The 72089-nt window shown below is 36.4% G+C and overlaps 1 long non-coding RNA gene across 1 annotated transcript; it reads right to left on the reverse strand.

Moving 5' to 3' along the window:
* Positions 1-30115: 30115 nt before the first annotated feature.
* Positions 30116-40922, reverse strand: LOC123277743 (uncharacterized). Its single transcript, XR_011494749.1, has 3 exons — positions 40596-40922; positions 35197-35421; positions 30116-30424 (listed from the first exon to the last, which is right to left on the reverse strand). It is a non-coding gene; the product is annotated as an uncharacterized lncRNA (long non-coding RNA).
* Positions 40923-72089: the final 31167 nt, after the last annotated feature.

Consider the following 72089-nt stretch of genomic DNA (forward strand, 5'->3'; position numbering starts at 1 on the left):
TAGAGGCCTTTAATAATGATGATGGTAGGAAAGTGCGATACTTTTGAAGTTAATTTTCAACGTGAATTCTATTGAGTGCTCTGGCTCAGAAAGAAACTCCTCTGGCAAGAGAAAGGGAAATAAAACATTTCCTGAAGAGGTTATAAAATGTTTTGTTAGATTCTATTCGTAAAGGGTATCAACAACCTGGAGAAATAAAACCTCATTTGGGCTCCATTGAAGGAGATGAAGTAAGTATTGATATCTATTTTTTGTTTCAATTTTCATACTCCATTGTGTAATTTGAAGAACTAAAAAAATTAAATTTAGTGTTTTTTTTTTCTTTTTTGGGGATATGATATGGTACGGTCCCCTCCTGTTCTAAAAATTACCTGATTATGACTCTAGTAAATGCAAATAGGATGTGTCATTCACAATTTTGAACTAAAATTATACCTTTTCATGCCCACACATGAGGAATATTTCATGGTAAGTATGGGAACTAACATTCTACTCTTTATTATTTTTTTCCAATAACGTTTATTGAACTTCTACTATGTGCTGAGCAGGGTACTAGGAGCCAGTGATTCAAAAGTAATAAACATACATGTGATCTGTTTATCTTCACTTCTTTTGTGCTAAAAGTGTTTTGAAGGCGATCAATAAATAAGAACTAAACAGGCAATTATGACAGTATACTAAATGCAGTAACAGAAGTGCCTGTTTGTAGTTTTATTAACTGTGTGATTTTTTTCAAAGCATTTGAGCCCTCAGAAGCCCAACCACTTCATCCATACAGTGGGGTTGTGATTTATTACCTGAGCGAGAACAATTGAATGTAGCAGATGCTTTCTTCCAGCCTTTTGCAACCCTGGCATCTAAGAGTCAACAAAATAATAATTTCCTGGGCCAGCCTTGAGGGTCTGGTAGTTAAAGTTCAGGGCTCTCACTGCTTCAGCAGCCTAGGTGCGTTTGCCAGTCATGGAACCACAACACCCATCTGTCAGTTGCCATGCTGTGGTGGTGGCTCACATAGAAGAACTGGAAGCACTTACAACCAGGATATACAATCATATGCACTGGGGCTTTGGAGAGAAAAGAAAAAAGAGGAAGATTGGCAACAGATGTTAGCTCAGGAAGAATCTTTCCTTGCAAAAAAGTAATAATAATAACAATAATAATTTCCTAGAAGTTGCTTAAAATATGAAACATACGCTGACCAAACCCCCACCCCCTCAGTCAAGGCAACAATCAAACACACAGATTTCAACCTTGTGCTCCCTTTCAGATTTCCCCAGAAAAGGTCTTTTTGGCATATGGACATTCACAGTAAGGATGTGGGAGTTCGAGTGACAATACTAATTGGCCATAGCATTTCGTATTACTGGATGACTCCATGGTTACCCTGGTATTAGTTGCCAATTGTAGCTAAAATTTTCTCTCTTATGGATAGGCAGTTGGTATAAAAAACAATGACAAAACTTTTTGTACATTTCTTACTATTTGTATTCTTCTGAACAGATTCCATAAAGCCATATAAGACATTACTGGAAAAAAATTAATAGAATTCTTTTGGTCATGAATACCTTATGAAGCTTCCAAAATAGTATTTGGAAAGAAAATTGACATAAAAAGGAAATGAATACACTTCCAAAGAAGGTACGAGTAACTGACATTGGTAGATTTGACATTTTAGCACATGTCAAGCTTTGTATCAGAGTTTGCAGAATATGGTACAAGTTCTGTGCATTTGCCATGTCTTCAAATAGAAGATAATACATGGATGACAACTGCCAATATGTTACTGCATCTTCGTATTTTAAATTTTCTAATTTACATTTTTCTTCCCATATTTAATTTAAACAATATTCTGAGAATATAGTTTAAAAATCTGCTCCTAAATAGGCTAGAATATCATGTATCTAGAATGATTGACATGGATTACAATATTACTGAGATGGAAGAAAACTGGGTAGTCAAAGTCAATTTTAAAGTTAATTTTAAAAACATATTAATTTTCCTACAAAAGGATGAGATAACTCAAATCAGTAATGTGGTGTCATTATCACCATCATTATTATAGGAATAAAGAAATTGGAGTAGATGACAACTTAGGCCATTTCTAGTGATAATAGCTTTTGGTGGTTCTAACTTTATCATAACACTAAATTAAATGAAATAATGTATGTAACAGTGATTTGAAAATTATAGTGTTCTGTATAAGTGCCCAGATCAGTCCATCTGATAGTCAGTTCTTTCTTGTTGATCAGTTAATTCAAACAAATGGTCGATTCAATCTCTTAAAACAGTTTTACTTCTTTCTCATAAAAATGATTGAGTGTGTTACTGTTGTGACTGATTTTTAAGATATCGTTACAGTCCTGCTGTAGCATGTTTTGGGGGCCCAGAGCTGAGAGTCTCATAGCCCAGAGTGTGGCGGAGCTGAGTAGTACCACCCCTCGGTGTTCTGTGGGAGACAAACCTAACTGCTACAGAATGGATTCAGAATTCTTTTACCTGTCACAGAATGTTCATTGGAACATATGCCGGGCCATACTCTTAAATTTACATGGGTCTTTGGAATTTTGTGGAAGAGAATTTGAATCGTGTCCATTATTGCAGTTTTAATAAGTATGAACCTCTGTGAGGGAATGGACATTGCTAAGAGAAAGGAGACTGGTGGGAGAAACTATGGGTCCTTTGAAAAAAGCATCGTTGACTATGGGGAAACATCTGGCAGACTAGACCCAAGCTAGGAGCAGGTCCACCTGGGTGAAGGAGTGATGTTTCTTAGGCACAGCGACTATAGGAGGGAAAGGCTAGAAGAAAGGAAGAACCAAGTGCTCTAGTGAGAGAATTCTCTGTGAAAAAGCTGGTGACTCAAACAGGACGGCATTTTACGACTGACTGGGAAAAGAAAGAAACATAAAAAGACGGCAGTTCAGAGTAGGGAGAATGCTGGTCCACCGTTATTTTGGAGTTATGTTTGGGAATTTAATCATACCACGCAGAGGATCATTTAACTAAACAAACCATCAATAACTTTCCTTCAGATGTACATAAAATAGAAAGATAAAAAACGATCATTCCTTAAGTATTTCCTGTGTATCAGACGTCTGTTTACGTGTTATATCATTCACTCTATCGATTTTTTTAACCAATATGTGCCTATGATATGCTGGGCACTGTTCAAGGCATTGGAGATACAGCAATGACTGAAATAGACGAGGTTTTATTCTTGTGGAGCTTACAATCTAGTAGAGCTCAAGCTAAAAAGAAAAAAGCAAATTAAGACAGTTTGTGATGTTATAAGTTTTATGGGGAAATAGTAGTGTAATGTTGTAGAATGACTGGGGAAACTTTGATAGGAGGGTCGAAAGTTACATTTAATATAGAGCTAAAGAATGAAGAGATTAGAGTAATACGGTCAAAAAAAGAAGGAAGAACCCAGTTGTATCAGATTCTGGTGAGAGTTTACAAAAGACATAGACAGGAAACATATTACCAGGTTTAGTTCAAATAAAGGTCATGGGTAACTTTGGGAAAACATGCTTGAAATTGAAATTGTTGAGAATAAAGACATGGAAGTGGAGACAGTTTATAGAAAACTCTATTAGTGTTGCTATGAAAGAAAATGGGGGTGGGACAACCGATGGAGAGTAATTGGTGCCCAAGAAGTAACTTTTTACTGTTGGGAGATTAGAATATAACCATAGGGGTAATCTTGGAGTAGTAATGATACAGATAATGATAATGCTGATAAAACCATAATAATGGCTTAAAATATGCCAGGTATCTTTCTAAGGGATTTACCTGACTTATCTAAATTTATTCTCACAATATTCCTCCAAAGAAGGTTCTATAATGAACTCTGTTTTACAGAGAAGAAAATTGAGACACAGAGATAACCCACTTTCTTAGGCTATATACACAGTAAATGCAGAGTTATGATTTGAACCCCAAATGTTTGACTCTAGAATATACATTCTTAACGAGTTCTCTATAAACAGAGAATGAGGGAGAAAACAGAGAGCACTGGTGAAGTGAGACACCATATGAAGACAAGTTACTTGGGAAAAGTCACTCAACTTCTCTACGTAGGTCCAGTATTCACATTCAAACCTCTCTGATTAAAAAACTTCCTCTCACAGGTCATCACAAAGTCAACAAACCCCAATCTTTTTAAAGTTACTCAACACTGTGCATGTTTTTGGGTGAGGAAAGGAGGAAGTGAGCAAAGGAATCCATTACATAAAAATTGCCAACCCAATGTAAATACATACCAGGTTATATTTCAGGAAGCCTGCATAGTCTTTTGAATTGAAAGCTCCTTAATTTTTGAATTATGTGGCCATGGCCAAGTACCAACATTTTTGAGCCTTAGTTTTCAATTTGTGAAATGGAGATGGTAATAATTCTTTTAGTGGACTTTTGAGAGATAAACTATGTCATATGTGTGCAGGTGCTTTCTAGGCTGTCAAGTGTTAACACTTCAGTAAGGCATGGTTATGATAATTTTTACTACGATTACTGTTATTCTTGGGTGCTAGGGTATACCAGCCATCTCTGGACTTTACTACCTCTGTTGGACATTCCTTGCTTCTCCCTGTTGGGGGAAGAAGGGAACAGGGCTGGCATCTTTATAATAAATTAACTGGATTAGTTTGCCCTCTTTTAGTTGATTTCAGCCAACAGGAGACATAAGTAGGACAGTGAGGGGTAGAAGGAAAGATATTGTCCTCCTGACTCATCCTGCCTGCACAAGTTTTGGAATAGCTCTATTTTCCCACAAAAACCACAAAATCCCATCAGACTCTATCTGGTTCAGGTAATTCTTCCCTCCCCTCACCCCTTCAGGACTAGGGGTGGTAATGGCTTTTTGCTTGTTGGTTTCCTGTGCAGCCCACGCCTTTGATAATGGTCCTTCATTAAACACTCTTCAATTAACCTTTTTGAGTAGCCAACCGTTTTTTCTGCCCAGACTCTGACTGATGCCTTGTCCATGAACAGTTCTCACTGTTGTGATTCTCAATGTCTCTCTCTAGTTTGGATTTTTGCTATGGTTTCCTAACTTTAGCCAATGGCCCTTTTTAATAACCATCCCTGTCCAGAAGCATCTTAGTGTTTTAAGTACTGGCTCCATTTTTTTAAAAATCAAAGTTACATGGAACTGTCAACGATAATTTTCGATAAGCATGAAAAGGCCAACATTATAATCTAGGTTGTTGTAAGTACAGGCAAACGTTATCACCTGTATTAATCATGTGTTGTAAATACCTTCTACATTTTGTATCTTGTTTTGTTATATCTTCTGATAAGTAAGAGTTTTAAATATTACTATGGTTAAAATTGCCAACTTCGCCTTAATGAATTGTTTTTAAAAACATATTTAATAAATCCTGTTATCATAACTTATTCTTCTATGCTTTCTTTCTTTTTTTTTTTTGAGGAAGATTAGCCCTGAGCTAACATCTACTGCCAATCCTCCTCTTTTTGCTGAAGAAGACTGGCCCTGAGCTAACATCCGTGCCATCTTCCTCTATTTTATACGTGGGACGCCTACCGCAGCATGGCTTGCCTTGAGGCGCCATGGCCGCACCTGGGATCCAAACTGGCGAATCCCGGGCCGCAGAAGCTGAACGTGCAACTGCTGTACCACCCTCTTCAATGCTTTCTATTAAAGGTTTTATACTTTTATCTTTTATATTTAATTATTTAATCTGAGTGAAATTGATATTTTATTATGGTGTGGTATAGGGGCCATGTCATTTTTTCCAACAGGAATTATTAATTGTCCTAAAACAATTTATTTAATGGTTTATCTTTTCCCTGTTTGTGTGCAATATTAACTCTATCATAAACTGAATCTCCATATTCCTATTTTCTCCATGGGTTATCTTTTTATCCTTATACTAATATCGCCATCGTAATATGTCTTTATAGTTGTCCGGACACATCTATTCTACTTTGCTCTTTATTTCTCAAAAATGCCTTAGCTACTCAGGACATTTTGCATTTCCATTCAAATTTTAGAGTTAAACTGTCAACCACTATATAAACATGCTTGCATTTTAATTTGAATTACATTTATAAATTATTTTGAGAGAATTGTCATTGTAATATTGAAACTTTTAATCCATGAGCATTTAAGTAAACCTTCTTTAATGGCTTTGAATAATGTCTCAGAATTTTCTGTCATAATATTTATATATCTAGATATCTGTTTTTTGTTTTTGCTTTTGCAATCTGTTGGCTTTGAAAAATTATATGCCCTAGCAATACACTTTGGTATTTGGGCATTGATTTGTAACCAATTGCTAAATCTTCTCATTTAATCTAATAATTAATTTGTGGTATTTCTTGTGTTTTCTATAAAATTTGTTGCATACTTTTTTCTAAGTAGATAATAATATCACAAATAATGAAATTTTTTTTTGCTTTCTTTCTAATTATTATTTCTTTGTTTTAGTAAACTTAGTAAGTACTTACTAAGTACTTACTTAGTAAACTTAGGTAAACTCACGTTTTAGTTTACTATCCAGACAAAGAGCCCCTCAGATTAAGTTGAATATAAGACTTTACTTGTACTTGATGCTGAAAACAATGCTTTTAAATATTTAACCTTTGTATGTGTCATTTGCTCTAGTTTATCATATATAAAAAACTATATATTATATATATGTTTTACTATAGTATATATGTTGACATATATATGTGGATCAAGTTAATTGATCTGTAGTGTTAAACTAATATTTTTCATCCTGAACATCTTAGTGAAAACAAATTATCTTTTTACATATTGCTGAATCAGATTGCTAATATTTCATTTAAGATTTTATAAATTTTAATAATATATTTTATTTAACCTAATATAGCATTATAACACATACTCAATATTTTTAAATTGTAATCAATTTTTTAAAAATTACTAATGAAATAAATTTTTTTTTTGTACCAAGTCTCCAAAATCTGGTGTGTTTTTTACCCACATCTCAATTCAGATTAGCAACATCTCAAATGCTCAATAGATGCATTTAACTAGTGGCTACTGCATTGGACAGCACAGCTCTGGAAATGTTTGCCTCATCTCTGTGCTGTGTATATAGGAGCTTTTTCCTAATCTTGTTATTTTTCGTTTTGTTTTCTTTTATTTCAGTAACAGTGGTTTATAACATTATATAAATTTCAGATGTACATCGTTATATTTCAGTTTCATGTTCCCCACCCAAAGACAAATTACAATCCACCACCACACACACGTGCCTAATCACCCCTTTCGACCTGCTCCCGCCCCCCCTTCCCCTCTGGTAACCACCAGTCCAATCTCTGCCTCCGTGTGTTTGTTTGTTGTTGTTCATTTAGGATTTTTGCATCTATATTCATGGGTATAATTTTCCTTTCTCATTCTAACTTTGTCTTATTTTGGTATCAGCTTTATGCTAGCCTCATAATTTGAGTTGGAGAATCTTTCCTGTTTCTCTGCTAGCTAAAAAAGAAAAGAAAGAGAGAAAAAAGGTAAAATTGGATTGACTTCTTCCTTTTGTATTTGGTAGACCTTATCAGAAAGGTATTAGGATGGATAGTTTTTTTTTTTTTGGAGAGTTTTTTAAATTACTGACTTCCTGTCTTTGTTGGATATAAGGCTTATTAAATATTCCAATTCTTCTTAATCTATTTTGAAATTATTGGTCTTAGGAACTATTACTGTCTCCACTTAACACATGAGGAAAGTAGGCTCTAGAGTCCATCGCTTTCCCAAGGTGCTCTCGTGGAAAATTGTGGAGGCAGGATTTGAACCCAGGCAGCTGATTCCAAAATCCAAACTCTAAACTGCCACATTGCACTGCCTATTTAGTTATATGTTTCTAGAAATTTGTCCATGTCATATGAGTTTTCAGGTTTTGAAAAATAAAGACGTTTATGTTTCATTTTCAAACACCAGTGATCAATTATAATTTCATTTTTATTCCTACTTTTGTATGTGGACCTCTTCTCTTTTTTTCTTACCCATCTAACTAGAGATTTTTAATTTTTATCCACTGGTTCAGAATAAACCTTTAACTTTGTTCTACTTGATTGTGTGTTGTATCTCATTTTATTAATCTCTGCTGCATCCTTTTACTTATTCCATGTTCTTATTTTTATTTTGTAGTTTTTTTCTAACTTAAGTTATAAGTTTAGTTCATTAATATTGAAAGTATTTTGTAGCATTCTAGAAGTTTCTACATGAAGAATTACTTCATTTAATTCTTTTTTTAAAATTTCTATTTTGATTTCTTCTTTGACTAATGAGTCATTTAGAATTTTTAAAAAATTCTCCCAAAATACAAGATTTTCCTACTTTTTTCTTTTTGCTGTTATTATTCTACTTATTTCTAATTTTATATCCTTTCTTTGTTCATATTTTCAATAATTGTGTATTTAAACATATAATATCAGTGAAGGTGAAGTCAAGGGCCAGAAAATATCCATTATTTGAATAGGGAAATTTCAAAATAAAAAATTATTTACTTACTACAAAATGACTGACTATGAAAGGAATAAGAATTTAAGGAGTCTCTTCACCAACCAGCTGTTAATGCTTCTCCAGAATGTAACTTTCTGAATGACTAGCATCATCATTTTGCCCTGAGGACCAAGTTAGGAGCCTCCATTAGTTTTGTAAATCACCTCCCTCACCTCATCAAGTCGCGGTGTAGCGAAGAATCTAGGTCCGTCCAATCCATTTTCACATTGCCACCTTGGTGATAGTTTAGAAATGCAAATTTAATCATTTCTCTCACCTGTTTATAATATTTCTATGCCTCCTTCTTCCCTTGAAGATAGAGATCTGAGATCTTTAATCTGCTTTAAGAAATCTTTAGTCTCCTGCTGATCCTGGTTTATCATCCACTTCCTGCCTTTTCACTTCCTGAAGTACCTGCAATTTACTAATGCACCACAGGCTTAGGCATATATTTTCCCTACATTTTTATCTCATACAAGATTTCTAAATATATTGTTTCTCTGCACTTGGTACACTCAACAAGAGCAGTCCTACTCTTTCCCCCTACCTCTCTTTCAGATATATTTATACTTGACTTATAAAACTCATATTAGCTATCATATCAATTCAGAAATCTTTCTTCTTCTTCTAGATAGGGATTAAATGCTCTCCCTTAGCATCATCATCACATCCATAACGTAGAATTTATCATACTGTACTCTATTATCTCCAATTTACAGATGAATAAAAACTAAGAATCAGATAAATTAAGCTGTTTACTCAAGGTCAAACAGCAAAGTATAGATTACATTGTATTGCTTAGTTTTCTGGTCTTCTTATTACGCTAATATCTGAGGGACAGACAGAATCCAAATCACAGTATGCTTAAAGGCAACATAATTTGAAAAGAATTTCAAATGTTCTAAAAAGAACCTGAGCATTTTTTTTAAAAAAAATATGAAATAGTACTCAGAAACTCGGTATGTAGCGACCACTCCTCTCCCCAGCTTCCTGGGTATAACAGTTTGAAAAACACTGCTCTATTTGTTTTCCTTGTAGTATCAGAAACAATACAAACCTGCATGCCTAACAAATCATCTGTGAGATAATGGCAAGGGGGTAGACAGCTCAAGAAAAACAGGAAACAATCCCCATGGTACTTTAAATATTAATCAAAACAGGTTTTCCTTAGGAAGACTTATGGTGAAGCTAAGATCAACAGAATGAGTCATATCCAGTCCAGAACAAGCCCGGGGAAGGGAGAGGAACATGTCAGTTTAGGATTCATTCTACTATTGGGAGGAAGGTATGACAATTACAACAAGTATAAATTACATAAAGCACAACTGAATCATATGACATGTCTTTATACATACTATTGCTAAGTTTCATGACTTTATTATTGAATAATATTTGTTGCAGTATTACAGGATTATTTGCCCACATACTTGAAGCCAGTAAAAGCAGGTGACAGTTCAGCTGTAAGCAGTTCTGATCTTAAAATCACATTATTTTCCCCTTCTTTTAGGAGAGCATTTTGTTTCTCAATGTTTAAGTTGAGATTTATGGTTAGGCAGACAACTTCAAAACTCAACTGTGCTATTTACCAACTTGTGACCTTAGGCAATTTGCTTCACCTCACTAAGATTAAGTTTCCCTGCTTTTGTTAATGTAAATAATAATGTTTACACTACATGGTCACTGTGAAGACAAATAAAATTAAACATCAATTATAAAGTGACAAAGAAGTGACAAAAAACTCTAATTAGCATATGAAAAAGGAAATTTATTTTTTGATTTTCATAACTCCCAAGTATAGCCATATCTCTGCTTCAGGTGAAGCTTGATCCAGGGATCAAGCAATCTTACTAGGCCCTGGTTATTCTCTCTATATATCCTAGCACATTTCCTTTGTGCCAGTGCATTTACAGCCTCTTCCTCTAATTGTCACATCAAAAGGTCCTTGCAGATCCTCATATCCTTTTCTATTCATCCTGTAGCAAGTTTAGTATAAAAGACAAATCTTTTAGATGCATCTACCAAAAGTCAAATCTATTACTCTTCTTAATTATGTTGGATTGAACAAGTAAAGAAGATTAAAGCAAAGAATTGCTGGGGTTTAATAACAGGATCATTTTATAAATAATGGTCAACTGACTGGCAGAAAAAGAGTCAAATCTGTGGCGCTGAGGTAGGACGCATGAAATGAAGGAAGTGTCTGGATGTATTTACTTCTCTTAAACAAGTAAATGTCCACTCAGTCTTGTAACGATGGTGGCAGGTTGTCCTCGATCTGGCTGTGAAAGGAAAGTCATTGTCGAGCTTGTTCTTCACTATACTGCTCCTCCTGGCATCATGCATTTCAATTTGTTATGGCTTTAAAGAAAACTTTCCTTGTTCAGATCAGACTGCACACAGTTCTAGATGTTTCGACTTAGTGTTGTAACTTGCCCCTCAAGTCACAAATAACAATGACATGCTTTCTTCAACTCTTTCTACCCCAAAGATCCAATATCAGTTTCCAGCAAGCCTGCTAGGATGTGAAAGTAACATAGAACAAGGTGTGTTCATTAGAAATAGTTTTAAATCTTCTAGTTGATGCCCAAACAGCTAGGGTAAGTTGGTGCTTCCAATCGCATGATGTTGTGGATGTGTTGATTCAACAGTGACTGTGTACAAATAAATTGGCATGAATTTAGCTGGTAATGGGTAACTACTAGAGTTGGTTAGAGACAGCTCCTGGGATATTTGTAGTTTTTAAGTACAATACTGCTATAATGGAATTGCAGTTATACTTGTTAATTATACTAGCACATGTCCACTACAACCAAGAGGAATTAGTTGACACCCGAACAGAATTAGCGTGCTTATGTGGATAACATAATTCTTGAGATTATTGATGTTTCTTACTTCTGATACTAGGAAAGAGTGGGAAGCATTTTGTGAACTGACAAATAATTTGGGATGTTGAATTGTGTTTGGGGACCACCTCAAGATGTATAATTTATCCTATTTTGACTAAAATTGAACTCCTGTGAGAAGAAATATATCATGACTCAGGCTGAAAAGATAAATGGCAGGAAAAGGTTCTCACTTGTCATTTTCGTAAAATAGTTTCTTAAAGGGAAAGTATTTCTTTAGATTCTAAGACGTTCACCTCAAACCACCATAGGATAAGCCATTTGGTCGTGTGCACAAGAGGCGCTTTATCGTTCTAACCTTCAGGGCCGCACTGATGTCCAAGTTCCTCTCCAAGAGGGTTGAGAACGTGACCCTCCTCAGGCATTCCTTTGTAGCTTAAAGGGCAAACGATTGTTAAGACCTCTTTTGTTCCAAAGACTTGAACTCTTACACAGTCCTATTCCTGGTGGAAAACAGTATCGAAGCTTTAAGGCATTTTCAGAAATGTAAATGTTTCTTCAGCATCTCCCCTGATTTGACTACAACTTCAAGTTTCAACTTTGCCACCTGATATCTGCTACTATTCACCTTAAATTTTCAGACGTTCTACCCTATCTCTGTGAAGATTTCACTTTTTTAGGCCACTGAGGAAGAATTTAGAGGAATTACTTCTTTTGGTACCGCGAAGGGTGCTCTGGAGGCCGCGAGGTGGGAAACACCTCCCCTGGCTGAACAGCGTGTGCCGTGTCCCCTCCAGGATCAGCCCTGAGGAGAGTTCAGAGGTTGTCAGTCAGTGATAGCAAAGGGCGTGGGGAAAACTGCTAAAATGAAATCAGAAGTCTGTAATTCATCCTACCCGATTAAAACCTATTATCATATTACCTTGCATTTTTACAAAGGCTTGTTTCTACCTTTTGACTACCCTTTGAGCATTCACTAAAGAACTCTTGCAACCCACTTGAGAGACATGGTTTCTTATGCCAGGACTATTATTTTCCTGGAAGAAACATTAAGCAAAGAGAAGCAAGACAGTTGTCCGCTGGCCCTTGGTGAGTCAGAGGCCAGAGCGTAAACAGGACTCTGCGGTTTTGTTCCCTGCCAGGATTACAGGCTCTAAACTGCTGTCTTATATCCTGGTCTTGTTTCCTGACATTGAAAAAAAAAAAAGTCAACAAATATGCTGTTGAGTCATAGTTAAAGTCTGAGCCATTAAAATCACCTGTCTTTTTCAAAGGCTTAAGTGTATTCTTGCTTTATGTGAATCATTTAGAGGGACTATTTTTAAGTGGGTCTGCCGAACGTGCTGCGAGATTGACCTTGTTTAGGTCAAATGCGTCGTGAGGGTCTAGGCCCCAGGCCTCTCCCGCCCCTCCCGCCCCTCCCGCCCCGCCCCCTTCTCTGGCCCGCGCGCCCACAATGGAAGGCGGGAGTGTACACCGCCCCCTTTGAGCCCCTCTTACCCAGCTGCTGAGTAGTAACAGAAGCACTTATGAAAGATGAAAAGTGATTCTGACATTTTACCCAGATGTTGATTAACAGCTAGAGACAGTACAAATAAAAATGTTTAATCACAGTTTTAAAGGAGCAATATAAATATAACACCATCTGACCTTTGGAAAAAAGGAAAAAAAATGTTGACCTTTGCAGTGTGTATTTCTTACCTTTATCAAAAAAGCAGACCTTCGTCCATGTGTTCTGTGTTGGCTCTAGTCCAAAATAACTTCCTTCCAGCTTATCTCCATAAAAATATTAGAGTATAATTTCTGTAACAACCCATTTTAAAACACAAGAATACGTCAAGTAACTCTAATTAAATATTTTTCTATTGTCTATTAAAAGCCACATCAAATGTACTGAGAAAAGCTCAATTTTTCCTCAGAAAATTCAATATATATTTTGACTTCTAAGATAGCCTACTGTGGCAAAGCCTTAGAAAGCAATGGTTTTAAAAATAAATTTAGTTATTCTTTAAAATTTAACAGACAAAACAAAACCTTTCACAGATCCTTAACTGCTCCACCCACCATTCTTTTTATGTACAATTAACAACTTCCCCAATCCTTTCAATGTCCTGTTCCCCTCCCATAACCTTGGTAATGAGAAATAGAAAAAGTGATATTTTATTGTTTTACATCTATGTATTTCAAGATGTAGTTTTGTCAAAATGCACATTAAAAGCTATGTCTTTGCATCTGTAGAGTTGGTTGAAATGTGTACATAGGCATTTTTCATGAGCTGACTCTCTGTATGTGCATTAATACTTGAGTGGAACACTTCCCTATCTCCTAGTTTCTGAACGTAGTTTTTCACGATAATTTTTTTTCAAAAAATAGATTCAAGAGGGACTGGTTTGGCTCGAGTGCTCCCCTTCACCAGCCTGGGGTTCACCAGTTTGGATCCGAGGTGCAGACCTACACACTGCTCATCAAGCCATGCTATGGTGGCATCCCATATACAAAATAGAGGAAGATGGGCACCAAAGTTAGCTCAGGGTTAATTCCTTGGGAAAAAGAGGATGATTGGCAACAGATATTAGCTTAGGGCCAATCTTCCTCACCAAAACAACAACAACAAAAATTTCAAGACTTGGAAAAGTGAAATGTAATATATATATTCTCCCAGAGTAAACATTCCCTGAAGTGAATCTTACAAAAACCCTCTTGGAAGTAGTGACACATAACATTACATCTCAGCAAGTGTGTTTTCCTAAGATGTTGTCATGGGGAACCAAACATCAATCTAGTTAAATCTGCTTCATTAAATTGTTTAATCTTTGAAAAAGGGACTCATTTCATACTACTTTACAAACATCATTCAATTACCTAAAAGATGCATTGTATGAACAATTCTGTTAAAACAACTTTAAGGATCAGAAGCAGCCCTTACTCTAAATTGGATTACCTAGTAAAAGAAAGTGTCACTTTATTCAAGGGCTTGTTTTTACTGTGGGCCCTGACTAGAAAGGAAGCCCAGAATGCGTTTTCAGATAGAAATCTCTGGACATGAAAAGGTGAGGATTATTCATGGACTTCACATGGGAAGGCCATTTGCTCAATGGTCCCATTCCTCCACATTCCTTGACATTCCTCTGTTGCCTTTTCCTTCAGCTTATTCTCTCTTTTCACTCCCGTCTGAGTCACTGCACAGTGGTAGGCTTTTCACGTGCAGAATGAGATACATTGTCATTTGCTCAAAGCTGTTTACACTTAGTAGTATCTGCAATATCCTTCTTCAGAAAGGAGCCCTCATTACTGTTCCAATGTGTGTGCATCATTACAAATGGACCGTCTGTGGTGTTAGGTTGGGTAAGTAGACAGGTCTTGTGGCTAAAGTGTCTTTTGAAACCCTGAGAGTGAAGGAAGAAAGTGTGAGAAAATTTAGTGGTTATTTTACAACAGCAATTTTTGAGGAAATAAGTATTGATGGGGAAAGGAAATGGAAGAAGATGAATATTACAATCGCTGCTTAAAGAGATGTATTTCTTTTCTACGTACTTCACTCTGAGTATTGATTCGGGATAGTGCTTTTATCACATGCGGTATCATTCGTTCCAAGTGCTTTCATCCAGAAATCTTGCTCATTGTGCTATCTGTGTGCTTTCTGTTTCTCTTACATGAACTGCCCTCCTCTCTCTGCCACTCCACAGCAAATGCTTCTTCAGGAACAGAAGGGGCTACTGACGGGTGTCAATATAGTACAAGTGATATGAAGCCATTTCTAGCAAAATAAAGGGAGCAAGAGCTTCATTATTGGGGGGTGCAGATTTTCCTTGGAACTACGGTGTGTAAAACTGAACAAAGTATGCTGGGATTGGTGTTCGTGGACCCTCAACCCCACATGGCCCTGACTTACCCTGAGCAGAAGTGCCGTGCTGCTGACAGAGAGGCTGTTCATTTTCCACTTGAGTGGAATCTGAAAGCGTGGAAATCTCACAAGAAACTTGGGTCTCACAAGGTTTCAAACCAAATTTTGCAGATTCAGGAGTGAAGTCAACTGAACTTAATAAAATTAAGTGCTTTGGGTTTTTTTTTTTTCCCCGCATCTCTACAAATGAACCATCTGTGCTATTATATCATGTACAGGGAGAGAATCACGTCTTATTCAACCCATCCCAGATCCCTAGTTAGCAATAACCATAAGCAAAGTCATTTAAACGTGTTCTGTTGAAGCTGGGAAGTGACATTTATCTCCCTCCCCATTCACTCTCACCTGTCTCTTGACCTCATAGAGGCTGATTACTCCTTGATCAGTGTCCTCTTTCTCACTGCTCCCATTGACTGCATTAAACTGACGTGGAGCTTGTCAGCCTGTCGCCTCAGGAAAAGGTGCCATGTGCTAGGTGACATTGGACCTGCTATATGCCATTTGATAAGATCTGAGGCTTCCTCAGTTGAAACTGGCAGGTATTCCAGAGAACAGCGGGCGTAGCACAAAATGTGTGATAGAGACAGTTGCTCTGCTCCGTTAGCAGGGCACTTAAAATTACTCCTTTTGTCTTTACTTAAATCTCATTAGATTCCTTTCTCTCAATTTTTTAAATGTCTGATTAAACATTTAAATTTCGAATTTCTCTCGCTATTATTCATGCATTCTGTCTCAGCCAAAATACTAGTTATTTGGAGTCAGACGCTCTAAATACTGAAACATTTCTCTTCTCTTTTTCCATTTGGGATTTGATGTGATAGAATCGTTGTGTTGGGTAGATAAAAACATTCAATATGTTTAGTTATATTTAACAGACCATCTTCTTTCTCTCAGCCATCCCCTCATATTTTCCTTACCCGTGGCGCATGTAGCCCTATGTAAGTGCTGTTAAATAAAGAAAGTAGTGCTTGCCATGTCCCAGCCATTGTGGTAAGCCCTTTAACTTGTACTAAGTCACGCAACCCCCCAACTAGCCAATAAAAAGGTACAATTGTTAGCCTCCACATGGAGGGTAAGTAATTTGACCAATGTCACAGGCTGGTGACAAGAATTCCACTGAAGCAACTCAGCTATAGAATATATGTCCTGACCCACTGTGCCATGCTGCCTCTCCAGCCTCATGATCTCCTTCAGGCATAATTTATTTTAGGCTGTGGTAGGTAAAGTGTTCTGGAAGGTTGTGTGTAAGACTTGGTACAGGAGAGTATAACTCTCTTGTGTTCTTTAGATGGCTGATGGCACTGGAACTAGTTCTCTGTCAATTAAGGAAATGTCTTAAAATCACCAAGTGGTAAAGGAAAGCTCTTGTCACAAACACAATCCATTAAAAAATACGTGTACCAATTCCTCTTATACAAACAGTGTAATAAGGTTTATTTTTCCCAGACCATTTTAGACAAGAATCAAAATCAGCAAGACAAGAGCTAAGTTGACTGACTCAACATGGTTTGCATTGAAAAGAGAGTGCAAGTAAACCTGTACTGCAGAATCTTCATTCAAATAATTTCTCAGCCCTTTGTCGTGGTTATGGAAGGGATGTGGAGGAAGCAAGAATTTCAGAAGAGGACGTTAAAATTAAGATTGAGTTCTGACTGTCTTGACTGCTCTTTCTGTGATTTTTAGAAAAGATAATAAATTACTACCGGGTATATTGTGATTTCATGATGACTTGCCTTTGATCTGTTGGTTGATCCCCCCATCTGGTGGCTGAATTTTTCTTGAATGCTGTTGCAGGGGAGGTTCTGTCTGACATTATCCACAAGTAGGGTTTTCTAGATCTAAGGGCCTTCAGACTAAGTTCTCTTTTATTTGCAATTTCTGTTTAGAAATATTAAATGATTTTTTTCCTTATGACCTTAGGGAATAGTTACTTCCTAAACAATTGATAATTTAGACATGTTATATCATACTGCTGGGCTCTTTTCACAAATGTTTCTCAGATTTTGGTCTGCCACCAACTCATCAGTTGGATGGCTTGTGAAGTGCAGATTCCTGGACCTCATGCTAGATGTACTAACTGGAATCTTCTGAGATAAGACTCAAGAACCTATATTTTATATCAATATTGCAGGTGGAGTTTACATACTAAACACTAGAGAATCTTGGGAAAGAGCCTTAACTTGGCCTCTATTTTAGCTGTTACTAATAATACTCTGAGACAGGGGAAAACTTTAAAATGCTAAATAAATGAATATTATTACAGCGGCATCCGTGAACTAAAGAAGTTGTTTTCTCAAAAGGAACCTGCAGACAAGGGCATTATCTGTACCTGTTCATAGCCATAAAATCTGATATAACTTCTTTGGTAGCCTCTTCAAACATTTTTGAAGGAAAGGCATACAATTATACACACACACGCACAGAAGATTCTTTACTTTTTCGATATCAGTTACATTCTTCCTTGCCCTTTTCTGAAAAAAAAAAAAAAATCCGCCAGAATTTTTGTGGACCTTAAGCTTTGCAAAATAGAAAGAAGTTTCTCCTCACAGGATTTTTTTTTAACAAAAGTGACCTTTTCTTTTGGATCATTTCTTCCTCTTTACCAGGACTGTCAGCAGGTGCCATACTTTGTAGAGGATAAAATGACAGAAGCTGGCACTGACTTGGTGAACCCTGCATATAACTTGTGATGCAAATCCACACATTTAAGAGGAGTCTGCCAGTCAAAAATCTTTTGGGTATTTGCACAGATAGCCTTTCTCTTGTTGAACGGAGGACCTGAGCTATACTTGTCTCAGTGGGATGCCTTTCCTTGTTTCTCTTCTATGATTCAGTTGTAAACAACAGATAGTTTAAGGTGATAAAAACACATTCACATCAATGCGAATGAAAAAAAATCTTTTCTATTTCAACCTATTTGTCTCATAAAATAATGCAAAAGAGAACACAAAGATGTTTTACCTTTAACGACCATAACAAAGTAATAGAAAACCATCTGAATATAAAATTACGCATTCTTTCTTTACTGTCATTGCTTTCCAGTCTAACTGAAATATTTCTTTAAGCCTTTGGCAAATAATTTTCTGTGTCAATAGTTTTCTTGGCAATTGCCTCTGGACTAGAGCTGGCTCATTCTCTGCGGCCTGTGAACTGTAGGCTTAGTGACGTCACTACATTTTCCCCCAATTGTTACCTCTTACTTTTCACAGATATGATGGGTTACAAGTGACTTTAGAAACAAGATATTTGAAATGAAAATTTTCAAAGACATAGGTATTCAGGGGATATGTTACGGTAAAGGCTTAGAAAATGAATAAACTACAGAGTAATTTTGTAATTAATTTTTATTTAAATTGAAAGTTAATGATTATTCTAAAAGGATAAAACATGTAAAGATAAACCTGGATTATTGAGAATTTCCTAGACTGTGAGCTTGAAAGATTGTCTTATTTCTCTTTGCTTATCCATGCCGGTAAGAGCATAATGTCTAGAACTCAGATTATAGAAGCAGACAAGATGAGTTTGTAAACTAGTTCTGTTACTTATTATGTGTATTTGCTTAAATTACTTAAGTTTTGTCATGTATATAATGGGAATAATAATAGTCTATGTCATTAGGGTCTGTAAGGATTGCATGACATTATGAACATTAAATTCTTGGCATTCTTCCTGTCATGTTTTAAACCTCAATGTTAATTATTGCTATTTATCGGCACAGAATCAAAGAGGTTAACGTTTACATCAAGGAGATTTTTAAGCCTGTCAGATACACTCTAATCTCCCTTGGCCCTGGATTTTCTCCGAGTATACATTGCTTCCACATTCTTTTGCTCACCTTGATCTCTCTGATTGAAATGCCCTTCACAGCTATTCACTGGTCCTTCCATACAGGAAAATTCTTATTTATTGTTGAAACATGGAGGATGAGGATAAGAAAATAAGAGAAATTATACCGTTTTCAGAGATTTGAAGTCTGAAATCAAAATAATACATGATAATAAAGAAGGGTACGCAGGGTTATCTTAAAGGTAGAGACCAGGTCAGCAATACTTGACTCTCACTTAGGGATTCTCCAAAGGGAGCATTTTTCCTCCCAAAGGGTCATTTGGCAATGTCTAGAGACATTTTTGTTTTTCACAACTTGAGGGAGAGCTATTCCAATAAGCACAAGTCAGGATGCTGGTAAACATCCTAAAATGCGCTTGGTAGCCCCCACAGCAAATTAATTTGTTGTTAGTGCCATAGAGTCAACTCTGACTCCTAGCGACCCTGTGTACAGCAGAGTGGAACTCTGACTGGTCTTTTGGCCCCGTCCTCTCACATTCCAGCGCTATATCAGACAATGCTCTGATGCTGTTCATAGGGTTTTCATGGATGGTAACCAGGTCCTTCCTCTTACTCTGTCTAGTCTGGAAACTCCACTGAAACCTGTCCACCACGAGTGACCCTGTTGGTATTTGAAATGCTGGCAGCATAACGTTCAGCATCACAACAGGCAGCCTCCACAGTATGTCAACCACCAGATAGAGGGTGTGGTTCCCTGACTGGGAAATGAACCACTAGACCAGCAGGGCTGGCTAGCAAATAAATATCCTGCCCACAAGGTTAATAGTGCCAAGATTGAGAAACCTTATTCTGACTTGATAAAATACAACTACATCTAAAGAAAGAATATAATTACCAGAAGAGGTATTTATAAACCTTGGAAGCATAGAAAAGGAGGATCAAGAAAGCAAATATTTTGAGTACCCAGCCAATTATCTCCCTGGGGCAAAGACAGCCTCCTAGGCTGTTGTGAACTTTTTTCAACTTCCTGGCAGCTCTTCCACTCTTGTAGAGAAGAAGGCATCATTTGAATTCTCAAGTGACTTTGTCTAATTTCACACTCACCAAGAAATCTACCAGTATGGCTTCTTTTGTAGTTTATGCTGGAAAAAGACATTCAAGATTCTGCCCCACATAGCAAACGAAATTGTTTAATGTGAATTGACTTTCTCAACATTTGGACAATGATAAGATCTATTTTTATCAGTTTGTAAACCTGAAGAGCGGACCCCTGGACAACAGTCAACTTACCGAGGTAAATACGAAGTTGTAGATGACATGGGAAGAGCTTTAACTCCTCATTCATTTTCTTGAAGGGATACAGGGCTAATCAGACTATCTCTTTCTTCTCCAGTAAGCTTTGGTAGTTTGTATTGTTCAAGGAATTGCACCATTTAACATAAGATGCAAATTTATTGGCATAAATTTATTCGAAGTATTTTCTTATTATCCTCTTAATATTTGTAGAATCTGTACTAACATCACCTCTCATATTCCGTACATTGTAACTTTTTTCCCTTGATCTGCCTGACTAGAGGTTATCAGTTTTATTGATCTTCTTAAATAATTAACTTTGGGTTCCATTAATTTTCTCTATTGCTTTTCTCTCTTTTTCAAAATTATTTCACTGATTTCACAATTTTCTTTATTTCCTTTCTCCCACTTACTTGGAAGCTAATTTGCTCTTCCTTCTCTAGTTTCTTTAAGTAAAAGCTGAGATCATTGATTTGATACTGTTCTTTTCTATTATAAGAATTTAGTTATAAAAAATTTCTCTAAGCCCCACTTTGGTGGCATCCCACAAATTTGGTATATTGTGTTTTCATTTTAATACAGACAAAAATGCTTTTTAATATGCCTTTCACTTCTTCTTTGATTTGTGGTTGTTTAGAGTATGCTATTTAATTTGCAAATATTTGGGAATTTACCAGAGATCTTTCCATTTTTGATTTCTAAAATATTTCATGGTGGGCAAAGAGCATACTTTTAATGCCTTGAATGTTTTTAAATTATTGAGACTTCTTTGATAGTCCAGGATATGGCCTATCTTGCTAAATTTTCTATGTGCACAGGAAAAGTGTGTATATTCCCTATTGTTGTGTAGGGTATTCTATAAATGTCAATTGAGTAAGATAACAAATAGTTTTTTTCACTGGTCACTGGATAAGAGTGAACTTGTCAAGGTAAGTGTTAAACTGTAGGCTCCTACCTAGGAAGCCACCTAGCTTTGTCCAACCAATGTCTTCTTTCTTCTTGTTCACAATTTTGGGAAGTTCTAGCCCAGTCTTCCCTTAGGATTCAACCAAATGTTAAAAACTTCAAGAAGCCTTCTTTGATTTCTTCTAAAGAACTAATAGTATTATTGATATTGATGGTACATTTAGTTGAATATATATTTATCTTTATGTTCTGTTCTGTCTTGAGAATAAAGACGAGTCCTTATCCATCTGCATATTCCTAGCAGATGGTAGAGAGCTTGGAATATAAGTGTTCAAAAAATTTTGTCGGGCAGAATTGTAATCTCTTAAAGCCCTTGTATTTATCATAATGTTAAATAGTATTTTCACAAAATTGATCTCCTTTTGAGTAAATAGATTCTTTATAAAATATTCCAAACCAGTGACCATCCATCATTACTTTGAACACCGCTAATCATTTGCAGCTTGGTATTCCTGGAATTCACTTAATCCATGCTTGAAGAGTTCTATTAAACCTTCTTTCTTGTGTTATATTAAAATCTACCTTGCTGTTATTTGTATCCAGAAAAAAAATTCACCTTCTTGTTTTGCTTCTTCTTTCTCACTTCTCTTTAGCCTTTCCTTTGTCATGCTAAGAATTTCCAGTCCCTTTACCCATTCCTTTTAAATGGCATGGTTACTGACCATTACCACTATAGTTATTTTACACCAGGTGTAGATGTATTCTCTAGGTTGTCAAAGTATCTTCTTTGGAATACAGATAAGTAAACAGTTTTCCATGTCTGGTCTGATCATAAGTTCTTTTGTTATGAACACTATGCTTTCATATTATAGTCAGAGTTGGTGGGAGAGATGAAATTGGAGACTGTCTACTTCTCCAACTCTTATCCAGGGCTACCAGACATGTTTCTGCAGATTGTTCATTGCACAGGAGTGTCCAGCTAAAGGGGAAAATGAAGAATAAAATCAAATTTCTATTCTGTTGGCCAAATCTTTTACTCTGATGTAGGGTTGTATCTGCCCAGCATAAAGAGTGCCTTCTTCTAATTTGAACCAAGCTGTGCTTTTAATGTTTGCATCTATCCAGAGAAAGACACTTTTGTCTAATTATCACAATAGTGTTGTATATTCTCATCTCTGGTCTCTTATCATCCACCCCTCACATTACAGATGACAAGAAATGACGCCTAAAGTGGCGAAGCTACTTCACCTTAAGCGATACAAGCCATAAATATTTTGCACAAAATGTACTATGGAAGTCACATGCTGGGTGAAATCTCATTTTGTTTTAGCCTATATTTGCTCCCTATTTATATTTAACAATATTTGCTCCAAGTGCCTATTGAGCAAGACTTCGTGGGTTTAGATGTTTTTCCCTATGACATGGGTCTAATGTTGGAAAATAACTTCCAATCCCAATAACTTGAACATGAAGTTGTCAGATGGGAAAGCGCAGAACACAGACATTACAGGAATAAAGGGTACACTGATGACTTGGGGCAGTTTGATTCATTGTTGTGGTGAAATCCATATATCATCTCTGGACAGCTCCAGCATTGCTATCTTAGTAAAGATAGACCAATACTGTAATGATTTTTACCACAAGGTTTATAGAAATATTAGAATAAAAGCGGACATCACATCTTACTCAACCTGGAAGTTACAAAGTGAAATGAATTAAAAATTAATTTTCTGAACTCCATTGTATTTGCCATATTAGCTTTATGTATTATTTCATTTTCTTTCTGCTATAAAATTCATTAATTTTAATCCAGGATTAACACAATAAGAAGAAGAGAATTGGTTTTCTGTAGCATCTTCCACACTCAAAGTATCCTAATGTGCTTTATAAATAATGAATGAGATACCGCCAGAGAAGGGACTCTGCAGGCGAAGAGAGTGGCCATTGTACAAACTGGCGATAGCTCTCAGAAAAAGACAAATACTCAAATGAAAGCCCTTTCATGCCCTGACTATTTTTCCCTCTAAGTTTTGGTGAAACTTTTAAGTAAGTTGTTGTCTGGGAGTAAATGTCATGTCTAAAGAGAGGGATCAGGGAATGGCTATTAGAAAATTCATTAATCAGAGTGGTATTTGTAGGTCACGATAATCATTTAAAAGGCTCCCGGGACTTTTCTCTTCTAAAACTTCTCCTCCTATAAAAAAATTTGGCTGACAGATAGAGAAAGACGAACTCTGTATGACTCTACTCATAGGTGGAAGTTAAGACATAGACAAAGAGAACTGATTGGTGGTTACCAGGAGAAAGGGGGGTAGGGGGAGGGCACGAAGGGTGAAGTGGTATACCTACAACATGAGTAACAATAATGTACAACTGAAATTTCACAAGGTTGTAAACTATCATAATCTTAATAAAAAGAAAAAAAAAATTGCCTGAGGTTGAAACCTCTACCAAGCAATGCAAGACAGTTCATAGCTCCCAGAAACTGGTGAAATTCAAGTATACTGTCTTTTGCTACAGGAAATAATGCATATAGTAAACTCTGGTGAGTTTACCCCAAACAAATATTTTTTCTGAGCTGCAAACAGAACTCAGACCTAATCAAAATGAATGAGTCTATGACTAGTGGTTTCCCTCTTATAGGCCTTAGTCTGTTTCTTTCTAATATAAGTACACAACATTTTGTGGAAATGTGGCAGTATCTTGAACACCATGATGAACGAGGGAGCCACAGGTGAACTTGGAAAGACAGTGCCTTTCTAGCCCAAAGTCCCTGGATACCTCTAAATGTACTCTTTTTAGAGGGTCTCTACACATTAAAGAAATTTAATTTGCCATTTCTTCTTTGGAAAAGTAACACCACTACTTGAAGCCTGGCTACTGTTTCAAAGCAGAAAAATCTAATAGGTTGAGGGACAATCAGGTTGGCATTGTTTTTCTACATTTTTATATGCTAAGTTAGAGAGCTAATGTATTAGCATTCAATACTTCTGTCAGAGGTCTTATCCTTGGGAACAGGTGAATCTAAAAGGAATATCAGCTGTGTGGGTCAAAGCTGAGGAGCAGAAGCCAGACTGGAAGAGCTTGATTGACATCCAAGTGGATGGAAGTCATCCGATTCTAATGGGTATGAATTGCAGTTGAAGAGAGGAGCCACGTGCACTGCAGAGGAGTTGACTCCGATGGCATGTCCAAGGGGCAAAGAGGAAGTCAGAGAAGAAGATGAGGTAAAAGTCCCAAAGCTGAGGTGATCAGAACCAGATTGAGGCAGACTGGGAGGCAGAAACTGCAATTAAAATTAGAGGATGGGTCTAGTGATTCAAGTGCAGTGATGATCCAGGGACAGCAAACTTTCTGTAAAGGGTCAACTTGTAAATATTTTATGCTTTGGAGGCCATACAGTCTCCATGGTATTTACTTACTCTGCCATTGTAGTGCGAAAGAAACCACAGACAATGCATAAATCAGTGGATGTGGCTGTGTTTCAATGACACTTCACTTGCATAAAGGGATAGTGCTCTGGATTTGGCCCACAGGCCATACATTGCCATTCTCTTGACAAATAAAAATGGCAAGTAATAGGATATATTGGAGTATATGAGGAAGCCATTTTGTGTAAACCTAATTCGGCCTGACCTTGTCTTTCCAAAAGGGCCTGACCGAGGCCGTTGAGCATGCATTGTATATCTGCTTTAGAGATTCCCTATGGCAAGAACAAAGGCCCTTGAGATAAAAGTGCAACTTCCCTCCCCCTCCCAACATTGGCATCTCCTTAAGGATTAAGCATCTTTCCTTAGGCTAGGAACTGATTGCTGCGCTCACCTGTGACCACCCAGCTCAAAACAATAGACTTGCCTCCTGCTATGCCCTCCGAGAGAGCAGACCCACTACCTGCTGTGTCCATCAAGCGCTGTGCTGACAGGGCAATCTTGTGACTATTGTGGGAGGGACATTTCAATCACATGTGAAACATCCTGTATGGGGGGTATATAACCACACTGTACACCTCACTTCCTTGGTGCCCTTTCTTCCTTTGGGAGGAAAGGCCCCGGGCCATGATCCTCAGATTTCAGCTCAGAATAAACTCACCCAAATTTTCATTTATAGATTGGTTATGGATTATTTTCATCGACGCTCTGATATGAACAGTGCTGGTTTGACGTAATCTGTGGTTGGACAGCAATCATGCTGGAAAGGCAAGGGACACAGGTGCATATAGACCCCTGGAGTCTGGGCACTCTTCAGAGAAGGCAGAGCTGTTGAGGGACTTATATCGGGAGCAGTCTTTGGTAACTAGGAGACCTGGTACAGTCTGTGGCTACTGGAGACAAGGAATTTAAAAAGATACAGAATGTGAAGTGAAGAACAGCAAAGGGAGAATTTACTTATTTCAAAACTATGTTCCTTCCTTTATGGTCATCTATCCAGATGGGCAGGGAGAACTCTTACTTAATCCTTGGGAATGTATTTATACAACTGTAGGGAGGAAGACTTTTTCTCTACCTAATGTGGGTTCCTCTGGCTGGAGAACGAATTAAATTCACATGAGACAGAATAGCAAGAGAAAATTAAACAAAGCTTTATGAGGACCATGGCCCGGGGCCCTTCTTCCCGAAGGAAGAAAGGGCACCGAAGAAGTGGAGTGCACAGAGTGCACCCCCAAACAGGATATTTCACATATGATTGAAATGTCCCTAGCCTAAGGAAAGATGCTTCATCCTTAAAGAAATGCCAACTTTGGGAGGGGGAGGGAAGTCAGTTACAGGAGGTTACCAGAGACAGGAATAAGATTATTATGCAGATTTAAGACCTTGCCTTTGGCATTGATTAAGAGTTTCTAGAGAGAAGGTCATCTCCCCTTCCTGGTACGGAGAGGGAGATATCTTTACAGATGGAGAGTTCCTTTACAATGTAAATGTCTCTTACAAAGGGTAAGCAAGTTCTACTTTTCAGTTGCTTTCCTATCTGCAAAGGAACCAGCCTCAAATAATCATCATGCCAAACAGACATATTTTGGGGTGGCCATTTCCAGGTCCCCACACAACCAATGTCTTTGCCACTTTGGTGGTTGAGATTCTGTTTTATTCTGTATACTTTAAAGTGTTTTGTTTTTGTTTCTGTTTTTGTTTTTTTGCTGAGGAAGATTAGTTGTGAGCTAACACCTGTGCCAATCTTCCTCTATTTTATATGTGGGTTGCTGCCACAGCAGGGCTGATGAGTGGTGTAGGTCCATGCCCAGGATCCAAATCTGTGAACCTGGGCTGCCAAAGCAGAGGGTGCTGAACTTAACCACTATGCCACAGGCTGGCATCTATATATATATATATTTTTTAAAGATTTTATTTTTTTCCTTTTTCTCCCCAAAGCCCTCTGGTACATAGTTGTATATTCTTCATTGTGGGTCCTCCTAGTTGTGGCATGTGGAACGCTGCCTCAGCATGGTTTGATGAACAGTGCCATGTCCGCGCCCGGGATTCGAACCAACGAAACACTGGGCCGCCTGCAGCGGAGCATGGGAACTTAACTATTCGGCCACGGGGCCAGCCCCGGGCATCTGTATTTTAAGTTTTGATAGCTGCATGCAGCTCCCTTTGGGTTAGGCTGCTTCACAGGCAGGGCTACTGATGTATTCTCCAGGATGTGTATTTTATTATTACCAGAAAGGGTATCTGATGAAACTGTACTATATACCAGTGACTATTTAAAATAATATATTGCCTGACTGAAAATATAATCAATGTGCAAGCATATGTGTGTTTGTAGAGTATGAAAATATACAACAAAACTTCACCAGTCCAGGGAAAAAATCAGTGCTCAGAGAACAAGGAGAAAACAAGGACCATTCGTAAACTCATTGGTCTACATTCGAGCCTTAAAACAAACTCTAAGTGGAGGAAGAGCCAAATACATTTTTCAAGGTCTAGAGGCAAAGCATTTTTATGTTGAGATCTCTTTGAAAATACCAACTTTGTGCTATTGTTAAAATATTTTTGATCTTTAAAATTCTTTTAGATATTTGTGTGTTTTGTTCATAAAACAGTGCATATATATTCTCTTCTTTATTTTGTTTTTTGTTCTTTCAGCTGCAATAATTCTAAGTGACATCTAGAGTCATATCATCCACTTTCACAGCATTATAATATCAAGGAGTTAGAAAGAAATGTAGGTCTTCTTAAGGTCTTTCTCACAAATTATGTTTCTGCCTGGGAAGATAACTTTCCTTAATATATGCTGACACTTTAGTCTGTTTCATTACATGACTTTAATTTGTATGAATCAACATTGCTATCATAATCACCATCACTATTTATTATGCCAGACATCGGTAAAGTACTGTGATACATTATGTCTCTTAGTACTTACAAAAATTCAGGGAAATAGATGAGGATGCTACGTTCAGAGAAATCAAGTATCTTGCCCACGGTCACCAGTTGGTACATGGCAGAGCTAGGATTTGAAACCAAGTCCAACTGATCCCCTTAACCACTCTACGTAGTAATAGATAAATACATACATATATAAACATTGTGTAACTAATAATAAAAATTGTAATGATATTAATACTAATTGCTAACATTTACTGAGCACTCACTCCTATTTGAGATAGAACTCTGAGTCTGTTTTTTCTACTAGAATGCAATCATGGATCATCAGCTCTTGTATAGATGAGCTCTGCACTCCCACCTCTCATGTTCAAAGCTGACTTCAGGAGTGTCAGGGAGCACTGCATTGTTGAATGCCTCTGGCTTAATAATGAAGTCCTTCTTGCCCTGCTTCATTCTGCTTCCCAGGCAGTAAATAGGGATTTGCTTTAGCAAACACAGAACCATGTTTCTTGCAAGATTTAGTCTTCATGTACCATTTACACTTTCTAAGGAAAGATTATGACAGTGACACCATCCTTCCAACCTTGTTAAAGGAAGTCAGCTGGCCTCCTTTGACTAGGAATCTTTTCTCTTTTGCGTTCATTCATTCATTATGCTAATATCTTCTGAATATATAGAATGTACAAGGTGCTATTCTAGGACCAAATTGAGTTGTGAACAAACAGACAAAGCCCCTACTCTTACAAGGTTTTCATTTTTCTGCATAAAGAGAGACAATAAATGAATAAATGAATAAATCCATACTATTAACAAGTACTATAAAGAAACAAAAAGAAGAGCAAGCAGTAGGAATTGACAAGGCAGGATGGAGATGTGATATTTTGCCTATCTTGTTTCTATCTCCTAATTTATTTATATAGAATCTTGTATACATGGGGTCTAAGTAAATTTCAACTGTCTTATCTGTGATTCTCTACGGGCTTCTTAAATATTCATTTCTTTCTTTGTAACCTTAAGAATCCCATCTCCCCCCAGTGTAAATGATACAATTTAAGATGGAACTGCATAAAGAGGAGTAGGACAGAAAATCTGCCATGCCCTATGGCTGTCCAAAGAAACACTTTTAATGATTTTCCAATGCTCATAAAAAATAAGCACCCAGGGCTTCAGGTTTCTCCATGTAGAAGTTACGTGATTGAAACCCCCATTGCCACACAAGGAGAAACTATGGCTAAAAATTTTCGTGGGTGTGTCTGTGTGTATGATGTGTATTTGTGGTGTATTGTGTGGCTATTTGGCTCCAGCTGGAATATAGATTTGGCCCTAAGTTCAGAAGGGAGCAATAAGATTGTTTTAAGATTATTGATTTTAAAGATGGCAAGGGAGAAATTCTGGGCCGTTATGTTCTTGAGTCCTAAAGTGAGAAACTTGTCACAAGGCAACTGGATTCAATAGTATCCAGTCAGATTTGGAGACTGATGGAGGAGTGTCAAGAAAACTGTGAGCGGTGGAGGATGGCAGTACACCATTCTAGCTGGGGATGGCGTTTGAATGGTGCCATTAATGTGCAATAGTCTGTGAGCAAAAGCAAGAGTAACCATGATTCACAGAAGTGAAAACACACATGCACAGGTGCAAAATCAACATTTCTTAGCAAGTCTATTGAGTAACTCCAGATGTTTGTATCGAGGTTTGCCTACAGTTAACATTTTAAACTTTTAAACTCTTCCAGTTTTTAACAGCTTCAGACCTCATATGGGCCTGACTATTTTAAAGCATCTTAAATTTTCTCGTTTGTTCTCAAAAACGTTGAATGGCCATATCTGTGTTAATTTAAATTTAACTAATAAAGGCACACATGATTTGCCGTAATTTTTATTAACTTAAAACTTTTGGGCTTTTAGTTTAAACTAAAATCATGGAGTGTAAATTAATTTGTATTCAGAAAAAAATATCTTATAGGATTTCATAGGAAAAAAGTTTCCATAGGAGAAGGATAGAAGGGAATTTATAAAGACACCAGATCTCCAAGGATGTTAAATTGCCATAATATGAAAAATTAATAGTTAACTAAAGAACATTATTTTAAAATACTAAGGATATTAATTTTTAAAAACTCTCCTTCCTGAAATATTTGGAGAAAATGTTTAATGCATAAAGTAAGCAGGGGTACATTTGTTCCTATTTTGAATGTTCTCCTATGGAGATTTGGCCTGTCTTTTATACATACAAATATAAGCTGCCAGGAATCCTCAGGCATTAAAGAGGATTCAAGTAAACTTCAACATGAAGGTGAAGCTTACAAATAGAAGACATTGAAAGCCCTGAAAATATGTCACCAGAGCCCAATGTGAAAGAAAAAATCTAGCATCATGTAAGCTTAGGATTTTTTATGAAACCCTGAACTGCAGGGAATCATTTGCAAAATAAGGAGGCATTCAAATTTTGTTTTGGAAAACTCTAAAAAGGAGACTAATAACCATTAAAACACACACACAAAACTTTATTATTGTCATATTCTGAAAAATGTGGGAAAATAAAAGCCATTCAGAATCTAAAATTGGTATCGTGTTTATTGAGGTACAGCATTGGTATTGTGTTTATTGAGGTATAGCATTAGAAATTTGGTTACAAAGAGTTTTGTATTAAAGATAGTTATATTTGAAACAACTAAATCAAAAGATGTAATAAAAGAGTATTGGGGGGCTGGCCCCATGGCCGAGTGGTTAAGTTTGTGTGCTCTGCTGCAGGCGGCCCAGTGTTTCGTTGGTTCAAATCCTGGGCATGGATGTGGCACCGCTCATCAAACCACGCTGAGGCGGCATCCCACATGCCACAACTAGAAGGACCCACAACAAAGAATATACAGCTATGTACCGGGGGGCTTTGGGGAGAAAAAGGAAAAAAATAAAAAAAAAAATCTTTAAAAGAGTATTGGAAAAGCTACTCTCCTTAATTTTCTCTTGAGAAATTTGTTTCAACCAGCTTGTCCTTGATTGACATGATGGACACACAAGATTTTATTCTCCTGATTTTTAAATAAAATCTTGTATTAAATAAGATATTGTCTTAAAAGGGTAGTTTTACTAATTAACCAACTTTATGTGAATATTGAAATTATAAAGAATGTAATTCACATTTAGAGTAAAGATATAATATTTGGAGTGTTAACATAAATAATAGTAAATCTAGGAGCAGAGGAAAGCTTATTTTCTACCTCGCCATATCGCCATATAATCACTTCAGTTCAAGATTTGGGTAGAATAAACTGATTATTCCAATATTTACTGAGCATCTAATATGCACTTGGCACTGTGCTGGCTGCTGGGGAGATGTACAGGGTTTGTACAATCCTGCCCCTGTTAACAAGGAAGCTATTTGCTGAATTGAATGGACAGGTTAGTTCAAGAAAAAAATGTTGGAATAATAAAAGCACTGTCAGGACAATGGAATCAAAGCAACTAAGGCTCCATAGCTTATTGTAGCGAAGCTTCACCGGATTCCAGGGAGATGTTTCTCTTTATGCTTTAATAAGGAGAAGATGTTTGTTTCCAAGTTTGATGTTTGGTTGTATACCCTGCTGATTTAGAATATGAGAAACATGCTCTGTGTTTAGAAAGCAACTTGTAGCCTGGGGCTGGGGGAGAGTATTTTTCTATGTCACTTGGTCCCTTAGCTATTTGCTTCCTCGCTTGCTGCTGAATTCTTCACATCTTTATCAAATAATCTTGTCCACATGATGACTCTTGGGGCAGTGATGGGCACGTGATAGTTCATGATCCTTACATGAGAGCCCCTGTTAGAAAAACAACGCTAAGCCGCAATTGTGATGATTGCACTTGAAACAGTTGTGCCATGTAATTTGGCAACAGAAAATGTGGTCTGGTTACTGGTTAAATCCAGCTTTCTTTTAAACCAGTTGACTGAGTCTATTTGGAGGGACTGAAAATAAAAACAATTTCTCTTTCTACTAAAAATATGTCAAACCTAGACATATTCTCAATCTCTTCTCTTGTTAATGGAGCTATCTTACTACCACACCTGCTTCTAGTTGGGCATGGACATAGTGAAAATGGGATTTGAATACGATCTGAGACATCAAATAATGACGTTACATTTTTTAGATAAAAGCACCAATCAACTTTGTCAACTAACTGCCACGGCAACTATTATTTGAGAAGCATAAAAAGTTAAATTATGAACATAAAAAGGCACAATTCACATCCCACATTATTGTACAGTCCTTTGGGTTCTGGTAAGGTTCAGTGGTCAGTGGCTCTGGCTGGTGGATATCAATGACCCCATTGGAAATTGTTAGATGATGAACAAATAGCTAAGACCTATATCTTCTCCTGGATGTGATAATTGAACTGAGGTGAATCTCCTGAGAAAGAAGATTAGGTTAGAACTAATAGTGAAGAAAACTCTGTTTTCCAGTTTATTCCATCTTAACTCTAGGGACACAAAACTTCAATTTACTGGCTGAGCAAAGGTCATGAGGTGATGTGCAAGCAATGTTACAGTCAGATTTCAAGGCATCTGGAGTGGATATCATTTAGAATCCAAAAGCTCAGGGTCAGAGTGGAATAATTTAAAATATCAACAGCAAATTTGTACCTGTGCTCAAAATTCAGCTTGGGAAAACCAGTTTCTTTGGCAAGAGCTCTGTTAATAAGAGATATGCACTGGACACTGATAGACCATCAAAACTGTGATAACTAAAGTTGATGTCTTTTTTTTCTTACTGAAGCTAATTGTTATTTTTGAAAACTTAATTGAAATTAAGCACTGTTACTCAGACTTCCTCACAAATGTCTCCCATTTGTTTACCATTTAGTCCTTCATTAAAAATATGTTTATTGAGTTTCAACTATGTAAGCCAGATCTGGAGGTACAGGCATGAAAAAGACAACCGCAGCTCCAGCCCTCCTGATGCTCACATTCAAGCAGACCACACAGACAAAACAGTTAATTACATAAATGGTTATGAAATTACAATTTAGCTAAGAAGTATCAAGGACAGTAAAGGGAGCTAAGAGAGTAACTGGAAGATCTGATATAGTCTGGGGTCAGGAAATGTTTCTTTGAGACACTGAATTCAACTGATCCTAAAGGATGAAAAGACATGAATAAAAGAGAGTAGAAGTTAATGAAAATAGTGCTGTGGGTGTAGAAAGCAGCATGTGCAAATATCCTGAAGCAGATGCCTTGAAGAAGGCCAGAGTCTCAGGAGGTGGGCTTAATAATGATAATGGAACATGATAGGTTGGTGAGAGAGTTTTTGCTCTGCCAGTGCTTTCTATTAGCATGCCAATGAAGATCTTTATTTTAAGAACAATAAGATGTAAAAGGGTTTTAAACAAAGATTGATATAGCCATATTTTCGTTTTTAAAAGATTGCTCTGGATGCAACGTGAAGATTGCTCTGGATTGAAGAATGAGAAGAGTGAATAAAGACTAACCAGGAAAGAATTTCTAAGGTTCAGTCAAGCTATGACAGAAGTTTTACTAGGGTGGTAGCAGCAAAGCTGGAGAAAATTGAGATGAGAGACGTTTAAGAGGTAAAATTGACAGAATTTTGTGATTAAATGAAAATGAGGGTGGGAGAGGATGGTTTGAAGAATGACTTCCACATTTGGGGGTCTGTATAATTAGGCACAATCATACTATTTATTGATAAAAATAACACTAGAGTAGGAGCATTTTGGGAGCAGTCATTGATAAATTTGAACAAGTTAATGATCCATAAACATGTTACAGTCTAGCAAAATTGATAGGACAGAACATTCACGTGTTGATACAATTTTTCTGTCACCTGGACAGTGTCTAACATGTTTAACATAAATGTTTCTCCTTTTATGGATAAAGTAACTGATTACAGCAAACATATTCTGTGAAAAAAAAATGGCTTTCTCTTTTTAGAAAGAGTTACTCTCCTACTCTACCTCATTCTTCATTCATTCATTTATTACTCAATAATTCACCAAATATGTATTGGACAACTTACATATTACTGACTTTATACTGGATGCTGGACATATGGCAACGAAGGAGGAAGATTCTAAATTTTCTAGTGTGAAGAAATTTATAATGTATCAGGAAGAAAAATGGTATCACCCTTCTTTAGGCAATTTAGTGATATGTCACAAATATTAAAAAATGTTAACATTTTCATATAATAATTTACTTTCTAGAAATACGTCTTTAAAATATCTCAGATAAGGAAAAAAACTATGTAGAAGAATGTTTTTCAGTGCATTTTTGAATAGCAAAACAGAAACATCTTAATGATCAATAATTGATATTTTGACAAATATGATATATTCATATAATATAATAATCTCCAATCATTAAAATCATATTATAGAAGAATATTTACAGATATGGAAAAATGTGCCTTCTATATTGTCTAGTGCAAAATTTGTGTACATGTGATTCTCATTTTGCAAAAAAAAAGCTCTCTATATAAATATTGATATATATATGGTAGGTATGTTTTGGAGGAACGATATTTTGCTGATTCTTCTTTTTGCCGTTCTTGGTCCTCTAAATCTTCTATAGTGATTGTGTGTTCCTTTGTAACCAATGGAAAAGAATCCAATCAGTATAATTAGCTGCCAATATAGATATATTTTTTGTTCTTGAAAACCTTTTACAGGGCATGTAATTATTGCAGAGTTGAAACAACAGTGTGTGTGTGTGTATGTGTGTATGTGTGTGTATAGGGGTGGTTATGAAACCATCTCAGTAAGTTTGAGGCTTATTTCAATCAGATGGAAGTAACAGTTTATTACAAATATTCATGCCTTTTCATTCCCAATAGAAATGGTCACTGGGTGTATCAATGAAAGCCTTCTCTACCCCAGCTAATATTCAGAGGAATTAACTGATGAAAATGGATTACTCCATTAGTGGTATTTTCAAATATAATTTGAATAATATTTTAGCCACAATTGTTGAATTTTGGAAGAAAAGAGATGAAAAGCCTTACTTCATAATAGGCCTATTATTAAATTTCTTTACTCGCACAGTTCACCAGATGATTTCTTTCAGAACTTTACAACACTAGGTGTAAAAGCCTGAAGATCTAAAAATGAGGAGTTTCCTTATAAAATCCTATTCAGTATTAGGAACCATGGTAACCAGTCAATGTAACACAGCAACGAAAAAAATACGTAATCCAATATGGATAGAGCAAGGTTTGAGTCCTGCCATGTACTTGCTCTGATTCCTTGAGAAAAATCTCTCAATCTGTTTCTTTGCTTATACATAATAGATAATGTGTTTTTTTCATTTAACAAATATTTGAGCACCTACTATGTGTCAGGCATTGAAGAAGCCAGGGCAGAGCGATGACTAAATTATGTATGATCAAGGCAACAGTCTGGGCCAAGGGCAAAGTGTGTTAAGAGCCTGAAATGGTGAAGAGTGAGTGAGAGAGAAGCGTGTACAGGTCTAACAAAGCGAGGCAAGTCTATGAGATCACATTACAATTCAGACAACATGGTGGATGTGATTTGATTGTTATATCTAATGTTTAACCATTACAATGTATATTTGAAATTCATCACTTCTCATGCTCTGTTACAGAACTAATGTAAAGATTTAATAGAGTGTTTAGTCAATACGATTTTAAAATTGTATTGCTTTGCTCACCTGGATGTTGAAGTGTCTTTAATCTTGGATGGTCTATAGAATATTTGTTTCCAAGATTATACACGAAGTCTCTTTTGTGAAGCGTTCTCTTTTCTTTATATAAAGAAGAGGCATCGAGGTCGATCTGAAGCATGGCAGAGTGACGTCTTTCCTTAGGGACTCATTTAGAGGTGAAAGAAAGGCCGTGCTCTGCAGATACATCTTCTGGAACAGCAGGTTACATGACTGAAAATTAAGTTCCAAGTTTCAAAATAATCTCCATTAAAATAAGAATATTCTACCCAAGAGGACTAATGCAAAGATTGGCCATAGTGTGGGGATCAGCCGTAGCTGGTACTGAAATCCCCAGGCCCCACTGTTTTAGAGGGACACAGAGGAGGAAGAGTAGCTGGCACATAAAAGACTAGGAAATGAAATTGAATCATGGTCAAGGGACACTTAGCTGGAAGTGGGCTGAGAACCAGGTGTAGAGTCAAAAAATGAGAGTGGGCCCTTTTTGACAGTGTGAAAATCTATAGGTGGATAGAAAAAGAGAAGCTGGTTGTCAAGGCCGAGAAGGAGTAAGCAATCTCTGGGAGATAAGTCACTGTCCAGAAAAACCAAGGAGTGATGAAACCTGACTGGAACCAATAAGAGTTTACCTAATAGGAACTATCTCAGAGAGAAGCTGCTTCAGCATCTCCTACAAAGCGATGCCACCCTTTAATGGTGCGGCCTCTTACGTCCTTTCATGTTGAAGGTCTTTATTCCTCAATGAATATTAACAGATGTTTACAGAGAGATGGAGACTGAGACACAAGACTAAGGAGTTTTTATGGGCGCTATAAGGGAAGAAATGAAATAAGAAGATTTACTGAGACTAATAATAATATTCACATATGGCATTTATATACGTTTGTCAGCTCATAAAGCACTTTCACTTATGTTACACCCCACTTTTGAGATTAGGCTATATATGTAATAAAAGTGTGTGTGTGTGTAATGTACATACACATATCTGCCCCGTTCAATGGACACTTTGTAATTATTGTACTTTGTACTTATTGAAAATGGCTCATACAAAAGTTGGTTTAATGCCTAAGCTGCAGGAGAACTGAGATCCTGCCTGTCTTTTCCTGCTTTGTTTGTTAATTGAGAGGAGCCAAGGAAATCCTGTCAAAGTAGGAGTTGTTTTCTTTATTTTGTAGATGGGCAAGTTGAAACTCGGGCAGGTAAAGTGACCTGTTGAAGGCTTCAAAATGTCAAAATGGTAACTCAGGACTCTGCACTTCAAATCCCCTGCCAGTGTTCAAGGAAGGATGAAGTCAACTGAAGTGTCTGAGATGGGGTTGAGCAACTGGAAGATCCCGAAAGGCAGCAGATTCAGGTAGGGAGGAGAATTCAGAGATGACGGCAAAAAGCACACAGAATGGGCAGAACAAGTTCTTGAATTTCTTTTACTTTTCTCAATCTTGCTGTCAATGGATGTATTTATTCCTATAAATATTTAATTAGGTGATTATACAGCTATCAAAACAGATGAAGTTAGAGGAAACTAGCATTTATTGAGCACCTGCTATGTGCCAGACACTATCTTTTTTTTGGATTTTGTACATTACTTCATTGACTCCTTACAACTATCTTGGGAGAAATAATTACTCTCATTCCCACTTTAACAATGAAGAAATGGAGACCAAGAGAGCTTCTATACATTTTCCAAGGTTTCACAGGAAATGGTAGAATTAGTCTTTCTAATATCATGTCTCTCTAACTCTAAACCACAAGCTTCTTGAATCAACAGATATGTATCAAGTGCCTGTCATGAGATCTGCGTCTTCAGTATGAGATCTAGACCTATAAGGAGGCAATTACAGTTAGTGAAAAGCACTGGGACATTTCCAGATGCTAAGAAAACGTTTGGAGCAGAAGCCCCTGATGCCATCATGGGGGTATCAGTAAAGGGTTTCTGGAAGAATTATCTTCAAATATGAGACCTGAAGAAAGCAGAAAGTCGAAGTCTTTTCACTGTATCTAAAAATATTTTCAAAATGAAAGAAAGTGGATATTTTCAATTCGAATTATTTAGATAATTGTCTTGACTGTCCACATCACCTCACTTTCCACTTCGTTGCCTGCTCATGCAAGTGTGACTTCAGAAATTGGAGTGTTACAAGATGAATGATCTTACCATGTGGCAGAGAACTAAATGTGAATTGATTTTATAATGATATTATCTCCCAGCAAATCATATCCAGCTCTATTGTGGAATCATCTGCATGTACTACTCTATGACACTTTGATCAATAGCTCCCACAGTTTCCTTCTTTTTACAATATATGTGGCTTTTCCTGTCTTCCTTCCTAGATATACTGACTTTCATCTTCTATTTCACTTTTCTGTGTAACAAGATTTCAGATTCTTTTGTCTTTATTATATCCCTAAATCACATAGACACAAAGTATATAAATTTGACTCTGTAGTTTCAATTTTCCTAATTTGGGATATGTGAATATCATTAGCATGCCATCTACATCTCTTCCACCCACACATTTATTTTGAAGACCATGTAATAAATGAGAAACACCAAATTCCACTAAGCACTTAACTACATTTCTGGTCTTGCTTTGCTATCTTCAGCTAGCTTTTAATCTCCATGAATGTTAAATGACTTTCAGTTTTCAGAGTGAAGTATTGTGGTATGCTGCCAGATACATGACAGTTGAAACACCCACAGACTTTTGGCAGGGAATAAATCAGTGAATGTTCATATGGGTGAACAGTGTCTTAACAAGGGAACCATATGTGTTCCAATGAAAGGATTTGTGCAACCAGTTTGATAAAGGTATTTTCTTTAGCTATGTAAAGAAAAAAAAAATTATCAAAAACTATCAAGAAAATAGTATTGCCTTTCATGCTTTTTACATGTCACTAGCAATTAGCCAAGCTCCTGGAGGAGTTTTTTGTCTTCAAAGTATGGATATCAGTGTTTTATTGAGCCAAACAGATCCTGAGATATATAAAGAACAGAATATGTCTTTATTTCCACAGTTTGCCAGATTGAAAATGAAAATGTGGACAAGCATCAAGTCTTGAATAATAAAGATAAGTCCAAAGTAGATAAACAAACTGTTTATTTAGGACTTTTAGAACTAAATATAATTTGTTTCAAGCAAAGGTGTAGAAAAGTTTCCGTGTGGAAGACCATGAACTGGTGCATGATGCAGAAGTGAGCATGACTGTGGCTAAGGGAATTTCAGTATGGGCAAAGAAAAATATTAAATGATTAACTGTACGGTTGATGTAAAATATTTTTTTCTATCTATGCTCCCTCTCAGGGTGAGCTAAATGGATCAAGAAGCGGCCTTAGTTCAGCTTTGATATGATAAAGTAGTTATTTCACAGGATTCTACTTCCAAAAATTCACATTTTACCCAATCGGAAAAGAATTTTCCAAGATGCAGCATATCATGCTGTCTTCCCGGCTCCAAATTACAAACAGGCCTACATTCTGTGAACACAATTTTTAATTGATGTTTCCCTTTCACTACATATCACAAACTTTCCAGTCACTTCTCTGTTTCTAGCCTTCAGTAAATGATTTTCCAAAAAAAAAAGAAAATCATCATTTTGACTGTGGAGTTCCCATTTGGGAGATGGCTGAAGGTAACCTTCGTGTAAGAAGTTTTCTTGGTTTCCTAAAATTTCTATTACAAATGGCAAAAATTGTACCATTCTCTCTATCTATTAGACAATGCAAATAATTTTTCTTTTATTTCTTTCCTTTTTTTCTTTGCTACTATTTGGCTATTTCTTTCTTTTAATTCACAGTCATGCATCCCTCTATGAATTTCCTCTCTCTGACTTTCAATCTAACCCAGGCTAGAGCATTCTCCTTTGCTTTTTTTTCTTGTATTCTCCAGACTGATTCTAAGCAAAACTTCTATCCAGTGACTGGAAGGAAAGTGTGCCAGGATCAATTTTCATTTATGGTCAAATTTTGTTCCCCTCTGCTCTGAAAAGTGGTGTTGTGGGATGTGCCAATGAGGTACAGATTATTGGCACAACCAATTTTATTCCTTTGAGTTTTATTCTTGTCTAAGTTATATTTCATTCCTGAAACCAAGCTTCCAGTATCTATGTTATAATGACTTGTTTGTGTTTGTTTATCCTTTTAAAATACTAGCATAAGATGCTACCAATAACCGATTTTGCAAGGATAGTGAAATAGACGTTTTAGAGATTAGCCAGTAATAAGACTAAAAATCTGAGTAATCTTGATTTTTCTTATAAACATTAAAAAACCTCTTTTCCATAAATGGTTGAGATATTTTGCTTAACTGATCAGAGTGGTTTTCCTATTTATTGTACTACATTTCCATACAGATATGCAATCTTTACTTTTTGCATAGCTTCTCATTCTGCAGTGGACACTTCTTGGAGGAAAATGTGTGATTGGCAGAATTAAACACGAGCATATTCCCCTTTTCTTTTCTCAGGGTACCAACATCTGTAATAGATTTTCTGAGTGTGACATTTTAGGATACTTCATTACAAAATTGTGTTAGTATAAAACTAGCTTTCTTTCAACATAAGAATTCAGTTATAATTACAAATATGAATCCCGGAGTTGCTGTTGTCTGTAACCCTCAAATTTATATAGGAGATCACAGAACCAACAGATATTAATCCAAATCTCCCTTCTGCCCTTTTTCAACTCGCTTAAGTGGAAGAATACAAACAAAATACTAAAGTTAACATACCCAGAACTAAATTGTTTAGATATCATTTTGTAGCTGGTCTATGAAAGGTTTAGTCACATTGTCAAGGTCACTTATGTAAGCAATGACAGATCCATTGTCCTTCAGAATATTCACTTTCCTTCCATTCTGCTACTGTTTCTCAATTCAGCTTTCAGGCTTGACAGGTATATAACTGTCAAGAGCTAGCAAACCAAAATGGTGAAATGATTTTCCTTGTGTGTGATGAAACTGTTATGAATACTGGTGCAAATTTGGTGAGTAACAAGAGTCGCCCAACTTTTATCTCACAGCTTTCCTTTCTCCCACCCCTCATCTTTTTGCATTAGCTGTAACCAATATCCAGTGTTAATGATTCACGACAGCAAAACTTTGAGAAGGTGACAGCACACAAATGCAGGTTTCCTTCGCTATCTGAAAGTAGAACGTTCCTATGAAATCTTTCATAAGCTGAAACGGCGGAAAGCGAAGAAGCAATTACCCATTAATTTACACGGGAAAAGTTTTTGAGCATTCCCAGACCCCAAAAATAATCTACCAAATCATTCCAAATAACACATAAAGCTAAAATAACACTAACATATAGTAAAAGTAAGAATGCTATGATAAAGACACATCCCATATAAAGTAGAAATAATGTATGCACAGAATAGTTTCACTTACCAGAATCAGGAAGACTGCGAGCACACTGGAAGGCTGAGAGGTGGTGGCGGTGACGATGGTGATGATGGTGTGTTAGGCTGAGTCGTCGGAGGTTGGGATGGTGGCAGGTACAGGAGACTGGGGTGTTGGAGAGAGAGGAAGAGGGTCGTCTATTAACATCTCATTGTCATCTGAATCCATCAGGCCGGGCAGTTCACTAACGTCTATGCCTTCTACGTTTGCCTGCCCAGATGTCGAAGGTCGAGGTTCCTCATCTGTTGTGGCTGATATGGCTGATGTGAAAGCCTTGAAATAGGACAGTATGCTTGGCTGCTTAGCTTCTGTAATGGCTCTCTGCAAAACAAACAGTAAATGCTATTTTGGCTTTTCACCCTTTTTTGTAAAAGTGGAAATCTTTGGACTTCTTTCTATTAGCAAAAACAGGTACTAACATAGGTCTTTCCTAAAAGCAAAGGGGCAGAAAGCAAACTTGGGGATAGCAGGTGGAGGGGTGGGGCCCTGTATCCCTTCCCCCTGCCCCACGCCTGCCCCTGTCCTCTCTGTCTTACAAGGTTGACCCTCCAGAGCAGCAGGTTCACACCGGCAGTCATTGGGAACCATGGCTTCTGATCCTTTCCTTCGGTCCCTCAGCAAGTTAGATTCTAGGGAGGCTTGTCCATGTCACTCTTCACCAGATAGACTGAGCACGGGAATAAAACAGTGACTGCTTTCCTATGTTGAAAAGTTTACACGAGTCCATTGAAAAGAGGAAGTTGGGTTGGCAGACCAACCTCCAAAACACACCAAGCCAATGGAACCACCTGCAAGTCACTGTTTGAATAGCACAGATTCTATTGATCCTTTCTGGTATTTATCATAGATTATTTAATTTTCATTAGCTGTAGATGAAATTTTGAATTTTCAGTTTGGCTGCTGTTTTATTTGATGTAGACATTCTACCGAAAGGTAAATTACGGTGTGTCTGTTTGTGTGTGTTTCTATCTCTTTGAATTTAGGATAAGCACTGCAAAGTGGATAAAAAGTCTTGAAGATGCTAATTGCCATCATTTGCAAACATGCACGTAAAACTGGTGAATGGAAAATAGCAGATAATTGCATGGAAAATAAGCACGTGATATTATGTAGAATCTTATATGTCAATTGAAAGAAAAAATATACAAAGGGTAAAGAAAATCCCAAACCCTAGATAACTCACTCCTCTCTCAACAAGAAGTGCCTCTCACTTCTGTGTGAGCCTGGGCACATAGACAAGAACATCCTGGTGCTGAGCAGAATAATGTTGTGCCAAGAGCCCTGGAGTAGGCATCTGATATTCTGGGTGTAGGTATCCCCACCACATCCTGGTCGTGCATGAACTTGGACAAGACACTTGACTCTCCCCAGCCTTGGTTTTTCTCATCCATAAAAAAATGGAGCTGTTGAAAGTAAACGATGTAGGAGAAATCATTTTATAAGATGTGAATCTATAATAAGGTAACATTTCTCATATTTTTAATAAGGCCAAACCGTTGATTGACTAATGAGTATGACTCCCTCCAACCTCTACACACCCACCCCTCACTTAAAATCAAAGGGGAAAAGAAAATCAACTCAATCCCCAGGAAAAGTGACTTAACTTTCTAGGCTGATATTTACTATAGAGAAGGAGGCTGACTGGTCTTTTATTCTGGGGACATCACCTGGCAGGCATGGGGCTTAACATGACCACTGGACGTGCTTTGCGTTGCTTTCATTAAGCCCCTACAGCATTGGAGAGGTGATGTGTGTAGCAGCCTTATGCTGGGTCACAGTACAAGCAGCTCAGATCCGGATTCCTCATGTGAGGCTTCATTACACTCAGTCGTGTTGACCAGACACCCCTTACAGGTGATTGAGTTTGTGACCCTCTTTATTCATCAAATATTTATTGTCTCTGTGAAAAGCCCCAGACATTCTAAGGATTCAAGAAGAGAAGCGTAAGACTTGATATATGTCTCCTTGGATCTGGTTAATGCTCTGATGGGGAAGTAAAATTAAGTAGACAACAAATTGCAATACCCAGCAGCGTTCGATAAATTCCATATGTGTTGTTAAGAGAATAGGGCTGTGGGAACAATCACATCCAGCTGAAGTGATGAGCAACAACTACGTGGAGCAGAAAATACCTTCCACTTGAGGAGTGGAGGAAATTGTAGAGGGTGGGAAGGGAAGGGTTGGGACGGGGAGGGCAACACAGACAGACAGAATGCCAAAGACTCTGGAGGCTCTTCGAACAAATTTACTTTCTAAATGCCTAGATGCATTTGCGGTACCATCAGACAACCTTCCTAATTCTGCATTGCAAATCACAAATAAGATACCCTGAGGGATCAATTGATATGAAGTGTAATTGCTATAAATATAATACATATTAAATATTGAGTCCTGTTATTACTATTCATGCTAGCATAATTAAATATATATTTAAAATGACTATGATTTAAGTAGATTAGATTAATCAGAGTGGCAGCAGTCACTTAGATTAATGTCCACGGTATTATGGTGAGAGTTATGATACTCCCAGCTAGTCCATGATCATACAAGTCTATTAAAAAGCTTTCAGTTAAAACTGAGTCTCTGCTACATAAAGAGTCTGGAAGCATGTGGCACTATTTTCCCAACCAGATTCTCCCTGAACTGAGGCTAACTCTGGGTCTGGTTTAGACTGGTAGTAAAAAGGAGGAAAAACAGTTCTGGACAAGAAACCAGAAGACCTACTTTTTTGTTCTCAGCTCCTCCCTTATCTAACTGGGCCATTTTGATGTATTATTCCTTGAGAACAATCTTGACTCCTTAGTGATTAAGTGAATAAGTAATTAATACAAGCCTTGAAGTGCTGTTCAAAGAAAGGTGGGGTTGGAAATGGAACCAGAAATTTCTGGAAAGTTTGAGACCATCTATAAATCAAGAATTTACCAACTTTGTCTAGATTGTTTACACTGAAATTTTTCTTTCCAATGACACAAAATTGGGCAATGGATTTGTTTGCTGATCATGTTGATCTGGTCTAAGGTAAAAGGAAAACAGTGGAGAAAACAGAAAGTCCAGGGAGAGAAATGTGGACATATTGCAATCATTGGAGCAGATTTGTCACATGTATAAGTGGTCCCTCTTCTTTGTTTGAGAGGCACAACCTTGCCGCACTGTAGTCACACTTACAAGAGAAAGCCACACTGTTCCATGGAGCCTTAAATGATATCATATGACAGCCAGGGTTCTTTATCGCAGATGGCAAAGCACATTCCAGCTAGTTTAAACAGGAATGGATTTACTAAGGCACAGATGATAATTTATGATCCATGGGGAAGGGTCAGGGAACCAGATTTGTTTTTTATGGTCAGGAAGAAAATGCCCAACCACATCACGAAACTCTTCTACGAGAACTGACCATGAAGTTATACTAATTCCTAGGAACCTATGGCTGGCCTGGATGCCAATATTCTGCTATGCTGTTCCGAATATCTGACTTCCGTTTGACCAGCTGCCACGTTATGCAGGTACATTGATTGGAAGAAACTGATCCTAAGCCTGCAGCCTAGCTGGAAGGGAGTTAGTGAAATTTGTTTTCAGCTTTCCAGCCTACATAGTAAAGGAAAGGAATCTAGAAGGATATAGGCACATATGCTAAGTGAGCCAAATATCAGTGTCTGCTACAGGTAATATCAAGTAATATTAATAATAACTGCAATAATAATAACAACAAGAGTTTTCATATATATAGCACTCACTGTATACAAAGCCCTGCTCTAAGTCCTCTTAGCTGTTTTATGAATTCAATCCTTAAAAGCCACTTGCAGAGATAAGTACTCGTCCGCATTTTACAGAAAATGAGGTGTAAGAGGAGTAGTTAGTTGTCTCAGGTCACATAGCTGCTGAATGGCAGAGCCAAGCCATGGATCCTGGCAGTCTGGCTCCAGAGGCCATGACCTTACCCACTACCCCACACTGCCTCTCATGAACAGAGGGAGGGGACTCTGACAATGAGAGAAGGGCGAGGTGTGACAAAATCATCAAAATCAGTTAACCCAACTTTATTAGCCTTGGTAAACAGATGGGCTCTGATCTAGAATTTGGCTCCAACCTGAAATTTGACTCTAGGACACAAAGCAAAGCTAGCAAGTAATGGAGCTTTGCTCTTCTAGGACACGACAAAGGTTGTGCAGCTTGGCTGTGCTGTGCGGGAGAGCGAGAAGCAGGCTGACTGTTTCTCTTCCTTCCAGCCCTGCTTTTGGCTTCCTGACGTATGAAACCTTGACTGGCGGCACAGCAGAGCAGTGTGCTTAGGAAAGGTCAGGGGAGATGGTGTTCTGCCTCCTGACATCATCAGGAAAATCTTCGACCTCCTTGTAATTACAGATCTTTATCAACGGCCAGGAGAAAGGCTGATGAGGATGCAGTTTGAGTTCCAAATCCCAGGCTGACCATGGAACAGAAAGATTGAGAAAAATCTCTCTGACTTGTAAACAGAAAATTTCAAATGGAAATCATTGAGAAAAAAACAAATATTGACTCAGGATAACAGTTTAAAACTACACTTTAAAAATGCAGCAGGCCGGATTCTCTAGGACAACAATAGCTGCCCTTTCCGATTTGATGTTTTTATTGTCTGATTTTGATGTGAAATTTTTGTCCTTTGATGTCTAGATTGTCAGGACACATATGCCTGTTAATTACTTTATTTAGAAATACCATTGTTCAGATGTTAACATGCCTCATGTTTGGACATCCTGGGGACAAAAAGGCTCTCTAGGGGGTATTTTGCCTGATGAAAATGTTGTTCCTGAATAATCACTCTTTCCCAGCATAAGTATGCTAATAAATACCACTAATGAGCATATTAAATATGTTTCTTCCTTCATTATGTGCTAGGTCACCCCTGAACATATCACAGATTCTTTTTACTTACAAAGTAAAGCCATTTATTTACTCCTTAGGAAAGAGATTTTCTGTTTAAAAGTCATTTTATTATTACTTTTTCATAAGAGATGACTGAAAACATTAGAAAGATGTAAACCTGAAGAGGAAAGAAATTATAAAAGTAGCTTAGGAGAAGATACAAACATTTTGGTAAGGTCACAAATAAGATTTTGTTTCCTATTCAATAGGTAGAGGAGAAGATGTTTCAATACCATATCCATGTGATATTTTAATAATCATAATGCAAAGCCTTCAATAAATACATCTTAGCCAATTTTTGCGCTTATTCAAAAAATAAATTAATTTCTTATGGTCTGTTTTCCTAGACTCCCATGGATTTCCTACCTCAATTAGGATTCTTTATGTGCACATTGTATTTCATTGTAAGGACATTCCTACAAGTCAAGTGGCTTTTGTTGGATAGGATAGGATACTCATTAGTGTATTCCAAAGGAGTCTAATTTGAGAAACACTTTTTGTTAGGAAATCCATCAAGCATAGAGTTATAGCAAATGTTGTTTTCGTGCTGATAGATGTTAAAAGATAAACTGAGACACATTAAAATTCTAAGAGTGCATTTGAGCAAAAATCAATTTAAATCAGGCAATGCCAAACCCGGGAGTGGTTAGGAGCACCCCACTGACAGGAGCTAGGGGCAAGACTTCTACAGAGAAGACACAAAGCAAAGCGAGGAAATTATTTGCTTGGCTGTAGTGAAGGGGTTGCCTTATTTGGAAAAGCCTAGTTGGCTGTTCGTGAGTGGTTGTCCTTAGGTTTTGATTTCCTAACCTTGAGGCATTTCAGGCTTAGGTTTGGGGTTGGTTTGTAGGCTGCTTGAGGCATTAGAACCACCTCAGCCTAATGGCCTCCTTGCTTAATTAGTTTAACATACAATAGCTAGGTTCCAGAACGCTTACAAAAGAAGAATGGTCTTGCTTTCGGCAGGAACATAAGAATACCCAAAAGGCAAGTCAGTCATTCCGAAGGACACATGTTCCCTTTGCTCTGTGCACTCTTGTTTCCTAGTCTTTTTACTCTAAGACCAAATGCCCTTCATTAACTGCATGCTCCAACTTTTAAGAAGTTTATGTAGTCTTTCTTAGTCAGATTTCTATGTTCTCTATTTTATTATATCATGTGACATCAGTGCAGCTATAACTGATAATAATTAAGTTGCTTTGGTGAAACTTTTTTGCTGCTTTTAGGTGTGTCAATGCACAGTGGAACATCATCGCTTCCTACTTAGGCTCTAGATCTCACAATTGAAAAAGGAGTTCACAAAAAGTTCCACAGTCTCTTACTTATTTCTACCCTATAGATTGCACACATCAATTTAAAGGGATCTTGAAGGTTTTGGTGAGATATACCACTAGGAGAGTTTAAGTCACACAGCAAGTTTAGATGAGTGAATTATAAGGAGAAATGAACAATACTTTTTCTGTTTTAATAAGCAACTATCCAGAAAGACTGAATGCTCCTCATTAGAAAGCAAGACTGCGTTTTACTAGCATGGGAAATTTAAGATAAGGGGAAAGAGTTCCTCAGAGTGTTTCATCATTTAACTGACAGTCCCTTGAATGGTAGCCAATAAAAGCAGGCGATCGCTATTAGTACCACTCATTACATAGCTAGAAAATATTGATTACTTGGTTTTCAAGAAAATTACATAATAAATTCAGACTTGATCCACCATTTCCTTTCTCTGTATTTGTTCTGATTTGCTGTTGAATCCATTTTTCACACATTCAAATCTGACTGTTTTCCCCATAGAGGAATGTGGGGTACACATAATGAACACGATCGAATTTGTGTTCAGATTATTAATGGATTGGTAACAACTGTTTCTGCGCCATGCTTCTCTCAACAGCTGTTTATATTTTATTTAAAATCTGTAAAAACATTTCCATGTAGTCCCTTGATCTGTATAATAATTTCCTTTTGTTCCAAGCCGTTGAAGGTGTCTTTGAACCCACAAGGCACTATTCATCTATTCCTTCAAGACAGGTCCACTTTCATCATAAAAAATGAACATCGTGAAAAATGAACTCTGAAATCAAAGTGAGAAAACAAAGGTGGGTGAACTCTACAAGGCTGTAGAATCAAATTCAAGGCAGCTGCTGAAAACGATCAGTCACTATTGTTCTAAATCACTCTTGATTTGCACCAGGAAGCTGTCTTAACGAACGGCACCAAATCTTTTCCAGAGTTATCTTTTGTGCTCATTCTCTGTGTACAGCCTCTCTAAAAATTCTGCTCACTGTTTGTCACAGTTAGGAACAAGTCTGTTAAGCTCCCCCTGGTTGATAAGTAGGCGTTGTTACTTATGGATATCCTGTTGTGCTCGCCTCCCGTAGTCTTGAATTTTCTTATTGTTCAAGGCAGAGTGATCTCAGAAGAGCATTCTTTGTAAAATACAATGTCTACTTAAAAATTTGTCAATGTGCTTCCAAAAATAACTTGGATACGAATCCAAATGACAGTCTTCTCCACATGCTTTATTGTGATTAAAGTTAAACCCGAAAAAATAAGCTTCAAAATGGGAAAGGGAGGCAGAGCGCCATCCTGCAAATTGCTCTATCACCTGTGAAATGCCATGAAAGGGCCTTCCTTTTTGAAGCAAAGGATGAATAAGGAAATGTGAGTCCATAATATTACAAGTGGAGCCAAAAAAATAAAAGGACAAAAGCTTTTACTGCTGTGTCAGTGGACGGTAGGGGTAAGTTGGGTTGGATGGGGTCGGGGTGGGGTGTAAGGAAGGAAAGAAAGGCTAAGGAGAGAAGACTATATAAATACCAGACTTCTGAGAAAACAAGTTGGTTCTGGGTTTGCAAATTTAACTAACGACTTTTATTTAGTAAAATTTGAATGTGTTCATTTTTAATCACTTTTTGCAGCTATCCCTGTTTTATGGGGAACTCAAGAATGAAAATGAGGAATTTCTTGAGCCATATTTACTATCACTTCCTCATAACATTTTGGATGTGAATGTTCCAGATATTCATTAGAAATCAGAGCATGGGTTTGCATAACTTTTAACAGCTTAATGCCTTCTTTGTACACAAAGTAGTTCTTCCTAGAGGTAGGAAAACTGTGGTTCTGTTAGTGAACGGAAGTGAGAATGACTGGGTAGCTGAGGAAAGGAGACTTCAGAATGCAAAAGGAGATGTATGACTCTACTATCTAAACAAACCGCAGAAAAAATAGCAAAATAATTCAGAAGTGGAATATGTTTACTTGCAGCCCCAGGAGAGGCAATTTATGTGCCAACAAGTTATCTGGGTTTTATGTGCCTATTAGTTTGCTGTTCAATTAAAAAATGTGTACTTACCATGGCAACACCCATCTCTCCTGATACACAGGCTAATTTTGAGTCATGCAGAGCATCTTCTCAAAGCAACACACAAACAAGCCATCAGATTCCAACAGATGCAAATTTCTTTAAAGTGTATCATTGAAACAGATGTGTTCCAAATGCTGTTTTTATTTTAGAAATGCTTTTTGTGTTTCACGGTAATGATAACTCAGAGTTACAAAAGGGCTCTTTAAAAATCAAGTTGCAAAATAGTAAAGCACTATAAACTAACAAGTGATCTTTAAAAGAGAAATATTTCCTTTTATTAGAGAGTCAATTTCCTAAATTAATTGTCCTATTGGCTATGAGATAAATAGATTATCTTCTATTTACTCAAAATATGTTTCTATTTTCTTTGCATAAGTGTAATCCAAAAATACTAATGAGAAGAGATGGTAAAAGAATATTTGTTCCTTTTCATCTGTCTTTATTTTCAAGGACCAAAACCTAGTAACTATTCTGGTTATTAAAATGATTATTATACTGATAAATTGGATAAGACCTATCTAAGGACTTTCAGATGACTTTAGGTGAATTTAGTTGATTTTCTGTTTTGAATTATTCAGTTTGCATACAAACTTTTATATAATGCAAATGCTTCCTGTTGCCATTCACATATTCAGAATAAGCAATTGCTGAAGTAATTAGACAGCTTAGTGGCTAAGACCAGGGGTTCTACAAAGAAAAGCTTTGTGTTTGATTATAAATTCTGCAGTTTAAAAGTGACAGACTTTAAGCAAGTTATTTAATCTCTCTTTGGACTTCCTTTTGATTGGTTGTAAACCTGGGGTAACTGATCTTGTAAGACTATTGTGGGGATGATGTGAATGAGTGAATATCTGTCATAAAATTTGTTTGTAATAAATGTCAGCTGTTCTTTGTAACAAAGGTTAGGGCCACAATCTAATATTTTTAGCAGTTTACAGAACACTTATTTGAATAATTATCTTATAAAGCTCAGTTTATATGCTACACAAAGCAGTATACATAGAAAACTTGGTTACAAAATAGCTTTTGATCACAACGATGAGTTAACATCCTACTTTTTCTGTCATAGTTGTGTTAAATTCTCTGAGGCTCAGTTTTTCCATTAATAAATGAGAATAACAATGTATGCCCTTGAAAGATTGCTATCAGGAATCTACAAAATAATATAAATCAAGTTTCAATGCCGTGAACAGGATACAGCTCTCATTCAATGAATGAAGGTTTTCTTAATACCTATAGCACAATTTGGCAATATCAGGTAACTTCTAAAATGGAGAGTAAGTCAAATGTCTAAATATTTTTAAAGTATTGCATATGTAGAAAAAAAATTAAGTCTAAAATAAACAGAAGAAAAAACCTATAAAATTAGAGCAGAATCAATGAAATTGAAAACAGGCTATCAATACAGAAAATAAATGAAACTGAGAGCTGATTCTTTGAAAAAATCAATAAAATTGATAAACCTCTAGTCAGGCTAACTATTTAAAAATGACAGAAGACATAAATTAATAAGATCAGAAATGAAAGAGGGGATATTACTGTAGATTCTATGGGCATTAAAAGGATAATAAAGGAATACTGCGAACAGCTCTATGCCCACAAATTTGACAACCTAGATGAAATGAACCAATTCCTTGAAAGACACAATCTGCTAAAACTCACATAAAAAAACATAGGTAATCTTATTAGGCTAAGTCTGTATCAATAATTAATTAGTGATTAATAATCATTAATAACCTTCCTAATCCAAAACAATAATTAATAACCTTCCAAAACAGAAAGCACCAGGCCCAGATGGGTTCACTGGTGAATTCTACCAAAACTTTAGGGAAAAAATTACACCAATTCTGTCCAATCTCTTAAAGAAAATAAAAGCAGAAGGAATACTTACCATCTTATGCTCTAAGTCCAGCATTACCCTAATACCAAAACTACAAAAAGACTTTAAAACCACAAACCAATATCCCTAATGAACATAAACGCAAAAATCTTCAATAAAATATTAGCAAATCAAATCCAACAGTGTATAAAATAAATGATAAATCCCACAACCAAGTGGGATTTATTGCAGGTATGTGAGTCTGGTTCAACGTTCAAAAATCAATTAATGCAATCCATCACATCACAGGCTAATGAAGAAAGATCACATGATCATAGCAATAGAAGCAGATAAACCCTTTGATAAAATCCAACACCCATTAAAAATTGTCAGCAAGCTAGGAATAGAATAGGAACTATTAGTTAATTAATAAAAGGGGAACTTCCTCAACTTCACAAAGAACATCTACAAAAACAACTACACTTAACGTTATACTTTCTAGTGTGAAACTAGAAGTTTTTCTGCTAAGGTCAGGAACTAGGCAAGGATATCCCCTGCCATTACTCCTTTTCAACATTGTAGTGGAAGTCCTAGCTAATGCAATAAAAGGAAACAAAAGGTATACAGATTGGGCAGACAGAAATAAAACTGCCTTTGTTCACAGATGACATGATTGTCTATGCAAAAAATCCAAAAGAATTTATGAAAATACTTCTGGATCTAATAAGCAATTATAGTAAAATTGCAGGATACAAGGTTAATATACAAAAGTCAATCTCTTGCTTATATATCAGCAATGAACAAATGGAATTTGAAATTAAAAACGCAGTAGCATTTGCATTAGAATGCCCTCAAAATGAAATACTTAGGTATAAATCTAACAAAATATGTACAAGATCGATATGAGAAAAAGTACAACACTCTGATGAAAGAAATCAAAGAAGAACTAAATAAATGGAGAGATATTCCATGTTCCTGGCTAGGAAGATTCAATATTATCAAAATGTCAGTTCTTCCCAACTTGATCTATAGATTCAATGCAATTGCAATAAAAACCCTAGCAAGTTATATTGGGGATATCAGCAAATTGATTCTAAAGTTTATATGGGGAAGCAAAAGACTCAGAATATCCAGCACAATATTGAAGAAGAAAATGTGATAGACATGACACTGCCTAATGTCAAGACTTACTCTAAAGCTATCGTAATCACCACAGTGTAGTATTGTCAAAAGAATATTAAATAGAGCAATAGAATAGAGAGCCCAGAAATAGATGAACATAAATATAGTCAACTGGTCTTTGCCAAAGAGCAAAGGTAATACAATGGAGAAAAGATAGGCTTTTCCACAAATGGTGCTAGAACAACTAGACATCCACATGTGGAAAAAAAGAAAGAAAGAAAGAAAGAAAGAATGTACACACAGACCCGACACCTTTCCCAAACCTTAACTCAAAGTGGATCATAGACCTGAATGTAAAACGCAAATGGTAAAAGTCCTAGAAGATAATACAGGAGAAAACCAAGATGACTTTGGTTCAGTAATGACTTTTTAGATACAACAACAAAGGCATGATCCATGAAAGAAATAATTGATAAATAGGATGTCATTAAAATGAAAACTTTTACTCTGCAAAAGACAATATTAAGAGAATGAGAAGACAAGCAACAGGCTGGGAGAAAATATTTGCGAAGACATATCTGGGAAAGGACTTCTATCCAAAATAAACTTTTAAAACTCAGCACTAAGAAAATGAATAACTCTATTACAACATGGACAAAAGATCTGAACAGACACCTCAATAAAATGATATCCTTATGGCCAATAAGCATATAAAATGATGTTCAACATCATATGTCATTAGGGATTTGTAAATTAAAACAATGAGATATCACTCCACACCTATTAAAATGACCCAAATCCAAAACACTGACAACACCAAATGCTGACAAAGATGTGGAGCAACAGGAACTCTCATTCATTGCTGGTGGGAATGCAAAATGGTACAGCCACTTTGGAAGACAGTTTGGCAGTTTCTCACAAAACTAAACATACTCTTAGTATATAATTTAACAATTGCGCTTCTTGGTATTTATCCAAATGAATTGAAAACTTATCCACACGAAAACCTCTACACAGATATTTATTGCAGCTTTTTTTCATAACTGTCAAAAGTTGGAAATAACCAAGATGTCTTTCAGTAGATGAATGGATAAATAAACGGTAGTATACTCATACAATGGAATATTTTTCAGCACCTAAGAGAAATGTGTTATCAGTTGTGAAAACACATGGAGGAACCTTAAGTGCGTATTACTAAGTGAAAGAAGCCAATGTGAAAAGTTTGCATACGGTATGATTCTAATCATATGACATTCTGGAAAAGGCAAAACAAGGGGAATAGTAAAAAAGTCAATGGTGCCCGGGGGAAGGGAAGTAGAGCATTAAGATTTTTAGAGCAGTGAAACAATTCTGTATGATATGATTTGATAGTGGTGGATACATGTCGTTATCCATCTATCAAAATCTACAGAATGTACACTACCAAGAGTGAAACCTAATGTAAACTACAGACTTTAGGAGATAATGATGTGTCATTGTAGGGCCATCAGTTATAGCAAATGTACCACTCTGGTGGGAGATGTTGACAATGGGGAAGGTTGAGCATATATGCAGACAGGGGATTTATGGGAACTCTGTACTTTCTCCTCAATTTTGCTGTGAACCTTAAGCTTCTCTAAAAAATAAAGTCTACAGAAACAGATAAAAACATTCTGGAGACCTGGGTTCATCATCATGTCACTTTCAATCTCACTTTTTGAAGCATACCAGTGGCTGCCAGTCTATTCAGTGTCTTATGAACAGTCTTGCTTGTGAGAGGAACACAAGCAAACACTCAAGCAAACACACAAGTTCTATGAGAGAAGTATGAGTCTGCACTTTAAAACATTTGGAAATTTTCCAATTAGTAAACACTCAGCATCATAAAAATCCCATGAAAATAACGTATGAGCATTTGAATTTTAATAGTTCAATGTGCAAGACATTAAATATCTTGTTAAAAATATTAATATGTTATTGTGATGCTATGCCTAGGGAAATGCAGTTTTCATATTAAATAAGCCTATGTAAAAGCATTTGAAAAAGAGAAGAGTTCCTGGATATGAAGATAGAAACATGGGTAGGAACAAATTTGTGCAGAGCCATTTTAGACATTTGGTTTCTTTGTGTTTTTGCTAAGTGCAGTAGAAAATAGCTGAAGAATTTTAATCCAGGGAATCACATGACTAGATTTGTGGATTAGAAAGATTACTCTGGGTGCTGCATGAAGAATGTACTCACTAGAATGCACAAAGACATGGTGTCTGATATGGGAGAGAAAGGAGAGTTTAAGCTGTGTTGAGATTTTTAAAAAATCAGTTTGAGACAAAAGTGAGTGATACAGAAAAAAGGACAAAAATAAACAAAATGCATGAGCCTAATGAAATAAGCATCAGAAAGATTTTTTTCAAAAGAATTGACACTAGCGACATAGTTAGTGACATGGTTAGTGAACATGAAATGCTCCCTGACAATGAAGAGAGAATGGCCAAAAGTGAATCTGATGAAGGAAAAGGTGAAAACTATTAATGATAAAGAAGTGAAATTTAACTTGAATGTTATGTCTATCTTAGAAAGAAACAAGGAAATTGAAAGTGAAGCAATAAATATAAATATAAGCCATGAACAATTTCCTCAGGGAGAGGGGTATTCCACACATAGATACAATCTCATAAAATATTTCACTTTTCACGACCTAGAAAAAAATCATGTAGGTGCCTAAGAAAACAATAGATTATATGCAAAGGCTAAAACCTCCAAATCTCGTAAATGCTAGAATATCTATAGAAGTGCGAAAAAAAGAAGCAGTAACACAAGTATTTTATATATATGTATATATATATATAAATATATAGTACATGACAGTACTAGACAGTATAGTACATGACAGTAATAGAAGAAAAACTCTCATTATACCAAAAAAAATCAGTAAATAAACTATACACCCCACATTTTATAAAATAGTACTTCAGAACTACTCCTGCTGACCAAGAGATGATAAATAAATGCATATATTCATATGTACAGGCATAAAATAACAGAAAATTAGGACTGGGTACTTTTCCTTGCATACTTTGGACCTCAAATCAAATAATCTAATATCATTAGTTAGATTTAATAAACGTGAATCATCATCATTTCCTCAGCACTTTCTCACGTATTTCCTGAGTTTTAAGAAATTTGTTTATAAATTCCTAGCTTGGCCCTATAGTTTAGATAGACTATTCCACAAGTTTTGATATCCACTTAGACAGTAACAATGCCTAATTCAGTAATCATTTCCATGGCTAAACTATTCACTTGATTGGAGCACTGTGGGAGAAGTACCCACAAATTAATTTTTTCTCATTTTCTCAAATCCTGAAAATTAAAGTAGATTTGAGAACCATAATTGTCATTTTCGTTGTCAAGCCACATGAACAATGACTTTCTGCATCATTAAAACTCATAAAAATTGATTGTCATTGAGTTTTTTAATTGTGAAAAGTCCATAAACCACTCCATTGAAGATGTTTTCTATGATGAGTCCAGCTTCATATCTTCTTACTGTGATACGTGAAATTTTGGTTCAGGATGTTTAAAAAGTCATTATATCATAATCTCATGAGACTATAAAAATGCATTTAAAATCTGTCAAAGAATATGGAAAAATTTTAGCACAGAAAAGAAATAAATATTTTATTTAATTAATTAATTAATTTATTTATTTATTAAAGATTGGCACCTAGGCTAACAACTTCCTTTTTGTTTTTTTTTTTTTTTAAGGATTGGCACCTGCCCTAAGAACTGTTGCCAATGTTTTTGTTTTTTTCTGCTTTATTTCCCAAACCCCGCCCCTCCACCCCCGGTACATGGTTGTATATCTTAGTTGCAGGTCCTTCTAGTTGTGGGATGTGGGACGCTGCCTCAACGTGGCCTGACGAGCAGTGCCATGTCTGTGCCCAGGATCCAAACCCTGGGCTGCCACAGTGGAGTGCGCAAACTTAACCACTCGGCCATGGAGCCAGCCCCAGAAATAAACATTTTAAAATATAATATTCCTTATTTTTAAATTTTCTATAATGAAATTATTATGTAATCACAAATTTGATGTTTGTAAAACCAGGCAATATAATTTCACTATATCATTTGATCTCAATTCTAAAAATAAGCAGAAACTAAAGAATAGAAGGAATAGTCACAAGTGGTAAAATTTGATAATTCTGGGAGGTATAGTATGACTAATAGTTTTCCCTATTCTATTTTTCTATATTTTTCCTATTTTTACAAGAAGGGTGGTGTGATATTTATAATGGAAATAATCTTCACTAAAAATATAAAAGCATGGATATTCAAAGGGCAAAATTTTGCCTAGATATTCTGAAAGAAGAATCAAACTGGGGCACTTACAATGCAGACATCAATGATTATTGTGAAACTATCATGATGGTAACAAATTGGTATTAGCATAACTATAAAGAAACTGACCAATTAGATACGACAGAAATTCCATGCATATGTAGTCACCTCATTTATAATAAAGACAATACTGAAGTGTGATGAAAAAGGAGTGATCCTTTCAATGGTGTTAGGTTGACTCCATATCTCTATGTGATAAAAAAAATCTTTATCCTTACCTCATGTTGTACCAAATGTTAAATTTTCCAGGTCAATAGCCAAAATGAATGTGGATAGTATAACAGACATTTAAAAAGAAAGTAGAAGAGAACATTTTATAACCTTGGAGTAGGCAAAGATTTTTCTTAAGCAGGACATAAAAAACACAAATCATTAAGGAAAACACTAATAAAGGGCTGGCCCCAGGGCCAAATGGTTCAGTTCTTGTGCTCTGCTTCCACGGCCCAGGGTTTCGCTGGTTCGGACCCTGGGTCTGGACATGGCACCGCTCGTCAGGCCATGCTGAGGCAGCATCCCACATGCCACAACTAGAATATACAACTATGTACTGGGGAACTTTGGGGAGAAGAAGAAGAAGAAGAAAAAAAAGATTGGCAACAGATGTTAGCTCAGGTGCCAATCTTTAAAAAAAAAAGAAAAACACTAATAAATTGAACTATAATAAAATCAAGAAATGCTGTTTATCAAGAGATACTGTTAAGAGATTTCCACATCTGCCTGAAACAACCAAAAAACGGCAAAATATATGAACCAATGGTTTTCAAGATATGAAATATTAGACAACAAAGGAGCGTTGCCTGAGAGACATGAAATAAATAGCAGGGGCCCTATAGTTTTCCTAGGAGGGAAGGGTAATCCAAGGATAGCTTAGTAGACTTCCTGAGCAGAAGAGACTTTGCTAGGAAACCAGAAAGACCATGGTGGCTGGAGTTCTGAGGACAGATTACAGAGGGGAGATAACTAACTGGGAGGAAGAATAACTCCAAAGATCTCCAACTCTGCAAAGAGGAAGCCCCTTGAGCATTCGGTAGAGTACTGATTAGCATATGATGTGTGGAAGCTATCCAAGACCAGGGGAAGACCCCCCCAAAATTAGAGGGAAGAGCATCTTGCACTCACATAAGTCTGGAAATAATGTCTTTTTTCACCAGCCACACTGGAGAAACTCATGCTTTACCAGATGTTGGGTAGGTACCCATAGAGTACTGCTTCAGTTTTGGGGAATAATTATGCCTAAATTTAATATGTCAGTGATACCACCTAACAAATTTTAAAAAACAAGACCTAAAGAGATCCAACTCTTTCCAAGTAACTCAACTGTATCCCAGAACAAAGTTCAAGAATATTTATAAATATACAAAGATATCCAACGTACTACAAGATAAAATTAATAGTGTCTGACATCACAATATTGTGATCTATAAGAAAAATATATATTTGGTCATTTAGATGACCGACATATGTTTCTCATATATATTTGGTATTTGTCCACATTTCTTGGCTCACAGCTCCAAAAAGCCTTGGAAATTTCTAAGTGATGAGCATGATAAAGGTGTTTTTTGTTATGTTAATGAGGTGACTTTTGGAAAGCACCTAAGGAAGTAGGGTGGTTGCCAGCGGATGCAACCCTGAGATTAGAGGGTTGGAATTTTCAATCCCATTCCCAACCTCTGAGGAAGGGTGACAGGCTGGAGGTTAAATCAATCATCAACGACCAATGAGTTAATCAGACATGCCTGTGTAATGCAGCCTCCATAAAAACCCAAAAGGACGGGGTTAAGAGAGCTTCCAGGTTGGTTAACACACGGAGGTGCTGGGAGAGTGGCGCACCCAGGGAGAGTATGGAAGCTCTGCACCCTTTCCCTATACCTCGCCCCATGCATCTCTTCCATCTGGCTGTTCCTGAGTTCTATCTTTTTATAATAAGCAGATAACCTAGCAAGTAAAGCATTTTTCTAAGTTCTGTGAGCATTTCTAAAAAATTAATTGAAGCCAGGGAGGGGGTCATGGGAACTTCTGGCTTTTAGCCAGTCACTCAGAAGTACAGAAAACAACCTAGACTTGCAACAGGAGTCTGAAGTCCAAGGAGTGGGTTGTTGGGACCTTCAGTCTGTAGCCAGTTAGTCAGAAGCACAGATAACAGCCTGGGTTTGTGACTGGCATCTGAATTGGGGGAGTAGGACTGAATCCTTAATTTGTGGAATCTGATGCTATCTCTAGGTAAATAGTGTCAGAATTGAGTTGTATTCTTGGACATCCTGCTGGTGTCTGAGAATTATTAGTTGGTGTGGACCCCTCCCCATGTTGGAAATTGGGTCTTCGAACATCCCAAAAACTAATCAGAAACTAGTAGCCATGCAAAGAAATGGAAAAATACAACCCATGAGAAGAATAATCAGGCAACTGAAACCAACTGAGGATACATTCAGATATTACAGTTAAAACCCAGGGATATTAAACACCTTTGACAACTGTCTTTCATATATTCAAAAAGCAGGTAGAGAATCGGAGATATAAAAGAGACCCAAATCTAACTTGTAAAAATGAAAAATAGAATGGCTAAAATAAAATAATACTGGATGGGATTAGCAGCAGATTAGACACTGCAGAAGAAAAGATTAATGTACTTGAAAGCAAAGGAGTAGAAACTATCCAAATGATACACAGAAATTCAAATGACTTGAAAAATGCACTGAGCATCAGTGAACTGTGGAACAGCTTCAAGGGACCTAGTGTTTGTGTAAATAGAGTCTCTGAAATGGAGGAGGTTGGGGAGAAATGTGAAGAACTCATGTCCAAAAATTTCCAAATTGGATAACAACTATAAACCCAGGGATCTAATAAACTCAGTGGACCCTAAGACAAAAAATATAAATAGAACTATAGCAAGGAACATCAAAAATAAAATTTCTTATACCTAGGGATGAAGAGAAAACTACAAAAGGGGAAAGAGAAAAAGACATCCTATAGAGAAGTATGTTTCATAAGGATTAAAACCAATTTCTTGCTGAAAACAATGCAAGCAAGAAAACAATGGAACACTTCTTTTAAAGTACTGGGCAGGGGGGAAATTAGCAACCTAGCATTCTTTTCTTTTATGCTTCTTTGGTAATGAAGATTGGCCCTGAGCCAACATCTGTTGCCAATCTTCCTCCTTTTTTTTTCTCTCCAAAGCCTCAGTACATAGTTGTATATTCTGGTTGTGGGTCATTCTAGTTCTTCTATGTGGGATGCTGCCACAGCATGCCTTGATGATCAGTGTATGTCCGTGCCCAGGATCTGAACCAGTGACGCCCAGGTAGCTGAAGCAGAGTATATGAACTTAACCACTCAGCTATGGGGCCAGCAACTCAACCTAGCATTGCTTTTTTTGTTTTTTTTTTTTGAGGAAGATTAGCCCTGAGCTAACATCTGCCACCAATCCTCCTCTTTTTGCTGAGGAAGACTGGCCCTGAGCTAACATACATGCCCATCTTCCTCTACTTTATATGTGGGACACCAGCCACAGCATGGCTTGACAAGTGGTGGGTAGGTCCACACCCAGGATCTGATGGGCTCTATAGGATCATAATTTGTTTGTTGATATTGGGGCTGTTTAAAGGCATGTTCAGTTCAAGAAAATTCGTGATGCTCTACTTTTACATACTTTTCTGCATAAATGTTTTATTTCAATAAAAAGTTAAAACATTTAAGAGCATATTTTCTCTCTCCATAATATAATCATCAGAGAATTCTAGATTCTCAGATTTGGGAAGGTCTGTGTACATCGCATTTTTAGACATTCATTACTACTACAGGCATACCTCCGAGATATTGCAGGTTCAGTTCCACACCACTGCAGTAAAGTGAATATTTAAAAAAAGTGAGTCACGCAAAGTTTTTGGTTTCCCAGTGCACATAAAAGTTATATTTACGCTACACTGTAGTCTCTTAAGTGTGCAATAGCAGTATGTCTAAAAAACAATGTACATACTTTAATTAAAAAATACTTTATTGCTAAAACATGCTAACCAAAGTCTGAGCCTTCAGTGAGTATAATCTTTCTGCTAGTGGAGGGTCTTGTAAAACCACAATATCTGCAAATCACAACAAAGCAAAGAGCAATACAATAAGGTTTGCGTATATTCAGAAATTTTAATTACACAGTGCAAGATAAAGTTGATGTACATTCCCTTAAAAAAATTATTGAGATGAAATTCACCTAACATAAAATTAACCATTTTAAAGTGAACAGTTCCATGGCATTTAGTATATTCACAATGTTGGGCAATCACCACCTCTGTCTAGTTCCGAAACTTTTCCATCACTCCAACATATAACACCACAGCCATTAAGCAGGTTCTCCCCATTCCCACCTACCCCCAGCTCTGGCAACCACCAAACTGTATCTGTCTCTATGGATTTACATATTCTGGATATTTCATATAGATGGAATCATAGAATATGTGACCTTTTGTGTCTGACTTCTTTCACTCAGCATAATATTTATCCATGTGTAACATGTAGTACTTCACTCTTTTTTATGGCTGAATAATACTCTGTTGTATGTATATATCATAATTTGTTTATCCATTTATCTGTTGGTGGACATCTGGGCTGTTTTCTGGCTATTGTGAATAGTGCTGCTATGAACATGCCTGTACATGTATTTGTTTGTATATACGTACTACATGAAATGCTGTGTCATATGGTAATTCTATGTTCAACTTTTTGAGGAAACTCTGAACTCTTTTCCACAGCAACTGAACCATTTTACATTCCTACCAGCAATGTTTGAGGATTCTAATGCATATTAAGTTTTGATATTTTGTGTGCTTCATATTGAGGCAAAATTACATTTAGGTAAAATTTACGTGCGTTGAAATGCAAAGATATTAAGAGAATATTTACAAGTACCAATATCCCAATCAATATAGAGAACATGTCCATCACCCGAGAGAATTCTCTCATATTCCTTTCTGCATCAACTTTCTTCTCATTTCTATAGTCCAAGTTCTTTCATTTTTATTGGTGCTAGATAGTTATTTGTATGAGTGTACAATTTGCTTACGCATTTTCCAGTTGATGGCAATTTGGGTTTTTTAGATTAGGATTATGAATAAAGCCAAAATAAACAAGCTTTTCTTTATGTAGGTGTTTTCATTTTGGGGGGGTAACTAGCAAAGAGTAGAATTGATGGACCATCGGATAGGTGTATGATTGATAACAGGACATTGTCCGTTTTCCAAGGTGGTTGTAACACTTTACACTGCACCACAACACGTGAGAGTTCCAGTCCTTCCTCATGCTTGACAGTATTTGCTGTTGATAGTCTAAATTTTAGTGATTCTAAAATTTAAAGTGCATTTAAAGTGGTCTGTCACTATCGATTTGCTTTGCCTTGCTGGGATAGCAGATGATGTTGGCCAATTTTTCATATTCTTATTAGCCTTTTGCTTATTAGGCTTTTTTGTACGGTATCTGTTCAAGTCTTTGCTTTTACTTTTATTGGTTCTATTTGTCATTTTAGTATTGACATGTAGGAGTTTTTAATATATTCTCGATATAAGTTCTTTGCCAGGTATATAGGCACTATGAATGTTTTCTCCCTAACTGTGACTTGCCCTTTAATTTTCTTAGCAATAGCTTCTGGGGAGAAGTCCATTTATGGAGTCCAATTTATAAATTATCTTGTTGTCTTATGTTTTTCATTTCTGTGTGTTGTCTAAGAAATATTTTCCTAAAACCAGAAGATCATCTTCTATGTTTTCTCCTATAAACTTTATAATTTCCTCCTTTATATTTTGGCATCACTCTCAAATTAATATGTTTTGAAAGAAGGATTGTCCTTCATTTTTCCGTATGTTTATCCACCTGTATCCACACCATTTAGGGAAGACTTTCTGTTTCCTATTGAGTTACCTTACACCTTTTGTCAAAAAATCAATTGGCCATATAAATGTTGTTCAATTTTTGGACTCCTTTTTTCTTCTCCAGTGATCTATTAGTCTATCTAGGTAGGAAACACGGAAGACATTTTCACTAATGTCAGGAAGAAAACAAGAATGTCACTGTCACTACTACTACTTAATGCATATTGAAGATGTGACATACATTGATAGCTATTTACTAAATCATGCTTCTTAACCAGAAAATACTCCCCCACTCCCCAGAGAACAGAGGCAACCACGTTCTGATATTTTTCCACCATAGAATAATTTGATCTGCTCTGAAATTTCATATAAATGAAATAATTCAATAAATACTTTTTTACTCATTATTTTTGTGATGAGAAAGACTTGAGCATCCTTCAAAGTTAATAAGATGATCCAGTGATATCAAGAACTTGGAAAAACAATATATATCTGATGAAATAGGGTGAGCATGAATGGTGGGTGGATCTTGCCATGTAACAGAACTACAACGAATGTTTTTTGGTGGTCAATGTTATTTATTTTTATTTATATTTTTAACTTGATGTGAACGTTGATGTTTTTGCTCTTGTAGTCACCTGCATCTGATCTTCCCTTCCTCTATTTCTCACCTGGTAACAACCTTCTCACCTTTTAAGACCTAAGTGTCATCCCTGAAGTTACTATTTCAAATTGTGTGGAACCTACCGCTCACTGTTGTGTCCCTATTGCTTCTAGTATAAGAATACCAGGCTTTTATCCATTATTAATATAATGTCTATTTTTAAAAAATTTTTGAAGGCAACATTTGTGTCTTCTGTTTCTAGCATGTAATATATGCTCGGAAAATAAATGGGGCTACTGAATGTTCATCTATGCATTAGCAGGGTCTAAACATACAATTCAATCATGCAGTGACTCATTCATTTCTTTGTCCATTCAGAAGGGCCATACATGGTGAGCACAGGCTCTGAAGTCACTACTGGGCTGAAATCCCTGGCTTTGCAACCTGTTCACTGAGTGACCTTGGGCAATTTATTTAACCTCCCAGTGTCTCAGTTTCCTCATTTGAAATGGGGATAATAATTGTACCTAATTCATAGAGTCATATTGAGGAGTGAATGAATAATGCATATAGGTTGCCTGATTGACGCTGTCAAAGGAAACTCTCAAACATGTTAGCTATATTAACTATTATTCAGAAAACCTGTTGTGGGTTTTTACTACGTGCCAGACACTGAGCTATCATATGGTGCTTTTTAAGCTTTCAAGGAACTCTGATGTAATGCGGGAGATAAACGTGATAAATAACAAATAGTATGAATGGAATCCTGTGGGAGCACAGAGGGAGAACAGTCAATATCCTGGCTAATTGGGAAAGGCACTAATTGAGCAGACATTTGACAGATTCATGAGTGTATGCCAGGCTGAGAATTAGAGCACAGGGCAGTGCAAACAGAGAGAGAATGTGCAAAAACAAGGCGAGGTAAGAAGAGCTGGGACACTGAAAAAGGTTGAGAAATGGAGAGGAAGAAAAAATGGAAACAATTCTAAGAAGTCACAAGACAAAAAAATCATCATATGCAATCTGGGTAGAAATTGCTGCTGACTTGGAGCTAGGTAAGCCGTTTGCAAGTGGCAGCCTTGTGTATAACTCACTGTAACACTCAAAAGCACAGACCCCTTTAATAAACTCACGTAATGCTTCTTAGAGAATGCCCTCGCATAGGCTGGTTTAAGGTACCATGGGACCAAATAAACTCTTTAACAGAGCTGAATAAAGAAAGGGCAAAAATTGGATATGTTATATCAAAAATAAATCATACTTCTATTAGAGCTGCTAATTTTCTGCCCCAGTCAAAAGATTCAGTTTGAAACTAATAAAGCAGCAGCAAAATGGGCTGATTTAAATTTCCCCTTCTCTCACTTGATATCCAACCTTTATTAGAAGTGCTAATATTCATAGGACCATAAAATGGCCTAAAGACCTCTTGTTGGAGAGAGAAAGTGAGGATAATAAGGGTAAATTGAACAAATTGCATCTGGAAAATCAGGAGTTATTTGAGAACTCAATAGAACTTTGCAGGTTTTCTATATTTGAACCATCCATTATATTTAAAGTATCATTTTAGTGTAAGTTTTCTATACAAAATAAATGAACTAGAAATTATTCCAAGTTTGGATGAAATACAAATGATGAAGCAGAGAGATTTAGCCGCAATATGAAATCCATTTTCAGATGTAGCTGAGTTCCAACACCCAAGTTTCCACATAGTTATTATTTCATAGGAAGAAAATATAAACATGATTTCTCATCCACAGACTTTTATAAAGCCAAGATAGTGTAGGTGGGATTTTTATAGATTCTTTCAAATTTTTCTTTTTTGCTGGGTTCGTCAAATTATAACTGAGCAAATGCTATATTTTTTATTCTACAGAACAAGTCTGATGTGATAAAATTTGAATTTTAGGTAGCTGATAGCCTTCTTACTATTGCTAAAGGCTACTATCCTCTCAGACATCAGAACATTTTTTTTTTTTTAAGATTTTATTTTTTCTTTTTCTCCCCAAAGCCCCCCGGTACATAGTTGTGTATTTTAAGCTGTGGGTCCTTCTAGTTGTGGCATGTGCGTCGTCACCTCAGCATGGCCTGATGAGTGGTGCCATGTCCGTGCCCAGGACCCAAACTGGCAAAACCCTGGGCCACCGAAGCGGAGCGCGCAGACATAACCACTCGGACACGGGGCCATTTTTAGCTAAATGCTGTAGCTTTGGATCACAGAAACATAAAACACCATATGGATTATTGATAAAGAACATGGACTCGGGGGTCTTTCCCAGCCATGTCACTTACTAGCTGAGTGTACAGTCTTAGGCAGTTAGCTTAACCCCTCTGCACTTCATTATTCTCAGTGTAAAATGGAGATAGTAAAAGTACCTACTTCATGAGATTGTTACAGTCGCTCGATGTGATAATTATAAGCACTTAGAACAGTGCTTGACACAAAGTTTGTGCTCAATATATACTTCCTTTTGGCTACACTTATGTGCACAGCTCTTCAGACAGCTGATTTCCCAGCCGTCAAATGCAATATCTAGGATCTCTCTGCTGCTGCGTTAACTGGAGTCATCTACCCCAGGCCTTCCAGATCCTATAGGTCTTATTTATTTTTCTTATTGAGGTATAATTGGCATACAACATTATGCTAGTTTCAAATGGACAACATAATGATTTGATATTTGCATATATTGTGAAATAATCCCCATAGCAAGTCTAGTTAACATGTATCACCATATATAGTTACAGAATATTTTTTCTTGTGATGATAATTTTAAGATTTATCCTCTTAACAACTTTCAAACATGCAATACAGTATTATTAACTATAGTCACCATGCTGTACTTTACATACCCATGACTTATTTTATAACTGGAAGTTTGTACCTTTCGACTTCACCCATTTCAACCCCCTCCCCAACCCTTGTTTCTGGCAACCACCTATCTGCTCTCTGTCAGATCCTATGCCTTTGAAGACCCAAGTTTGGCTTAGGGCCATCTCTTTAATGAAGGACTCTCTGGATTTCTTCCAAATCCTCCTCCACCCAGTGTATTTTATCTAGTTCCTTGCTCTGTATTTGTAATAACAATTACCCAATTTGGCACTTGATTCTGCATCATTTTTTTCTCTCCCAATTGCTTTATAGAGCTTTGGTATACATGGACTTATGATAATAATAGTTAGCATTTATTGAGTCTTTGATATCTGCCAGACATGGTGCTAAATGTTTGACATATATAATCTTATTTATCTCCAACCCCAAGAACCATTGATATAGTTACTATCACTATTTTCATATTATAGACAAAGAAATTAAGGTTCAAAAATTAAATAAATTACTTGACTCCCATAGTGTATAAGGAATAGAGCTGTGATATGCGTTCGCATTTTCTCTCAGGCTCAAATATACAGAGCCTGAGCTATGTGGCCTCTGCTTCCACAGGTAATTTGAGCCACGCAAAATGGATAATATTCAACCATTTTGGAACTGAAAAAGCTACAAATTTCATGTATAACAACTAGCAGTATTCTACTATGCACCAAGTAGTTGTTTAACGAAAGCCTGGTATACTTTTAATGTCATGTACTCAAAACTTCAATTTCCTCTAAATAGATTCCCCTCTCCACCATTACTTGGTATTCTCCCTATCTTATTCCTTCTCTGTCATGACTGTTGAGGCAATCTACTGTGATATCAGCTCATCTAATGAAATATAATCAAGACCAAATGAAATCTTGGTTCGTTTCTACCAACCAGTATTCTCTTTTTAACTAATAGAAATTCCTCATTGTCAATTTACATAAATTTGTATAATCAATAGTAGGAAGAAGTTAATTTGTACAAAAATTAATAAAAACTAATGCTTTTCCAAGATTTATTCTGATTAAGCTTTATTTCTTTTCTCTCTGTGTCTTTCCTGGTAACACAGAGCCATTCACTGGTTTTCTTTGTCAGTCCCCATTTGCTGAGAAATCACGGCAAAATATAATTTGACTCTTCACTGTCTTTCAGTACACATGTGGGAGGCAGTATGATGGCAAATATGCCAATTACAAACTCAAACAATAATATATCTTTGCAAAAAATTGCATTAGCCACTTATGAACAGTCTATGTAGAAGCAATGAGAAAGTCAGAAGAGAAGGGTTCCAATTCACATTTTACCATTTACCATTGAAATATAAGACTGGGGCAAGAAATTTATTCTCTTTGAACTTGAGTTTATTTTTGTGTAAAATGAGAACCGTTGTACCTGGCTCAAAGAGAGATTGTGTAGGATTGGACTAGGAATTGCTTTATAAACCGTCAAACTCTATGCGACATAATATTTTCCCACCAAACTCTCAATTTATGTCCATCTACTTTAATTAGCTGACTTCTGCCAAACTTGAGGTTGCTCTAAGATTAAGAGCCAGAAATTACGACCAGCTGGTTGTGAGGATCTCTCTAAACTGGAGCTGACATGTATTTGCATTACTGTAATGCCCAAGTCTATCACTTGAGTCCACCCTTGATGTTGTAATAGTGGAACTACCTAAATATGAAGAATTTAATGAAACTTCACTTTCAATTGATTTTTGAGCATGCTTTCATCTTTCTGAAGAAGTTAGCTCATCTTTAAGCTAGTTAGCTTAAATAAAACTTAAGGAATTGTTTTTTAGGACTGGGATTAAATTTATTGTAATTGGAGACTATTACTCACCTCATGCACTCTTTCAGTGTATACTTTTTATTTTCTTCTAAGTGAAGGAAAACATCTCCTTTGTAAGAGGTGAGAAATAATTTTATAGATACCAAAATGTATGCTTTTTAATAAACTATGATCCCGTGTCAGTTTTAAAGCTTCTGGAATATACTATAGATATGATTCCCTCCTGCTCTACCCAAGGGAAGAAGAGTTTTGAATCCGTTTGTCACATGACGGATGTGAGTGATTTTCCTGAGCAAGCACTACTTTTCTTTCTAGAAGAAGAACATAGTTAAGCACATCAACTTTGATACATCTTCTTTAAAAATTTCAAATTGGGCACTGCCACTTTAATAACCCACACCTGGTTGAGATTCCTGTTCCATTGAATTCACAGGGCAGTAATGAGCCCCGAACATCAGGCGGAGAATGTAATGAGAACAATGCAATTAATCACCAAATCGTGCTCAATTTCAATAACATGAAAATTTCTCTGACATTTTTTTCTCCCTAGAAATAATATTTCATGTAGTGGAAAAGGTAGGGAAGGTTCCTGAGATGAACAAAAACGTGTCCTCAGATTAAAAATAAAATCTAATAGTCAGCAGGCCACATGAAGGTGAGCACATAAATCAAATTCTTAAACCATCTGGTATGGAAAATTAACAGGAATTAAGTGGCACACATTTTTAAAACTATATTTCTTCACAGCATTCAGAAATGTCTTAAAAAGTAAACTTTTGAGGAAGAGTATAAAAATTTATTATCAATTAGGAAATCTTATTAAATAAAAACAAATTCAGGCCAACTTTTTGCCAGATGAATCTACTGGTGTAAATATAATTTAAAAACAACCCAAAAAACAAAAAAAAAAACTGAGCTGGATGTCTAGAGAGCTGAGTGTACCCAAGTCACTAGTTATTTGTGTGATGTAGGAAAAAAAAATCACTCAATTTCTCTAGGTCTGTCTCAAGAGGAAAAAATAAAGCAGTGGGATAATAAGTAAAGCAGAATTTAAGAGAGTTAAATTCTATGGCTCATGGATTTTAGGTATATAAAGGGTAGAAATTGAGATGGATATTAATTTATCCCATTCACTTTTTTGTGTAGAATTCTTAGTGAGAGCAAGGGGGAAAAAAGATTCATTTGTACAGATTTTTTTTTAAACAGTCTATAATTCCTTGCTGTAGTAAACCCTGACAGACCCCTTCATATACTAAAGAACACGAAGGAGACCTGAATCTCGTACTTTAACATTTGAGCAGGACATGGCCAGTTGTCTTGAAATTGACACAAGCCCTACATATTTACGACTGCACGAGTTTCCCTAAGACAGTTCACTAAGAACTGTCATTTGAAAAACAGGTGCAATGAGCCCACCTGCTAAATTCATTTATATGCACAGTTCTGGTAATAATAAAAGCAAATTGGGTATTTAGGCACTAGCTATGCATTTTTTTTTGTAGAGACTCTCTTCTTTTATAATAGCAAAAAAAAAAAAGAAAAGAAAGCATTTGCATGCATAATTTATCATGTATATGTAGACTAAACCCTGTTCTTCCATTCACTTTGGAAACGGTTAGCTTGAAGGGCCACTATCCTTTATAGAGTGAACACTTTTTTGAGATCAGAAACAACAATGTTTTCACACAATTTGCAGACCATTTTCTGGTGGTGTTCCTGATTTTAATTTAACAGTGTCGTGAACACTTACTTTTTCAATTTTGACTAAGGTAATCGGGCAAGAAATCTAAATGAGTAAAAGTAGTGATTGAAGCAGAGGGTGGCATATTTATATTTTGACATATTTAAAATACACCTTAGAGCTTGAATTTGATGCTGTAAACTAATTTCAGGCCATCTCGACTAGAATGTTTTATTTAGTTTAAGCAAATAATATGTGCATGTACTTTCTAAATGTAGAGACTGAAAACATGCTAGCATTTGGTCGAGCACGCGATATCATCTTCCAGCTACTCTGCTTGATAGTGATACTACACTGCCTATAAAATGGGGATAATGCAATAATCTGAGCACCCGTGATGGGATGGTTACAAGCAGTAACCATAACAGATGCCTGTGAAAAAGATTGTTATCCTCATTTTACAAACAAGAAAATTGAAGATCCGTCACCTAAGGCTATGCAGCTGATAAACTTAAGCGTTGGTATTCAAACCTGGGCAAGTGGTTGATGTCATGACTTTTCCATCCACCAGAATGTTAGTGGACTTCCAAGTGTTTAGTAAACTACATATTGTTTTAAAATTGTTTCAGCATTTTTTAAACCCAATTTTTGGACATTTCCCTTTATGAGTCATATCAGGCATTGGATAAACAAGATGACCTCATATAATTTCTAGATCTTTCTTTCTATGCTTAGTACATGGAGTGGGTGGGGGGCTGTACAGATAAGTATCAAGGTTTCCTCCAGTTGAGTAGCTGCTACCCCAGTTGAGTAGCAGACCCATCTGCTGTTAAAGATGATGGAGAGATGTCTAGGAGAGGAATTGAACATTGGTTTTGTAGGGGTGAGAGGTTGAAATCATGTCTTAGTTATGAATGTGTGTTACTTCCTATCAATATCTAAAAGATTAGAAGAAAAAGAAATGAATTAGAAGAAATGAAAGCTTTCTCATAGGCATAATAACTGCCATAGGAGAGATGCCTGCGGTGGTCCAATTTTGAAATTAACCACGCCTTCTGGAATAACTACTCTAATTATATCCAGCTCAATTTTGTTTCAAAAGAAAGAAAGAACAATAATAGTTTAGTGTTTACATAACATCAATACCACTCTTTCTTTTTCCCCAGAAATGATTTCAGCATTACTGTCATGATATCTAGAACTTTGAAGAAATTCATAAAATGTCTTTTTGTTTTAGACGTTTACTGGTACTAACCACAATTTTGTTTTAGCGCCCTTAACATAGTCTCATTTCTTTATTCTTATTCTTGGCCTCATGGGATAAGCCACAGGCAGATTATGACGTAATACAGTGTCGCAAATATTATTGAAAGTGGTAAAATAAAATGCTGAGTGTAAACCACAGTCATGGGTGCTTTATGTGTTTTCACAGGTGTAAGTCTTTTTCAGGAATTTCCTTCAGTTTAGTTAATATTTTTTTATGAATTCTTAATAAATATTTCAATATTCAATAAAATAGTAATAAGGACTATTTTAGAAGTCAGTTTGTCACTTCCCTCCCCAAGGAAAGCAAGCACTGGGAATATCAGATAATTGGGTCTTTCAGCCTAGATAATGGGGTCAACCTTATAAACAAATCCGAAAGCACAAGAATATTTCTTAAAATATCTGGTATCTGTCCATCATTGCGTTTCCAAGAAGCTTATAAACTTTATGGAAATGATCTCATTGACCAATTTACCATCTCTCATAAGTAGGTACAGGTCTTTCAACTACTGCTTGAGACCAACTTCTGGTATGTTTTCCTTGTGAACTTTGATTTGAGCCCTGGCTTACTTCAACAGCACAATGTTGAGTTCCAGATTATGATGAGTAGCTGCCAGACCTTGGGTGGAATGTGAAGTGAATAACTTTACTTTTGAAAGTGGTTCATTAGAACTTGTGAAGACTCTTGTGAATGGAAGCGTCTTGATGAGGCCATTAAATATATTCCTTCATCACTCTGCAACCGTACTCCAGAGCTATGCTAGAAATATGACAATCTATCTTAAAAAAAGACATCTGTTAAGGGAAAGTATACAATACATTCTAGATTGCGAAATCTATGAGGGGATACAGCGTTGGTCTAGTTTACCACTGAATATCATAGTAGGAGCTCTATTAATGCTTGTTGAATACATGAATTAACAAATAAATAATATCAGTTGAGACATACTGACCATGTACTGTGTTTAGGTCACTATTCTACGAATATTGTGTACACACATTCATTTAATTAGCAGGGTCTAATAAATAATTAATATTAATAAGTTAAGGGAAGAATACATAAGTCGATTTTCTTACAATAATTCAGGTAGCTTACACTTTCATTAGGAAACATTTCCTTCTGCCTGAGCTAAAATTTTTATGTTCTTTTCATCTTCTTGCTCTTTCAAGAGTGGAAATTGAGATATATTAGATTAAAAATACTTTAAATATTTTATGAATATAAGAAAAAAGGAAGATTGGAACTCTGGGAACTTAATATAAACATTATTCCTATAAAAACATAAAGAATATTTAAAGATGAAATAGTATTAATCTGTTATTTTACTTAAAAATATCTTATACATATTATCATCACAGACATCAATGTAAGTTTTAGATATATCCTTTTTAAATAGTTCCATTTGTCAAAAATTGACAGTTTTAGGACAGGTGGGCATATCATAAGATTATTGGAAAAATAAGATTTATATGCATAATAAAAATGCAAATTCTAAAATTATATGAAAGGACCTACCATATAAACAATTGAGTAAAATAGCTATAAATATTCTGATATTCTATTTATACAGCATCTAAAATCTTTCCTTTTTCTATTTAAATATATTATTTTTAAAATCCCCCCAAAAATGTGGCATAAAATAGTTCAGCATCATGTTATTGGTATGACATATGTATTTTTCTCCTTAATATACAGTGCATTCAGAGGCTTGCAAATTGTTAATTATGGAGTTCTTTTTTTAAACGTCAGTGCCTCAAAACACGTTATCCCCTCAGTGTGTATTTGCCCTTGAGGGGTGGAATAAGTAGGCAATTTAAAAAGTGTATGTGTATTGGTAGGGGGAGAAAATAAT

The sequence above is a fragment of the Equus asinus genome, chromosome 16, assembly GCF_041296235.1.
Source record: "Equus asinus isolate D_3611 breed Donkey chromosome 16, EquAss-T2T_v2, whole genome shotgun sequence".
NCBI lineage: Eukaryota > Metazoa > Chordata > Mammalia > Perissodactyla > Equidae > Equus > Equus asinus.